At 40.6% G+C, this 60,948-nt stretch overlaps 2 protein-coding genes across 5 annotated transcripts; one reads left to right on the plus strand and one right to left on the minus strand.

Moving 5' to 3' along the window:
- The first annotated feature begins 1,666 nt into the window (after nt 1–1,666).
- Nucleotides 1,667–9,783, plus strand: oard1 (O-acyl-ADP-ribose deacylase 1). 4 transcript variants are annotated; one of them, XM_028796578.2, is made up of 9 exons: nt 1,667–1,825; nt 4,445–4,540; nt 4,698–4,793; nt 4,951–5,046; nt 6,669–6,717; nt 7,710–7,863; nt 7,985–8,043; nt 8,247–8,359; nt 8,555–9,783. In XM_028796578.2, the coding sequence occupies exons 1-9, from the start codon at nt 1,758–1,760 to the stop codon at nt 8,655–8,657; spliced, it is 834 nt and encodes a 277-aa protein (XP_028652411.1). In that variant the 5' UTR covers nt 1,667–1,757; the 3' UTR covers nt 8,658–9,783. The 4 variants fall into 4 exon arrangements, with proteins under 4 accessions (XP_028652411.1, XP_051781544.1, XP_051781545.1 ...); XM_051925584.1 differs by lacking the exon at nt 4,698–4,793; XM_051925583.1 differs by lacking the exon at nt 4,445–4,540 and having other exon boundaries at nt 1,668–1,825.
- A 10,819-nt stretch (nt 9,784–20,602) lies between these two features.
- On the minus strand, nt 20,603–59,411 carry apobec2a (apolipoprotein B mRNA editing enzyme, catalytic polypeptide-like 2a). Its single transcript, XM_051925586.1, has 3 exons — nt 59,171–59,411; nt 22,705–23,244; nt 20,603–21,368 (listed from the first exon to the last, which is right to left on the minus strand). Exons 1-2 carry the CDS (start codon nt 59,317–59,319, stop codon nt 22,716–22,718), a joined length of 678 nt encoding a protein of 225 aa, XP_051781546.1. The 5' UTR covers nt 59,320–59,411; the 3' UTR covers nt 20,603–21,368; nt 22,705–22,715.
- Between the last annotated feature and the right edge of the window lie 1,537 nt (nt 59,412–60,948).

Consider the following 60,948-nt stretch of genomic DNA (forward strand, 5'->3'; position numbering starts at 1 on the left):
CTGTATGATTCCAATAATTGTGATAAAATTTTTGTAGTCAAAATTGCTGAATTTGCGCATTTACTCTTCAAATACAGGGGAGAAACATGAGGTGCAGCAGCGATGAGCCTCACCTCACCTCAGACTGACTGCGCTCTCCCTCACACACTGGGTTGATGCATGTAATTGGCGCGTGCCTACAGCTGTCTCTCTGTATGTCGCCAATCTAATGTTTGCAGACACCTGTATTATACACTATGACTTTCCACAGTCAATCTAATATCTTTAATGAATGTGTGTGACATATTTAGTCTTGCTGATTGGACACAAAACCGCAGTGAAAGGCACAAGGTGAGGCAGACAGTATCGTGCCGCTCTGAAGGGGGCGCATGTGAGCCCAACAGGTGCTTGTTGCTGCTGTTCTTCTATGCAGAGGCACTATGCAAAGTCAAGTGCACTTCAGTGGTCCGTTTACTTTTATTTTTTGTTCCGATTGATTGCCGAAATGGAAGATTAAGAATTTTAAAACTAAAGGAAAATGAGGACTTTTACAAGGAAATGACGGAGATTTTCGTGGAGAAGGATAGGCGCATGAACTTCATTTACAAATAAAGGTAAGACCATAAACGGTTTTCAATTTTATAAAAAATGGGATCAGACTAAGAAAAAACAACCCAATAACTAAAAACTAAATTTTGACCTAAAATAAAATATTCTTTTGTTTTTCTTGTTATCCTTTTTGATGAACAGTCTGTATTAAAATTGATTAAAGCATCAGAATTCAAAGCTTTTAAAAACAACTAAATATTTCAATTAAGGTCAAAATTGAAATCCGTTTTCTTGTACACCACTCTATACTTTAAGTTTTTTAAGGATATACTAATTCCAAAAATCCCTCCAGCAATAGAAGTGGACATCAAAATGCAGGGTTGACTGGAAATGGTATGGTCACTTCCTCATAGATCAATTTTGACAAATAAAGCGAAAGAAGTATCATATATGAGAATTAAGAAATGCTATCCATGCAAGTTTTATACCTAAATTTATCCCAGATATGCATTAGGTGTACAGTATGGAGCTTTTGTGGTAAAAAATAATGACTTATTGAACATATTTATTGTAACTCTTTATATTACAAAAACTTTTTAGTGCTTTAATCAAAAATTTTAGACAGAAAATGAATAATAAAAAAAAGAGAATGCTGAAATCCTATTTTGTTTTTACAAAAAGTAACAAAAGTCTAACTAATAAACGTCATTTTACTTGCCAATTTTTTTATTCACAAAATTAAATTTCGCAACAAAGTTCCAAATTATAGTTTATGTATTGAAGGCTTTAACTCCTTTGTATACACCGTAAAAATATTAAAAAGTGAAAGGCAACCAAAACACTAAATCTCTTATCCAAATATAAATGCATATAATTTCTCCTAATAGTTTGTCACTAGTTAGTTAATATTCCCCTACAGCTATTTGAATATGTTAACGTATTGCTATAATGTATAAAATGTATCAGTTAAACTTGTATGGTTACAATAAATAAACTATTTAATTCTTATTAAAAAATATATTCACAGTTTAAATCAACCGCTGCTTTCTGCAGAAGCAGGATACTATGAGAAAGTTCTACCCAATCATATACCATCTTCTGGAGACGTCAATCACTCTCATCCCGCCCTCAAAACAATCAGGAAACCCTGTTGTAGACAGATCTCTCGCGAGAGTCACTGCTCCGGCGTTGTCTACGGGAAGTAAGACAGTGTTTCTTTCGGGAGTAACATGATGGAAATGGAAAAATCCTTAGCGCGAAAAGCTACAAAGACACAACGCGAGCGGCCAGCTTTCCAGTTGAGTAATAAAGTAATAGTGTAATGTGTATTCAGGTCGGGTTCAGGTGTTGTGGTATTTCAATGCTGTGTTTACAGCGCCCCTAGCGGATTCCCACCATTTTTGTTTAGATTGGATTGGGTCGGCTTAGTTTGGCTTTCTTTTTCGGTTTCTCTCCCAAAGTGCGGAGTGCTGCTTTTCACCTGGGGACACTGGCCGTGAGTCACGACTGAGACTCGACTTTTCCGCCTGTACAGAGGTCTGGCAGTGGCCCCAAAATAATTCGAGTTGACGTTACTAGTGTCGCGGGCTGCAAGTCGACGGGTCTGTTTCACTTTCACTGCGTAACAACCATAAGGCGTTGAGCGTAGGTTATAACAATATGAGCAGATTTTTTTCACTTAAAATAAAGTGTATCCGACGAGTGCAAGAAGTCAAAATGACGTTCATTCGCAGGTATGTTAAGTCTGCAGTACGTAACAGAAAAACGGTCGTTTAAACCTTAAAAATAAAATCGTTGTGCGTCGAATAGAGGGGAACCATTTGAGGAGGACTTTAAGGGGTCTCTCACGGGAGTACTACTGCGCATGTGTCCCACGTGCAAGACATCTTAGACTTGCTGGTAGTGAGGCTTTTTCTTTATTGTGCCTACAGATGATGCGAAGCTTCGACCTCAGCCGAGTTGAAAATTTGTTGACATATGCACAGTAAATATTCAGTCACACTGTGCAATTAAAATCTTACTGTGCGTGTTCTTCCGGCGACCAATATACATAAACGCAATACAATTCAATTAACGAGCAAGTAATCAATAGATAAAGAAAAACAAATGTCTACAATAAATATAAGTACAACAGTGCCATATAAGCATACATATCGCAAATACTATCAGTATTACGGAAGCACACACACACACATAAATGTCATAATTCAGATGGTGAATCGAGCCGGTAATTTTCAGTCTGGACCCACGTAAAGCCAGATATTGCGGGTGTATGAGGTAATGGACGGAAATTATTAACAAGTCTGATTGCCTGTGGATAAAACACAGTTTCTGTATTCTTGTAGGTCTTAATTTCACAGCTCAATGGTGGATGTGTGAATAGACCGAGTTGCAGGTGGTTGCTGTAGTTTATAATGTTTAGGCCCTCTCCTGATGACACCTGACATGGTTTTGCCATTCCCGGACACCCTCTTTAGGCCTTCATGGTCCTGTGTAGGAAAGTTAATGATCCAGACTGTGGTGGTGTTGTTAAAAATGCTATCAGTTGTACCCCTGTTAAAGTTGCCAAGGATTCTGGCTGGCATGCCAAGTTTCTTTAGCTTTCTCAAAGTACAAAATGCTGTTGAGATTTCTTTACCGACTGTATAGTGATGTGGGACCAAGTAATATCCTCACTAATATAAACACCTAGAAGTTTAAAGGTTTTTCATTCTCTCCATGTCTGCCTTACTGAAAGATGGGTGTGTGCTGCTGTATCATTTTACATGAGCCCATAATTAGTTTGTTTTACTTAAAGAAGAAACTATTGTACCACATTACCAGATTTACCACCTCCCTCATGTAGGCTGCCTCATTTCTCCCAGTAATCAGCACAATTACTGTGGTATCATCAGCAAATTTGTGTTATGGGTGTTATTCTGAGAGGCCACACCCTAAGGGGTCCCTGACATATGGTGGTTTGCAGAAATCATAATAACCATGAGCTCAACACAGCCAGTGGATGAAGCACACAGACAAGCCCTTGGGTCATTGCATAGTTCTACTTGGACAGGTGCACTAAAAGTGTAAGACCACTCTGTTTATTTTGATCTTATGATAATCATGTAGTCCTTAAAAATGTGCATACTAATATGGGGGACAATTTTCTACTATAAAGTGATGTTTACATGTGTTGACCCAGTGATGTCATATATTGCCATTACAGCAGCCTTTAAGAATACTGTAGAACCGCACCAGTGCTCACCTACACTGAGTGTTAGTGGATTCTTTGCTGTTTACATTGCTGTTTTAGATGGGTTGCTATCATTAGAAGAACTGCTCACTGTTCCCAAAGTATTTTTAATTCATATGCGAATTTGGCAGGCTTGCCATTTTTCTGGCTCTCCCGCAGCTTACTCAGAAGTTGTTTTTTTGCATAATGGGATGCTAGCTCATTCAGTTGATGACTTATACACACGCCAATGCAACCTGTCAGTGCTTTTGCAATAGCACTGTAAACAACAAGAATCCATTGACAATCGGCTGGCAATGCACTGGTGCAACAGTAAAATAAACATTATAAGCCACCACTGATTCATAATTATGTAACAACTTGTTCACATCAGGAGATTTTTACTGTGAGGTAATGTGAAAGGTTAATATTTTTTCATCTGTGTTTGAGGAATAATCGCACTAATGAGCAAAAAGAATAATTGCAGAAGGTGATTGTGGAGCTGGGCACATGTAATAGGGTTTAGAGAATGTGACTACAGTAAGCTTGAGTATTAATGACACATTAAAAGTTCCAGTGTAGAATAATAGTACAGCATTCTGTTTCTTTATTGTTGGATAACAAGTTCCACATTTTTAGACTTCATATTTAATTTGATATCTTCTCAATATAAATTACGTGCATGAATTTCACATTTTTTTATAGCATGAGGGACAGCACAAAACCTCAACCTTGGAAACTAGAAGGCAACCCCACAGAGACCAAGAAGCCACGTGCAGACATCTCACGCATGGCATACAGGTGCAGTATTCAAACTCAAGACGTTGCATCAATGAGTATTTACTGTTTAGAAATATGTTATAGTTAACACATTTGAAACAAAAACATTGCTGGATATAAACAAAATATAATATATGCTCAATATAAATTACATGCATGAATTTCACATTTTTTATAGCATGAGGGACAGCACAAAACCTCAACCTTGGAAACTAGAAGGCAACCCCACAGAGACCAAGAAGCCACATGCAGACATCTCATGCATGGCATACAGGTGCAGTATTCAAACTCAAGACATTGCATCAATGAGTATTTACTGTTTATAAATATGTTATAGTTTACACATTTGATACAAAAACATTGCTGGATATAAACAAAATATGATATCTGCTCAATATAAATTACATGCATGAATCTCACATTTTTTATAGCACGAGGGACAGCACAAAACCTCAACCTTGGAAACTAGAAGGCAACCCCACAGAGACCAAGAAGCCACATGCAGACATCTCACGCATGGCATACAGGTGCAGTATTCAAACTCAAGACGTTACATCAATGAGTATTTACTGTTTATAAATATGTTATAGTTGACACATTAGAAACAAAAACATTGCTGGATATAAACACTGTACTGTATAAGCAAAGAATTATTTATATATTTTAATTGTATATCTGCAGATACATTTTGTCAAGTCAAAATTAATGACAATTATCCATCCTTTTTCAAACCTGCTTATCCTAAGCAGCCCATACAGATTTGGTCAGATTCCAGAGTGTTACAGTATCGAAGTGCTGTGCCCCACCCAGTGTTTAGATATATTACAGTATTTTGGTGTATCTGGTCCATTAGGCTGATGTCAAGCCAATGTACTAGCATCTATAATAACTGGTCAATGAATGAATTTACTGAGTTGTCAAGTCAATTTTATTTATAGAGCACATTTAAAAACAACAGAAGTTGACCACAGTGTTGTACAGCTTCCATAAATACATAGATACAAACAGTATATACAGAAGTCACGAAATACCAGAATTAAAGTTGCTTGTTGTCAAGTACATGTCCTAATTAGACTGTATTCCAAACAAAAGGTACTTTTGCTCCATGATGTGTAAGTATATTGAAAGTGGTAAATGCATTCTTACTATGATGAATATTGGGCAATGAAGACTTATGGCTCTTTTATCTTAATGGTATCCTCTAAGTTCAAGTTTTATTTGCCATCTGTATACATCTACCTTTTTCCCCAAAATGCTTTGTCTGTTACCGTTTTATGAAAAACCTAATTCTACACCAGCAAAGTGAGACACAAGGCAGGAATCAACTCTGGAGAGAATGTCTTGTCAGTCCAATGGTACAATTACGCACATGCCCACAATCATTTACATCAGGCTAACATACAGTTACAAATGAATCTAACATGTAAGTTTTTGTGGTACAATGGAAAACCAGAATGCTGAGAGTAAACTTAGGGAGAATTGTGCAAACACCGCATACAGTGACCTGATCAGAATTATCTTGATTCTTATTTAAATGTAGTATTTCAATAACAATACAACCAAAAAGAAAGTAAGTTATATACAGTACAGTTCACAAGAGTGAGAAAAGATATATGAATACAGTACTGCACAAAAATGTGAAATATTATGTGCTAATACAACTCTATTATTAAAAGATTACAGGCTAACTATAGGCACCATGCTCCAATTATCCATTACCAAACCCACTCAGTCAAGTTTAGGGGTCACAAGGATCGGCTATCCCAGCAGCATCAGGTACCATTCATTGCAGAGCAATAAAATAAGCATTTCCTGTCTATATGTTCTTTCTTATTTAATCCCATATATGTTTATGTGGGAGACAAATATGGATTTTGTTTTATTGTAATCTTGTTTTCTAAAATTTCTGTACTTCCATTATTACAGTGGATTCAAAATAATCTTTTAAATTTTATTTTTGAAAGGAGAAATGCTACTAAGAAACATTTCTTAATGTGTTCAGTGACCTTTCCTCAATATTTCCTCATGTCATTTTTTGCTGTCAGATTCACATTATTTTGTTAATGTTGTAGCTTTCTGTGCTAATTTTTCAACACAAACCTTTGTGAATGTTTTCTTACAATTAGTTATATTTTCCGTCTGCCTACAGAAAGCATCCAGAGCCTTTGAAAGCCCCCATTCCATATGCAAAAGGCAGAGTAAGTAAAACCGTCTCAACCCAAAGTATGTGCAGGCACTAAAAATATATCTGATGCATGAAAGGTCTTTATTTATGTAGAAATGCTTCATGCAGAAATAATCTGAGTAAAGAATGCATGATCCAATAATAGACTTAATTCACTTGATATTTAATATCACACTAGATTTTGGAAATTTTGAAATTTGAATGTGAGTGTATGAAAATGTGTCAATAACAACAGAAGTACATACAGTAAAATGTGAAAGAAAGTTGCTTTTGTTGAAAATTTTATTATTACCCTTAAAATGAGAGTATAAAATTGACTTATCAAGATTAATGCTAATCTCATAACTAACTCTGGCTAAATATCTAGTTTTACATCACATTGGTTAACAAAGTATTACCTCCTCTAACATGCTACTTTCAGGTGCTTACAGTGACAATTTAATTTGTCAAAAATGTGTTCATAATTCAGTTAATTTTGTTTATTTATGTACTTTTGTCCAGAAGGTGGAACCTCCTAAATAAAATAAAATAAGAGTGATACTTCAATGAGATAAAATAAAATTGCTCATAATATATTTTGTCTCTGAGCTAAACTTTATGTGAAATTGTCTTTTGATTAGGAAGTTATCTCTGTTTTATTTCAATTAGGTCCTCGTTTTCCAACCCTTTTGGCTGTTATACCAAAGCAGAAATCTTTCTCTGGATCTTTCCCTGCCCAGTGTCTTTGGAACATATTTTGGTTTTTATCATATGCTTATTCAATTTTCCATTGGAGACTTAGGATTTAGGATGCAGTCCAATAGTTTTTTTAACAGTTACCTAAAATGAGACATTGCATCAGCTATGCAGTTTGCTTTGTTTTTACTGCTTGCCTGAATTGACTTCATTGACCTAACTACTCAAAGTTAAGTGAATCATCTGTTGTGGTCTTCACACTGAGTAGATTATTTCTCTTAAAAAACAGATGTATACAACAGTACAAAACTTTTTAATATGTAATTATAGGACTTTCATCTTAAACATGTGAAAGGGGATCTTTTCAGTTGCCCACCAACAGACGCTTTGGCACACTGCATCAGTGAAGATTGTCGAATGGGTGCTGGAATTGCAGTGATATTCAAAAAGAAATTTGGTGGTGTACAAGAACTACTAATGCAGAGTAAGTTACTTTATGTAAAAAATAATAAAATAAAACTTGTGTGAATAATTAAATTAACATAAGAAGCAATTTTATGTTTCAACTTCTTTGAATTTGTGTTTCTTCATTGTTTCCCTTCTAGAAAAGACAACTGGAGATTGTGCAGTACTAAAGAGGGATGGTAGATTTGTGTACTACCTAGTGAGTTGCCATCATTTTAGCAACACTGCCAAATTTTAATCCATAGACTCAAGTTAAACTGTTAAGTAGTTTTTGAGGTGAATGTGTAAATGGTATCAGTCATATTTTTCACAATGTAAACTTTTCATTATTGTTTGTCCTTACGGTTTTTCAATCAACCCCTTTTCATGCTACACAGTTGACGTTTTTTTTCTCCTGCACAGATCACAAAAATGAAAGTATTTCACAAACCTACATATTCAAGCCTGAAAAGTAGTTTGGAAGCCATGAAGATGCACATTGTCAGAAATGAAGTGAAGAGCCTATCAATGCCTAGGTATAGTGAATTTATCTTGCAGGCACATTTGTGAGCTTTGTGTTAACCTGTCTGTGTTCTTCAGAAAATGACAGTCACAGTGACTTTCAATGCTTTCTTAGACTTTTTGTTTTATTTGAAACATGTGATGTGTGCTGTGTTCACATGCGAAAAATGTAACATCAAAGAAAATCTGACAGTCCTTGTCATTTACAGAATTGGTTGTGGCCTGGATCGATTGAATTGGGAGCAAGTGTCTCGGATGATTGAGGATTTATTCAAAGACACAGATATTCAAATTACTATTTATTCCCTGTAAAACCATTCTCTTGTTGGTGTGTTGAAATGTTGGGGCCAAAAGACTGACTGTATGAACAATTGTTTTGCTGTTTAGTAAGCTGAAGTCAGTAAATTATTTTAAAAGGTGTGGGGTGCTTTCATCTGAGGACTGGTAGACCATGTAGTTCTCAGTTGAATGTTAGGAGTAATGAAGGGGTTTAGTGTCTCTGAAATGCTACTAAGTTTAATCAGGTTGTTTAGTGTTGCTGGTGTCACTTGGGTGCTCCAGCATTGACACTTTGTCAGCCTTGAAGCCCCTGGGACCATTCTATGTTTCGTTTGAAATGTGAAAAACCTTTTTATCACATTGCTTCTTTCTTAAATTGTTCCTTTTAAAGTGTTTCTGGGTTTAGAGGTTTTGTGCAATTTGAATTAAAGGGCATATTTAAAAAGAATGTCAGCAGCCTGATCCTGCTGCCATAGCCAGATAATTGTTTCCATTTAATTATACTTTCCCTGTTGTAAAGTAAGTGTTCTATTCCATTTTAAATGAAGTGCACAGGGTAAGAGCAAAACAGTCTGTTAGTGATTTCACTTGTTAGTTATTCAGCATGCATGTACTGCTTGTGGGTTAGTGTAGCCTTCATATCTGGTATTTTTCCTTTTTAGGTTTACAATGTCCAGGTAAGGAAGAAATACCCCCTTTCTTTGTTTTAACATTAACCTAGTTGACTGTATTTGCATTCTGCAGGAATCTACCCTTTATAACATGTAAACAATCCTCATTTCTCAATCCCTTTGTGGATATCAGAGTGGCTTAGGAAAAGTGAAGCTGCTGTTGCTGCTTGTCATTTTGATAACGGTTCTTGATTTGCTTAAAATAGAACTACAGTAGCTTGGCATTTCACATTAGAGGAAAGTCAGCCAGTTCAGAAGGGCACTGGGTGTTGTAATGAAAGATGTTATTAAAATGAGAGTTGCCATCCTTGAACGTGGGGATTCCCTTTGTCTGCTGGTTTGGTTTTTGCTAAGAACAAATGTTTAATGAGATGGCCAGTTTATGCTTTTGATTGAGTTATTTATTTAAAATTTCTTTCTGTGTAACAAAATACAATACGCTGTGCTATTGTTACAAAAATAATAAAGAGTTATATTTTTATGTTATTAACATACTTGTTTTGCCTCTTAATTTGTCCTTTCAGTTTGATTTTTTTGTCTATTTTTAAATATTTGTAGGGCTTACTGTTGAAGAATGTACACTAGTACAAAAGCTGTGTCCTATAGCAGAGAAATCAATTGTTGTTTGCAGTTTTGCATTCATTTCTAACTGACTGCTTTCAGTTTTTCAACATAAAGTTAAAGATCTAAAAAAGGTCTGAAAAAAATGTATTGCTTTTTTTAAAGGTATGTACTAATTTGCTAAATGTGCAAACACTATATAGCATTTGCAGAGGTTAAATTGTAATTCGGATTATAGTAGAAATGCTAGTTCTGAGCATAGTATCATCATCATCCCATAATAACTTAACTTTACAGCCAGGTTAAAACATGCAGCATCTGTTGATGTGAAAAGTGGGAAATTTAAAGTATGATTGTACCAGAATATACTTTCCTACTAATTAAATTAACTGACGATTGTTGTGTTCAAATACTGTTTCAGTCCAATTCAGCAATTAGGTGTTTATGTAATTACATCATGCATGAGGAAACAGATAAATCAAATTTAAATTAAAGAAAACATGTTAAGGTACAGAACTGAACTTATTATTTCATAAACTGATTGAATCAAATTTATATATTTCTTGGGATTCTCCATATGAACTACCATTACAAACTGGAATCATAATGTTAGAAGATCTCCAGATGCTTTGTTTAAAAAGTGAATTTACATTATGTACTGGCTGCTTATGTTTCAAAGCAATTTTATCTAATAGTGTAGTTAACTTGGACATTAACCAAGCTGAAAGATGATCCATAAGTATCATTTAAGCCTTTTTGTGAAAATTGAACTTGAAGGGATTTTGGTAAGGACACTACTGATAAAATTGGTTACTGCCTCAGGATTCATCTATTAAAGCAACTGTTACTGTGATTTGGTGGAGAATTGTGCCAGAGTGGTAGTGCTTGTGACTCACAGTAAGCAGATGTGGAGTTTGCATTTTTTCTGTATCTTCGCATAGGATTCCAATTTCCTCCCACAGTCCATAAAAGTGCAGGTTAGGTGAATTGTCAATACAGAATTGGCCTTATTGTGTGGATATGGGTTTGTGTGTGTTCACCCTGTAATGGACTGGTGACCTGTCCAAGTATTGTTCCCACCTTGCACCTAATGATTGCTAGCATAAGCTCCAGGTGCCCTGTAGCACTTACTCGGAAAAGTGGTTTAGGACAGCAGATGAATGGAGGTTTGATTACTTTAAACACCAGACATACTGTATTTAAGAAGCAACAACGTTTTTAAGAAACAAACCAGTTTCTTTTAATACTGTGCAAAGATGAAAACTGAGCAGGGCAAATACTTTGTTCACAACAGTTATTTGTCTATTTCCAGATATAGCACATTACTGCTCATTATTGGAAAAAGGGCAGTACTATGAATGACTGTCCCAAAAAGATGTTACTTCTACACTCCCATCTTAGTATTACATTATTTCATGTTGGAGACTTAAAAGCTTGCAACATTGTTTTGAGTCCTCTATATTTATTTAATAAGAAAACGTTTCCTATCTAAAAGAGAAATTGATTCTGAAGAACACGCTTGTCTACAAGTCAGTTTTTCCTGCAGAGGAGCAGCTGATTAATTGAGTCAGTCATTTTTTCTTCCACTGCAGATAACTAGCTATTTTAAAAAGCCTTTTTAATTAAACAAACATATACAGTATATATACACTATAAGAGAGTGTGTGTATGTATGTTTATGTATATATACAGTGTGTGTGTGTGTGTATATATATAATGAGGTTTCTAAACTCTCTTGGGGCTCCCCCCAATGGGACGACACACTGAAGAGTGCCCCAAAGTGCGATAGCCGCATCTATGGAAGACAGCATATCGGTTGCCAGGGCATTGGAGCAGTTCGCCACCAAAACAAATCCAAAAAGATTGTGGTCATGCATTGAGCACCTGCTGTCGATGGGTGATGCAGGGAACAGTATTACTTAGACACAGCAGTCAGGCAGGGTCGTGGTCATGTTAGTGGCCGTGTATAGGAGAGTGGTAGATCCCATTACAATAAATAACTGTGCTGTTCCTTGTTTCAAGCTGAATAAAGTTGGTTTTGCTAAAGTACTGAGACTCAGCCTCAACTTTTGGGGTGCAAGACAGGGACTCCCATGTCACTTGGTACCATAAGTGGGATCCTGGTACTGATGGATCCTCAACAAGGACAGCAAAACCCAGATCAAAATGAGGCTCCAGTGGCCACGAGATGTGCTGCTGAAGATGGCTCTCTCAGACTACCCTGAGAGTTTTCTATTCTGTTTTTGAACATATGGCAACATTGATGCACTGGGACAGGGGAGCCTGTGCAGCTATTTTAGCCATGTTTGTAGCCTGAGAAGTCCTCCAAGCTGTATGGAATCTCCCACATGAAAGGCTCATTGATTATGACTACTTGAAGCAACAGATCCTCCTCCGTACAGCTGTGAGCAGTCCGGTGGTCAAGGGGCGCCAGTTTTGGCTATGGCATATTGATCCGGTTCACCCTGTACGAGGACAGATCCAGGGCTTAGTGGACTTGATTCAAAGCTGGATCTGCGGAGTCCCTTTCAAGCGCATTGTGGAGAAGCTCACTACTGATGCAGTCCTGTTGGGGATAGACGAGAGCCTTTGTGATGAAATGCTATGGAACGACGTCCACTCGCTGCTGGTAAAAGCATCTCTCTGTTATTGCAGGGGTCTCCTCTTCATCTATTAATTTTCTGGGTTGTCCTATTTCAATATGGGGTCATGGAAAGGCAGAGCCTTTCAATATCAGGTGCAAGATATGAACCAGTCCTGGTCAGTGTACCAGTTCTTTGCAGACCACAGTCTTTCACAAATCACATACCTCTTTTGGCGTCGAGGATAACTGAAGTACCCAAATAAAAACCCATGAAGACATATGGAATGTATACCAAACTTATAAACATTCAGTGGGCAACCATTTTTAGCTTTTGTCACCTTAAGCTTTGAGGCACAAGAATGACACTTATAAAGGGTACATGTGTGATTTTACATGTCCATGGAGTACAGTCTTTGTGCTACAGATCTTAGGACAATTGAGAGAAGGGGGTTCTGTTTGGAAGCAACATTTGCAAACTTGGTGTCACCTACTGATGTTATCTTTTGTCCATTTCCTCTTAGATGCATTATTTCACAAAGTGAGCTGCTCCTAATTAAATTGTCCTGCATAATGGGCACAATTCCATGGCTGTGGTCTCTTAATTACTGATGCCGATTCGGCCTTTTTTAAAGTTGCCCTGCGGTTGTCTTTCCTTTAGTCACCCAGGGTTCTTGTTATCCCTATGCTGGCTTTGGCTTATCCTTTGATCTACAGAAGCATGCATCACTCCCACAGTCAGAGTCATTCACGCTTGGAGACTTTAATGACACATGTCTTTGGTCTCTGGAAAGAAAAACCCAGTATGTACACTCCACACTGAAAGTCACTAGACCTGGAATTGAAGCCTGGGTCGCTGAAGTCTGAGGTTGCTGTAATAACCACTGTGTCACCACATTGCCCTTTTTCATACTTTTATTACTTTTTAGTCTTAGTTAACAAAATACTATTAACAGTTTACAAGTGTTGCCAAGCTGTTATGGTCTATCACTGTCAGTCACACCAGTTGTTTCAGCTGTGACAGATGATGTGCTTTTTCTCCACACCCCCATGTTACAAAATGATCAGGACATAATAATGGATGGAAACAAAACATTGAGGCACCTGTTTCTAATTCAAATAACAGTCATGCCAGCATTGTTATTTCTCAACTACTGTTTCTATTGCCATCAAACTATAATACTTTGTAAAACTCTAGCTTCTTTAGTACCTGTTAAACATTTAGACATCTTTGTCCAAAAGCTGCATACATGTTGTTGACTGTACCTTTTTCCTCAAAAGACCTGTTTTATACAATGTATCCGGAAAGTATTCACAGCGCATCACTTTTTCCACATTTTGTTATGTTACCGCCTTATTCCAAAATGGATTAAATTCATTTTTTTCCTCAGAATTCTACACACAACACCCCATAATGACAACATGAAAAAAGTTTACTTGAGGTTTTTGCAAATTTATTAAAAATAAAAAAAACTGAGAAATCATATGTACATAAGTATTCACAGCCTTTGCTCAATACTTTGTCGATGCACCTTTGGCAGCAATTACAGCCTCAAATCTTATTGAATATGATGCCACAAGCTTGGCACACCTATCCTTAGCCAGTTTCGCCCATTCCTCTTTGCAGCACCTCTCAAGCTCCATCAGGTTGGATGGGAAGTGTCGGTGCACAGCCATTTTAAGATCTCTCCAGAGATGTTCAATCGGATTCAAATCTGGGCTCTGGCTGGGCCACTCATGGACATTCACAGAGTTGTCCTGAAGCCACTCCTTTGATATCTTGGCTGTGTGCTTAGGGTCGTTGTCCTGCTGAAAGATGAACCGTCGCCCCAGTCTGAGGTCAAGAGCGCTCTGGAGCAGGTTTTCATCCAGGATGTCTCTGTACATTGCTGCAGTCATCTTTCCCTTTATCCTGACTAGTCTCCCAGTCCCATCCATCCATCCATTCTCTTCCGCTTATCCGAAGTCGGGTCGCGGGGGCAGCAGCTTGAGCAGAGATACCCAGACTTCCCTCTCCCCGGCCACCACTTCTAGCTCTTCCGGGAGAATTCCGAGATGTTCCCAGGCCAGCCGGGAGACATAGTCCCTCCAGCATGTCCTGGGTCTTCCCCGGGGCCTCCTCCCGGTTGGACGTGCCCGGAACACCTCACCAGGGAGGCATCCAGGAGGCATCCTGATCAGATGCCCGAGCCACCTCATCTGACTCCTCTCGATCCGGAGGAGCAGCGGCTCTACTCTGAGCCTCTCCCGGATAACTGAACTTCTCACCCTATCTTTAAGGGAAAGCCCAGACACCCTGCGGAGGAAACTCATTTCAGCCGCTTGTATTCGCGATCTCGTTCTTTCGGTCACTACCCATAGCTCATAACCATAGGTGAGGGTAGGAACATAGATCGACTGGTAAATTGAGAGCTTTGCCTTATGGCTCAGCTCCTTTTTCACCACGACAGACCGATGCAGAGCCCGCATCACTGCGGACGCCGCACCAATCCGCCTGTCGATCTCACGCTCCATTCTTCCCTCACTCGTGAACAAGACCCCGTGATACTTTGAACTCCTCCACTTGAGGCAGGATCTCGCTCCCAACCCTGAGAGGGCACTCCACCCATTTCCGGCTGAGGACAATGGTCTCGGATTTAGAGGTGCTGATTCCCATCCCAGCCGCTTCACACTCACACTCACTCTCCCAGTCCCTGCCTCTGAAAAACATCCCCACTGCATGATGCTGCCACCACCATGCTTCACTGCAGGGATGGTATTGGCCTGGTGATGAGCGGTGCTTGGTTTCCTCCAAACGTGACGCCTGGCATTCACACCAAAGAGTTCAATATATGTCTCATCAGACCAGAGAATTTTCTTTCTCATGGTCTGAGAGTCCTTCAGGTGCCTTTTGGCAAACTCCAGGCGGGCTGCCATGTGCCTTTTACTAAGGAGTGGCTTCCGTCTGGCCACTCTATATACAGGCCTGATTGGTGGATTGCTGCAGAGATGGTTGTCCTTCTGGAAGGTTCTCCTCTCTCCACAGAGGACCTCTGGAGCTCTGACAGAGTGACCATCGGGTTCTTGGTCACCTCCCTGACTAAGGCCCTTCTTCCCCGATCGCTCAGTTTAGATGGCCGGCCAGCTCTAGGAAGAGTCCTGGGGCCTCATGTATAACGCCGTGCATAGAACTCACACTATAACATGGCGTAAGCACAAAAGCGGGAATGTGCGTACTCACAGAAAAATCCAGATGCAGGAATCTGTACGTATGCAAACTTCCACGTTCTTCCGCTACATAAATCCCGATCAGCGTGAAAAGTAACGCACGTACACGCAGCTTCTGTCCCGCCCCAACTCCTCCCAGAATTACGCCTCTTTGAATATGCAAATCAATAGAAATAGCTTTCTGTGAAAAGACAATGGGAAAAGCATGGGGGAAAATATAAGAATTTCAGCGAATACCAAGTGGAGGCAAAGGAAAAACGTACTATTTGTTGGTTTAAACAGTGATATAATCAACAAAAGGAAGTTGATCGAGTGACAGAGTGTCAGAGAAACTCGAAAGCTCAAGTTCACAAAGTCGCACAGTGCCCAAAATAAAAAAAGAAGTCACATATTAAAGTCGCTAAGAAAAGGCGAGTCGTAGCCCTGAGTGTCATATGAAAGCTTATTAGGGTACAGACAAAAAAAATAGGCACACAGTGGGAAAAAAGCACGAAATATCAACTTTAATCTCGAAATTTCCACTTTAATCACGTAGTTTATTTTGCCATTAAAGTAGAACATCATAAACTTCATCTTAAAATCGTTTAATTTACTAGTTTCTCAAATCTCATTGTAACTAAAGTAGCACATTAAATGCTTTATTCTTTATTTGATCTTCTGTGTGCTCTATGTGTGTGAATCACTACCTGCTTCTTAAACGGGCTTTCTTTTTCTCCGACAGGACACAGAATCCATTACATTCGTGATATTACAGCTCTCTGAATAATTAAAATACTGAGATGTATACGTGATATCTTTTTCATGATGATAGGAATGAAAGCATGTTATTAAACATGGGAACACGGTGGCGCAGTGATTGTTCATGTCTCACGCAAGAGGCTTGCTGCTCCATGCGCGACCTTCGATGAAATAATTTATTGCAGCAGTACTGTCTCTTTCAAACGTACTAACCTCCAATTCCTTTCCTTACTTTTCTTTCTCCAAATACCCAATCGCCACACAATCAGCTCTGTAATAGACGTGAAGCCATCTGTAAGCTTAGAACGCCGATTCTTCAAAACTTTTAAGGAACATTGAAATATCTTCGTAGTACATGTTTAATTATTCTATCCGTCTATCCTTCCAGTGTCGCGTCAGCGCCAGCAAGAATACAACACAATGCAGGAACAATCCCTGAACTAGCTAGCGCTGCGGCACCGTGTCCTCACATGTTTAATTATTAACAATACAGATTATTTAAATGAAGTTAAAGTTTTGTCTGTATAATATAATCAAAATATTTTGCTGCATTTCATCTTAAAAATGATATCGTCATCATATGTAAATACGCGCTTCATAAAGTGGCGCAGGTTGTGCAATATTATAACTGTAGTGCAAGTTTACAGTGAGGTAATTGTGCTTATAAGTAAACAGTTCTACAAGGAGCACTTGATGGACTGATTGAGTGCGTTTATAGTTCTTGGGATGAAACTTTTTCTAAACCGTGAAGTCCGTACAGGGAAGTCTCTGAAATGTTTTGCCGTGGCTGAGGCAGCATCTGCTTCATGCTGTATACCGATAATTCTCTTTCCAATCAGCTGCTGCTGTGATTCCCCACTCAGATACAGTGATATAAATACTCCGAGTGGTGCAGTGAGAGTAATATGGAAAAAGATGATCTGCTGTGGCAACCCTTAACGGGAGCAGCTGAAAGAAGAAGATGCATTGAGAGTAACAACGCTAAAGCAGTTTTGGTATTTGTAATACTATGGCTATTCCCTGGACCATTATATTGCTGCCGGTTAATTACAATCAGATGAATTACACTAATAAACAATATGCAGTTAGTTTCAGTGTATTTATAAAGCCGCATCAGGAATGTGGATCGAAGAAAGAAAGGGTGACCACACAGGAACAGTAGCACTGCTTTGACGCTTGGTGCCGCCAGTCTGCAATATCGAGTGGAGAAATTGCGTATGCCAAGGTATAAGGTACCGTGGAAAAGTGCGTGGCTTTACGCCAAGTTTAGGTTTTTATACATCGCAATTTGAGCATGGAAACGTTCGTATGCAACATTTCTGTGCGTACGCACCGTTTATACATGAGGCCCCTGGTGGTTTCGAACTTCTTCCACTTACAGATGATGGAGGCCACTCTGCTCGTTGGGACCTTCAAAGCAGCAGAAATTTTTCTGTAACCTTCCCCAGATTTGTGCTTCAAGACAATCCTGTCTCGGAGGTCTACAGACAATTCCTTTGACTTCATGCTTGGTTTGTGCTCTGACATGAACTGTCAACTGTGGGACCTTATATAGACAGGTGTGTGCCTTTCCAAATCATGTCCAATCAACTGAATTTACCACAGATGGACTCCAATGAAGCTGCAGAAACATCTCAGGATGATCAGGGGAAACAGGATGCACCTGAGCTCAGTTTTGAGCTTCACGGCAAAGGCTGTGAATACTTATGTACATGTGCTTTCTCAATTTTTTTATTTTTAATAAATTTGCAAAAACCTCAAGTAAACTTTTTTCACGTTGTCATTATGGGATGTTGTGTGTAGAATTCTGAGGAAAAAAATGAATTTAATCCATTTTGGAATAAGGCTGTAACATAACAAAGTGTGGAAAAAGTGATGCGCTGTGAATACTTTCCGGATGCACTGTATCATTCATCCATCTACCCAATTACAGGGTCACGGGGGTCTGCTGGTGCCAATCCCAGCCAACACAGGGCGCAAGGCAGGAATAAATTCCCGGGCATGGTGCCAGCCTACTGCAGGGCACACACACCCACACATCAAGCACAATAATTCCTTTATTTATATAGTGTGTATTGTATGTAAATGCATCACAAAGTGCCTCACAGTTGCTTACAGAATGAAAGTGAATTGTATAAATTCCATTTTATAGATTTGTGTATGCCATCTTTTTAATGATTTTAATATAAACTGAAATAATTTTGCCCCATCATACCTATATAAATAATATATTTTAAATTAAATCAACATACAATCAAAAAAAAAAACGAAAAAACTTTACCTTTTTTTTAATTCTATCTCCTTTCAGAACCGACATATTCCATTAAAGGGCCATGCAGAGCTGCATTGGATATGAGGCAGAACCCAGCTCTTAATGAGATGCCACTCCATCATAGAGTACACATACACACTGTGATGGATTGCCGGCTTCCTATTCCGGCCCTCACCCCCAGGCCACCAGGAGGAGCTCTCCCAACAGCATGGACGTGCCCCGAGTTCCAGCAGGGCCTCATGGACTGTGTAGTTTTTATACACACCCCTGCTGGATACCTTGGGGATCACTAGGAGTCGCTGTTGGGAAGCCTGTGGACTCATATGTGCCCTATAACCCGGAAGTACGTCCTGGTCACGTGAGCAGGAGAGATGACGTGCTTCCAGGTTGAAGATAAGGACTGTTTACCCTGACCCGGAAGGAATAAGGAATTGTGGACTGTTGGGCAGGAACACCCCCAGTCAGGTTGTATAAAAGGACTCTGGGAAAACCCAGACACTGAGCTGAGCTGGGAGGTAGGGTGGCTAAGTGTCTGGGAGAAGGAGGTTTGGTTTTGTGAGTAGTTTATTGTTATATGAGTAGTGTGGAGTGGAGAGTGCTTTGTGCTTTTGTATAAGAACAAAATAAAGAAGTCTTGTACTTTCATCTGGTGTTTGGAGTGGTACCTGAGGGTTCAAGAGGTGGACACACGCCTATACTACTACAACACACATATACACTCTTCATCACACTGTAAACCAGTTCAGCCAATTAACCTAACAGCAGATCTTTGGGATGTGGAAGGAGATTGGAGTACCTGAAGAAAACATAGTCAGTCAGTATACAAGCTCACAGACTCCCAACTAGGCCAGCATGTGCCTGACTAGCACCAGGAATTTTGTTTAGCATAAGGTAACATTCTCAAACTCATTTAAGCCAATTTGGGGTCATACCCAACAACATGGGTACAAGGTAGAAACCTAGACTGGATTTGGTACTCGTTCATGGCAGGGCCTGCTCACATTCAACAGTATACAGATTTGGTATTACCAATTAGCATATATTTTATCATCATACTGAAAAGTCCAGAAAGTATAATTTCATCTACACGGTACTGTGAATGGCCTGGAGATAAACATCTAGAATGACTACTCAAGCTCAAAATCATTTACTTCTGTACAGTGTTGTCATGTCATGTCAAAGTCAGTGATTGGCAGTGGTAGGACACCATTCCAACATGAGGTCCTCAAACCCGGATTAGGCAATTTTAGTGCAACCGATTACCGTAACATGTGTCTGTAGAATGTAGGAGGATAACTGAATTATGGGAATGGGGGAGAACTGTTGTTGTCATTTGGACCAGTTTCAAGGAAATAAAGTGTTTGTGCTTATGTAGAAAGTAACATTCATCTTAAGGGCTTAAACCAATCTACACATATCAGAGATTGTTATATCAGACATTTGAGATGGCAACCAAAATAAAGGACAAACAATCCTAAAGTGCCAGACAGAAATTTAAACTATTTTTTTGAAATTGTATTACTCAAAAAGCCCCTTTTCCAACAAGACTTTTCTTTATTTTCTACAAAAGCAGCCAGTGAGAGTGCAGCTGGTCCTTATATAAGATTACCAACATGACCACACTGCAATGATATCACATTCTGACAACTGGGCCACATAGCCAGAAAGCCTACAAACAGTGGTGATGTTATAACTAGACTAACCAACATTTTAAAAAACAAGCACATACTGTAAATAACTCTTTAAGATTTCCTGATGAGAATGTGGAAACTCAACACAGACAGAAAAGAGGTTTGCAAATCTGAACCTGTGCATTCTGAATTTGTGAGGCAGCAGTGTCACTCGCTACACCATCACTATTTCAATTACTGAGCTATTAATTCTCAATGAACTACAAATGATTTTTGAAGCTATCATCACCCTCTTTATAGCTGGAAGCTCAGAAACCGGATTGTGTAGTCCTTTTTATTGTCATAGAAACACAAAGCGCAAAATGTCATCCTTTTCATTTCTGTAGACACAGATAGGAAGAGGTTATCCTTTTCTTGTTATAAACAATTTGAAAATGTTGCCTTTTTTCTTGGAACATTAACAAAATACAATGAAAATGTACTTTTTTAGGCGTGGACACACAAAGGAAAAAAATGTCATTTATTAGCTTTAACATAAAAACATTGCTTTATATTGCTAAAGACTTGATTCTAGCAAAATAGGTCACTTTTATTTTTTTGTTTGGTTGAAGCCACAAGCCTCATTTACAATTTAATGTTCTGCCAGCTTCACAGTCCTGAAGCATGCGTGCCTTAAAATATGTTATACAGAAGGGTTTACAGGAACACAATGGCCTGTGCAAGGCATGTCTGACTGAAAGAAAACATAGAATCGTCCCTTCACTGGTAAACTGTCCTGATTTGCAGGTGGCACACACCCTGACAACTCAAAAATAGAGGTGTACGCTATAAGACGCTTTGGATGAGACCATCTGTAAAATAGTAAATACGTGTAGTATAGAGGAGGCGCTGACTTGTTGCACAAGAAAAACTGTGCCATGATGAACATAAATGGGTGGCAGAGCTGGCTGGTAGCTTGTATCCCATCTGTGAGACAGTCACATTAACAGGGGCCGAGTCAGAATAATGGCACAGTGCTGTTTTTGTGTTTCCTTTCCAATTCAGTGGGTTGTGGGGTCAGAAGTCACTGGAGGTCTGGGATCACTGTTGTAAGAAAGACAAAGAGAAAAACTGAATTCATAATAAAAAAAGCTGTGTTTTCATGAAATAGAGCAGGGGTGGTGAACTCCAGGCCTCGAGCGCCGCAGTGGCTGCAGGTTTTCATTCTTACCATCGTCTTAATTAGTGACCAGTTTTTGCTGCTGATTAATTCTTTTAATTAACTTGACTCCGGCCCCATAGTTGTTTCTTTTTCTTTAATTAGCAGCCAAACAATAATGAGACACAAAACAAGCCACCACATGACCAGCTCCCCTGTGCCCATTACACAATATCTGAAATTAAAGAGAGGTGATGGTCTTGGTAAGGCTGATCTCTCAGGTCACCAAAACATTTTGACGGTGCGCTTAGAAAGAACAGAAAAACAACAGTTTTCAAAATGTGTGCTGTGGCTGAATGAGAGCAGCAACAAGCCATGGAATTAAATAACGGGTTTAATTAACAGCAAGAATTGGCTTCTCATTGAGAAAGTGATTGGAGTGAAATTGGTTGGAGTTTGAAGCCTCAGTTTAGCTGGTCATCTGTTAGCTTGTTTCACATCTCATTTCTGCTTGGCTGTCATTTAATGAAGAAAGGAATCAATTCAGAGGGCTGAACTCTTCTAATAAGGCTATTAAAGTGATGGGGAAAAAGTTAATTAGCAGTGAAAACTGGTCACTAATTAGGAAAAGGGTTAGAATGAAAACCTGTAGCCACTGCGGCACTCCAGGCCTGGAGTTCGCCACCCCTACTATAGAGCAATATATTTATTATTATGGTTTCTCTTTATTTGGCAGATGCCTTTATCCAAGGCTGCTTAGAAAATACATACACATACAACACATTATACAGTTGAGACAAGTACAGTTTCACTAAACTAACTCTGAAATGACTTTTTCAGGTGATTTTGTAATTGCAAAATGCAAAACTCACTATAAGGACTTTTTGTGGAGATTTTAAAGGGTGTTTCTGGGGTAGAAAATAAGGAATACTGTCTTGCTAAAGCCTCGTTCACACTTCCATGCTGACCTGTATTATTTTTTGCAGCTGCAAACTGTCTCACATCAGTAAAATCAATTCTGTTTATGCCTCTCATTCACGTTAGCACAGAGGAGCACAATGTGCTTGTTAAAAGCGTGACATGCTGCGTATTTGAAACACAAAGTCACACTAAAATGCATCACATTCACATTACTGTGTTTTCTCCACAGGAAGAAGTCTCACTCCTAGGAAACGTTGGTTTCCCATGTGATGGAACTGGATGAACATGTAGAACATGAGACATGCAGGTTAGGTGAACTGGTGATGCTAAATTGGCCCTGGTGTGTGTGTGTGTGTTTACTTACAGCTTGTTTAATGTAAGATCTCGTCGAGTATCTTTTCATAATACTCATAGTTCTCCTGCACATCTTCCCAGGGAGTAAAGGTCTGCCCCTCAGGCTCCACAAACGTGTTCCATGTGTAGACGAAGTCAGAAGGCTTCATAATCTTTAGTTTGCAGCCTGATGCCTTTAGCAACTGAAGCCCATCTTGAATCTCTGGTTCTTCCCACATGAAGAGTCGGGCTACCATAATGGTAAGACGCATGTTTTTCCGGCTTTTTAAGGCTTCAGCGACCTTGGCAGCGCAGGCAGAACAGGGGCTGGAGGACATATACCAGGTGACGTGGTAGCGGATCTCTGGATTGCATTCTGGTAGTATATCTCTGAAGAAGGCCTCTTCAGCATGCATTGAGATGTGTTCATCTTCCAGGTAGCCCTGAAAAGTCTCCACCTCTTCGCTATGAATCTCAACCGAGTAGCACAGGAAGGTCTTGTTGCGCCCAGATGAGTACTCCACATTTTTAAATTGAAACTTGAAGAAAAAGGGTGACAATCGATCTCTAGAGAGAGAAAGAGAGATAAAGCAGAATCATATGTATAAGTCAATTAAGTATTAATGAAGCTGAGGTTGTAACGGTCGTCTGGAACATGTGTGTGTCCCTGTAAGTGTGTACCTTTTCCCATTCCTGTTATTAGTGGAATGCCTTCATTTGTAAGGCCGGCCCATTGTACAGGGGGAGGGGAGCACCTGGCTTGGAGGGCCAACAGACTGTAAGGGGAGGAGCTATCAGTGTGTAAATGGGTGGCGGCAAAAAGGAAAAGGAGAAAGAAAAAAAAAGGACAGAGCCAGGAGAGAGGTGAACACCATCACAGAAAAAGGCAAGAGGGAAAGGATTGACACCTCATGGACAACATCAGGTGAACCCGGGTTCATTTCCAGATGAATTATTTTTACTTTCGGGTGAAAGGTATTCGCAAGAGGACCTGACGGGTCAGCACAACGAACAGTTAATCTGTACTTTTCCCTGAATAGGAGGTATGGTCAGCGCCTCATTCCCCACCACAGACAGAGCTCAACGATTCCGTACTATATATATACTATATATATATACCAATATATATATATATATATATATATATATAAATATATATATACTATATATACCAACCTCTGCTCCTTAGGGACAAGCTGACAGAGATGGGAGTAGATTCATACCTGGTGGCATGGATCGTGGACTATCTTACAAACAGACCTCAGTATGTGCGTCTCGGGAATTGCAGATCTGACATTGTGGTCAGCAGCACAGGAGCACCGCAGGGGACTGTACTTTCTCCGGTCCTATTCAGCCTATATACATCGGACTTCCAATATAACTCGGAGTCCTGCCACGTGCAAAAGTTTGCTGACGACACTGCTATCGTGGGCTGCATCAGGAGTGGGCAGGAGGAGGAGTATAGAAACCTCATCAAGGACTTTGTTAAATGGTGCGACTTAAACCACCTACAACTGAACACCAGCAAAACCAAGGAACTGGTGGTGGATTTTAGGAGACCCAGGCCCCTCATGGACCCCGTGATCATCAGAGGTGACTGTGTGCAGAGGGTGCAGACCTATAAATACCTGGGAGTGCAGCTGGACGATAAATTGGACTGGACTGCCAATACTGATTCTCTGTGCAAGAAAGGACAGAGCCACCTGTACTTCCTTAGAAGACTGGCATCCTTCAACATCTGCAGTAAGATGCTGCAGATGTTCTATCAGATGGTTGTGGCGAGTGCCCTCTTCTACGCAGTGGTGTGCTGGGGAGGCAGCATTAAGAAGAAGGATGCCTCACGCCTGGACAAACTGGTGAGGAAGGCAGGCTCTATTGTTGGCTTAGAGCTGGACGGTTTGACATCCGTAGCAGAGCAACGGGCACTCAGCAGGCTCCTATCAATTATGGAGAATCCACTACATCCATTAAACAGTGTCATCTCCAGACAGAGGAGCAGTTTCAGCGACAGACTGCTGTCACTGTCCTGCTCCACTGACAGACTGAGAAGATCATTCCTCCCCCAAACTATGCGACTCTTCAATTCCACCAGAGGGGGTAAACGTTGAACATTATTCAAGTTATTGTCTGTTTTTTTACCTGCATTTTTTATTACTCTTTAATATTTTTTGCTGCTGGAGTATGTGAATTTCCCCCTGGGATTAATAAAGTATCTATCTATCTATCTATCTATCTATCTATGAACTGTACCTTGGTGACTATAAATCCATTTTTTGTACATTTTTTGTATAAATCTATGAACTGTACCTTGGTGACTATAAATCCATTTTTTTGTGCTATAAATCCATTTTTTGTATAAATCTATGAACTGTACCTTGGTGACTATAAATCCATTTTTTGTATAAATCTATGAACTGTACCTTGGTGACTATAAATCCATTTTTTGTACATTTTTTGTATAAATCTATGAACTGTATCTTGGTGACTATAAATCCATTTTTTGTACTATAAATCCATTTTTTGTATAAATCTATGAACTGTACCTTGGTGACTATAAATCCATTTTTTGTACTATAAATCCATTTTTTGTATAAATCTATGAACTGTACCTTGGTGACTATAAATCCATTTTTTTGTTTTCTTTCTTTTTCCTTTTTGCCGCCACCCATTTACACACTGATAGCTCCTCCCCTTACAGTCTGTTGGCGCTCCAAGCCAGGTGCTCCCCTCCCCCTGTACAATGGGCCGGCCTTACAAATGAAGGCATTCCACTAATAGCAGGAATGGGAAAAGGTTCAAACTTACAGGGACACATACATATTCCAGATGACCATTACAAGGTTCAACTCAGTTGCCTCCTCATTACTTTCTTCATTAATGAAATCACTGTGTCGTAATAAAGTTGTGGGTCAGAGTTCAATAACAGACAACAGTTGACTTTATCGGTGACTTAACCTTGGCCTAAACAAAAAAAAGTTTTGTCATATATTGAATAAGCCTCCTGATCCCAAATGTATTTGATTGTGGGCAGGTGGGAAGGATTGCATTTTGTGGCATCACCCTTTTGCTGTCAAGTGGCACAATAATACAGTGGTCACTGTACACATTTTACAAGTTGTCCCTGTGTTTAGATGATAACATCCCAAAAATATGTAATTCAGGTCAGCGGGTTGGAAAATGGATGGATGGATGGTTAAGTGGTGACTTTAAATTCACCTTATATGGGAAAGAATACACACAGTGATAGACTGGGAGATGACACAAGCACACCCAGTGTCCTTTTCCTCCTTGCAAGTGTTAGGCATTGTTAACAGAATAGGCTGATTCAGAAGATTGATGGAAACCACACAGACTAGTGCTACTGAAAACAATCCGTGGAGTGATAACAGATTTTTGTTGCACTCAGGCTTTGTAATCAGAGGAATTCCTGATTATAAGTGAACTCACTGTTTAAACCTAAATTCTGCACACAAGTCAGCAAATTAATTGAATTGTATTGTGAAAGTGGAGTACACAAGACGGTAGTCATATCCTACTGTTGAGTTGATATTGAACTGAAAGCATTGGTGTGAATCAGACTATGAATGAGAAGCTCTTCTGTAAGGCTTTTTTACTTACACCCCACAGGAGTTGACTGTAATGGAATACTAACATGTTTTTGGGAGATGTCATATATGGTCATATGTATTTTTGCCAGGCCCTATGTCAGTACTCAAAACCACTTTAATTTGTTTTGCTTTGATTGTTCATTGCCTGCTTCAGACTGACACCATGCTCCCACTTGCACCAGTTTTTTCTGGAGCACGCTCAAATCTGCAGAGTACACAGGTACTAAAATAGATGGATGTTTCAGCAATGGACATGAGCTGAGTGTATGTATCAAATATGTTAGATGGATTTTGGCATTCAGTAGGTGTAAATGAGGAACAGAGGAATTTTAAGTTTATTAAACTACTAGGGGGCTCTGTACCCTGCTCGCTTCACTCACCAACCCCCATGCGGGCACTACGTGCTAGTCATTTCCTGGATCTGCCGCTTGCGACGAATCGTGCTTTGCTTTTGGATAGACACAAATATTAGCTCTGTCTTTGATATCTCCATCTTTTGAAACTATTATCGCTGGCAATTTGTCACATGTTATTTTATTACATATGCGAGCGTGATCTGTCGGATTCATATAGAAATCCAAGAAAACGTTTTTTGTCTGTGTTTTCAGATAAATTTTGTGTAAGTACGATACTTTTGGACATATGGATTTGTATCCATTATTGGCTGTAGAATTTCTAATATGTCTGATTGTTTAACTCTTTCGACTTTATGTTGCATCACTTGTCCATGATCATAAATATAAACCTGACCGAATTGTGGTTTCTTTGATATTAAACTTGTAGTAGCTTTAACTGTTGCGGGACCACAGATTCTCATAATGTATGGTCCTACATTGTGTAAATCTACATTTTGAGCATGCAAACAGATTATTGTAGTTTCAGATATTTTGCCTGTAGTGTTTGTGGATTTCACTTTCATCAAATAGCAAATCTTTTATTTCTTGTGGATACGCCTCTTCATTGGGAAGAAACACTACTTTTCCCTGATGGCAACATGAATTAGACGATCTACAAGTCTCTGACTTAAACTTTAAATACGAACAATATCTACATACTTCTGTCATATCACCTATGTCCATATATTCAATCTCTTTTCACTGCTCCATTATTTCACAGAGAAATAATTTCCATTTGTTTGTGCTAATGCGATCTTTACTATCTGTTTTATGAGACTTTTGAATTTTAGTACTTTCATAATCTCTAAGCTGTTCTGCATGTGTATCGCACCAATGTTTTTGAACCTCTTTACGACGTTCTACTTTGTCTTCTACTTTTTGTCTTTTATTTCCGGCCCTGCTTGGACCTGTTAGGTTTCCAGCTCCACTTGGTCCGGGCTATTTTCTGAATTTGCACTTAAATTATTATTGTTCTTTTTTGAATTGTTTTCTCTCCAATGTTTTTGGGCCTCTTTTTGACGCGCTGCCCTTTCTTCTTCGCTTAGTCGCTGACGTTTCATCTAGAACATATAACATTATTGTTCAGAAAAGGACTACATCGAAGGAAACGAATAGATTGTATGTCTTGTATTAAAATGAGGAAAACATAAAAATTTATAAGAGCTGAGAGCACATGAACTGTGTCTGACAATAGCATTCACCTGAATAAGAGGTGAGTGGACCAAGGGCGTAGTTAAATCTCTTGGCACAAAGTCTCGTCTCGCGGGACTTGAAATTATCTCTCTGAAAAAGTCTTGACTCGTCTCAGGATTTTTTTTATGTAATAGAGAGATATCTTTGTGTGTAAGCATTGGATATAAATAAGATTTAGGGTAGAGATATGTTTTTTTTTAAAAAGGAGTAGTCCACCCAAGAATTATGTAATTTGTATCTGTTACTCACCTTTCACTATATGTAGTGATTGCTAAGAAAAAAAAAAAAGAGGTGGCACTTTCGCTAACATTCTCTTCTCTTTTTCTCCCCTGCTGCTCAGAGAATTTACCCAGTGAGGGTGCTTAGGCCCATCTTCATATACAGGTAAAATTCCGTTACAACGAATATCTTTACAGCGAAATTTTCATTACAGCAAAGTATTTTTATGGTCACTACAGTTTCCCCATATGACACGAGTCTATAGAAATCTTGTTACTATGAAGTACATTCAGCAGATACTTTCATTACAACGAAGTGCACAAAAGACGTTGAAATGCCTGAATGAATCATCCACAGAGCAGTTACTTCTGTGGTCGCAGCTCAGTTGTGCACAACGATCCCCAAACAGGAACACTGTAAAAAATAATTCTTTCTTCGAACTTACCTCGTACTGTTTTTTTTGCTGTTTTTGTTTTCGGTGGTTTTCAGTGATACCTTTTGTTTATTGCTCGTCAACATTTGAAAAACATCCATTGGAATTTAACTCATTGTCATCCTACTATAGAAATGGCAGACACGAAAAAACGATAACAGTTCATATTAGAAAAAACAAACTTAAAATTTTTGCAGCTGTCGTATTACGGCAAAAAGAAAAAAGACGTTGCCAGTGAATTCGGAATTTCGTCATCGACACTGTCAACTTTCTTCAAAGACCGAGCAAAAAAAGAAGAAAAAATCTCGGGGTTGCAAATGTATGCGAACTTCTGCCTTTGAAGATGTTGAAAAAGCAGTTTTTATGTGGTTCAGTGATGCTTGTTCAAGAAACATTCCTGTTATCATTAGTAGTATCATTCAAGAACATGTGAGGTTTCTAAACTCTCCCCCAACTGGACAACACGCCGAAGAGCGTCCAGAAGTGAGATCACCGTGTCTGTGGAAGACTGTTTATCTGTTGCCGGGGCAACAGCAGGCTCAGAGCTCTGATGCGGTTCGCCACTGAAGCAAACAGAAAAGATCTCGATGGGTGATGCAAGGAACATTGTAAATGCAGGGAACAGGATTACTTGGCCATTAACCTGGCCACAACCCTGCCTGACTGCTGTGTCGGAGTATAGGAGAGTGGCAGATCATGCTACAATAAATAACCCTGCTGTCCTGTTTCAAGCTGAATAAATCTGGTTTTGTTAAAGTACTGAGACTCAGCCTCGTGTTTTGGCATGTAAGACAGGGACTTATAGTGTGCCCACAGTCTTTTAAGATTCGCTTCTGTGGCACTTCACTGCAACGCGGCAATTGCGCTTCAGGATGCACCTCAGCGTGATGTTCCCGTTGGCTCGGGGTTGGGTCCCAAAAGAGTTCAGAAACCTCACAATATGAAGAAGAAGAAAAGGATGATTCGACTTCTGATTGTAACTGTGCTGCCCACAACATGCTTCCGCATTTAGATAATGTTCACGTTGAATTCCTCCCACCCAATTGCACAGCAGTGCTTCAGTCATTGGATTTGGGCATCATTTACACCCTGAAAGTGTATTATCGCAAGGAAATGCTGAGAAAAATTCTCGTCATCATAATTTGTAGACAGGAGGAGATTAAAATTAATGCAAAGGAAGCTAAAGAAATGACTGCAAACGCCTGGACCCAAGTTAAAGAAAGCACTAGAGTGACAAATGCATAATCTCATTATTATGAAATTTTCATTACAATGAAATATTTTTTGGTTCCCTGGCAGTTCGATGTAACGGAATTTTACCTGTATATATGAAGACATGATGTCAAAATTCTTCATACAATCGGCTTCAATAGTGAACTGATCTTACCAAAAGCAAACACTATCAAAACTTCAATTAACAAAATGTCAAAATACTCAGTGTTGCGTAATCCAAATGTTAATTATCCAGTCATAATTGCACAATATTCCAGACACTTTTATTTTTTTGCTACAATTTTGTTAAATACACTAATTTCAGAAGATCATGCAAGACAGTTCAAACAAAATCTTGCTTTTGAAATGAAATCCCACCATCCCTTAATTACTGGACAGGAGTCCTGTTTTCAGTTCAAAAGCTCATTCTTGTTTGAACATACTTGTTGTCGTGCATGAAGCAATTTTCCAGAAATTGTTTATTTAACAGTATTTTAGGAAAAAAATGCTTGTTCTATGAAAATATTACTTAATTTATGCAATACAAATAATTAAAGTTTTTTTTTTTCATGGGGGTATTGATACCGTTTGCTGTTGATAAAATTGGGTGGCCATTGAAGCCCATTGTAGCGGGAAGTTTGTGATTTCCATTGTGCACAAAGACATGACATAAAAAAAATTCTCAGCCATCACTACACACAATACAAGATGAGACAGATAGACAGGTGTATTATTATTATTATTTTTACTACTAGGGGGTTCCCCCCCTGCTCGCTTCGCTCTCCAACCCCCCCGGCCTGCAATTCACATCTCTGCCGCTTGTGTTGTGAAGAGGAGAACTGAATGCACCCCAAGGAGATGTGGTCTCTCCTCCGAAACCCCCTTTTGAACGGTGATACAATGGGAAACAAATAGTTTTTTTTTTACCTCCTCTTTGCTCAATCAGCTGCTGTGCTGTGTGATCTGCGTCGCGCACAGCACTTTGAACATTTAAAACCCTATACAGCAGCTGTCTTTGTGATCTACTCTTTGTCTTTTATTTCCGGCCCTGGGCGTGGTTAAATGTCTTGGCACAAAGTCTTGTCTCTTGCGATGTGAGTTCTTGATATTTGTTAGTTTATAATTTCAAAACGGAATACAAATCTGAAAATCTAACATCACATTGAAGTTCGATAAATTCTGAAAAGAATGATACCAAGCATATATGTAGGTTTTAAAATAAGCTCGATTTAATGCGTGACATAAAAACATCATATAAAAGCATCACATAAAATCATTGCACTTTTAGTCTTAGGATTTTATATATAGAGAGTAGATAAAAAAATGATCATTTTTGGGTGGAGTATTCCTTTATATCTATATGTCATAAACTATTAGCTGGGGTTTAGCAGAAATGTTATAGTGACTCGTGTTCTTTCAAATCAGTTTTAATTTATTTAAGGTCATTCCCTGCTGCTAATTTAATTTTATGAATTGGGTGGTTTACATTCTTACAGAGAGCTTTTACTTTTCTTTGAGATTCAGAAAGATAATAATTGTTGCCACAGTTATTATATCTTTTAGTGCTTTCCATTTTCATTCACAAGAAGTGGGTTATTTAACAATATTTTAGTTAAAATACATGAATTCAGGATATTGTGAGCATACAACTGGATGACATGATGTAGATTATGTAACACAAGTATCATGAGACTTTTCTGTTTGACTTTTGTTTTCTCTATTCTGGATGAAATACATGAAATTAAAATTTTATCTTGGCCATCATTACAAACTACGTGGAATAAGTAACATATCCATCCATCCATTTTCCAACCCGCTGAATCCGAACACAGGGTCACGGGGGTCCGCTGGAGCCAATCCCAGCCAACACAGGGCACAAGGCAGGAACCAATCCCAGGCAGGGTGCCAACCCACCGCAGGACACACACAAACACACCCACACACCAAGCACACACTAGGGCCAATTTAGAATCAGCAATCCACCTAACCTGCATGTCTTTGGACTGTGGGAGGAAACCGGAGCGCCCGGAGGAAACCCACGCAGACATGGGGAGAACATGCAAACTCCACGCAGGGAGGACCCGGGAAGCGAACCCAGGTCCCCAGATCACCCAACTGCGAGGAAGCAGCGCTACCCACTGCGCCACCGTGCCGCCCAAGTAACATATCAAAAAATATATCATTTTTGGGTGGACTATTCATTTAAACGTCGCATCACAGCACTCCAACTTCAATATGACCACAAATATGCCATTTCTGAGAGACCTGATTTTTATTTTGTACTGTTCTATAGGATGAGAAATCAAAATTGCATACAACTCTGCTACAGTTACTCAGGTAGCAATGCTTTCTTTGAATTGTTGCACCGGGATCCACTATGTTTGGACTTGGAAAGAAAGTCACATGAAGTTAGCGCTGAAGAAACTCTTATTTTTCTTTTGCCCTGTACCATGTAAATACAGTTTAAGATTGCTTGCTTTTATTGTACGTATACATGTTAACAATGAGGAGTGTAATGGAGAGTGCACATGGGCAGGCATCTCAGCTGGGATGGAGCAATGTTATTTAATTGGAAAGAATGCCAGTCCAGGTATGCCACAAGAAACAGGGCAAAGATTGTCCTGTTTCACCCAGAAGAGAGGCAGAAGATGCCAATGTGACAGTGGGTACTCTGGCGTTCCGGTTGGGACACCCGTCCATGTGTGCAGTCCATCACAGGTACACTCAACAGCTAATTCAGTTCCATTTGCCCCTGTGAGTGTTTGCCATATTACAGCTGTTGTAACAGATATTTAGAAAGAAATCTGAAAACAAATAAGTTCAAATTTGTAACAGTAGTAATCTACCATGGTCTGTTTTTTGAGAAAAGGAAAATCTATGGTGATGGGTGAACACAAGTAAGGTTAACAACATGAATTGACAAGAAGTTCATAAAGGATGCAGAATATAATTTTCCTTCCATTATTGGTTTGCACTTGTTTTGTACAATTTAGGTATACACAGCCCTGCATCATTGGAAACAAAGCAGGAATCAACTTTGGAAGGGGAACCAGTTAATCTCAGGGCCCACTGAGTGCACTGCATATCAAGGTGAAATGCTCTATAAATCAAAAAGTATCAACAGTCTCCTACAGTAAGGTCCCTAATAGTAGGCCAGTGTCAAATTAATCATCCTGCTGAAACTCAGGCTTAATTTGATGTCATTGTGCCAGCTCAAGCAGCTTGGTAACTGCACAAAATGTTTGGTAAACAGTAAGCCATCAGACCTTGCAGCTGTGGAGCATGTCAGCCATCTGGAGAAGCCAGCGTTCTAGGGAAGTGACAAGTCAAGCTGGAGAACAGCCACAGGCGCTGTACTTTGAGCTCAGGGCTTTTACAGACGAGGTGCTGACATACGCTGCTTTCAAGTTGGAATTTCCTTAGAAATGATAAGATGTAATGTGGTCTTGTGCAGCAACAGGTACTAATATGGGGCTCCTCCTCTGCTGAAACGTGCTTTAAGAGTCTAGCTAATCTGCACTAGGGCCGATGATCTTTTCTTAACTTAAAGTGGTCTTGTTTGGTTGTGGATCTCGATCTCAAGATTTTTAATTGAGGACAATTTAAAAAATGTCTTTCAGTAGCTTGTGCCTTGTTATATGAAAAATAAAGAGCTGCACACCCATTACTAAGAGCCCATCAAGTTTCCCCAAAATGTTTATGCCATCAAAACTAAATGAAGACCTCAACTAAATTTATGAGGCCCAGTTCTGACCATTTTGGTGGTGCCTCTTGGAATTGAGATGACTTCAAATTAGGTACCTAGAATATAAGATTTTATGCTATATTAAAAACACAACAATATATTATAACTTAAAACAGTTGGTGCAGAGTCCTACATTTCAGAGCAGGAGAGGCCAGAAATTACAAAGTGGGTGGACCTGAGTAACAGCCTGGTGGGAGAATCATAATTGTGATGACAGGTAAAGAAATTAATTACCAGTGCAGAAGTACCATTAAAACAGATTATGTCTGTGGTGTGGCATAACGTATTACTTATTATGGAAGCCAACAAGGAATGTTTGCAATTGACTTACAAAATACAAAGTAAACAGGAAGCTTCTGTCTAAAATGGTCTGTTACAGTATAAGAATCCTTATGTAACTGCAGCCTCATAGAAACAAAATACTCAGCAACAGATCCACATCTTGGAAAGGCCAATGTAGGACAGGGCAATATAACAAATATTGTGGATATTTTCAATACATTTTTACTTTCAAAATTTTTGGAGAATGTATCAGTTTATTGATTTTTTTTGAGCCTACAGTGTTCACTCAACAGTACTATGTGGTACACACAACTTATAACTTAGCACTGTTTTGATTTTTGATTTTATTTGATATACTTCATTAATCCTCAAAGGGAAGTTGTCATTTCACATTACCTTTGGGGGTCAGAGTGCAGAGTCAGCCACTGAAGCAATTATATATATATATTGTGGCGGATGGCCGAAGTCCTTGCACGGCCAGGATGCCCTAACCATGCAAGGACCGGGGTAGAGAGTATTTTCAGGACAATTTCTACCCCGGGCTGACAGAGGGCAGCCCCCTTGGTTTCCAGCGGGGCCACAGGTCATGAGCATGGGAGCTCAACCCTGTTGTGACCTGTGGCCACTTCCAGGGGGCACGTGGACATTTCCAGGTTCTTATTTAGCCACACTTCCACCACACCCAGAAATGTGACCGGAAAAAGCTTGTGAGGCACCTGGAGTCCTTCTGGGTGCCCTTTAAAAAGGGGCCAGTTACCACCACTCAATGGCCAGAGTCAGGAAGAAGAGGACAAAGCCTAAACAGGAGTGGAGGAGGATGGACTGGCAGCAAGGTAGGGACTGTTGTATCATATTGTGCGTTGGTGTTGGTTTGTGTAAATAAGCCGTGTCCTGGGTGTTAAACCCTGTGTCCTGCATGTCTGTGTCCAGGTTGGCTTTCACTATATATATATATATATCCATCCATCCATTATCCAACCAGCTATAACCTAACTACAGGGTTGCGGGGGTCTGTTAGAGCCAATCCCAGCCAACACAGGGCACAAGGTAGGAAACAAACCCCAGGCAGGGCACCAGCCCACCGCAGCATATATACAGTGCATCCAGAAAGTATTCACAGCGCATCACTTTTTCCACATTTTGTTATGTTACAGCCTTATTCCAAAATGGATTAAATTCATTTTTTTCCACAGAATTCTACACACAACACCCCATAATAACAACGTGAAAAAAGTTTACTTGAGGTTTTTGCAAATTTATTAAATATAGAAAAACTGAGAAATCCCATGTACATAAGTATTCACAGCCTTTGCTCAATACTTTGTCGATGCACCTTTGGCAGCAATTACAGCCTCAAGTCTTTTTGAATATGATGCCACAAGCTTGGCACACCTATCCTTGGCCAGTTTCGCCCATTCCTCTTTGCAGCACCTCTCAAGCTCCATCAGGTTGGATGGGAAGCGTCGGTGCACAGCCATTTTAAGATCTCTCCAGAGATGTTCAATCAGATTCAAGTCTGGGCTCTGGCTGGGCCACTCAAGGACATTCACATGTCCTGAAGCCACTCCTTTGATGTCTTGGTTGTGTGCTTAGGGTCGTTGTCCTGCTGAAAGATGAACTGTCGCCCCAGTCTGAGGTCAAGAGCGCTCTGGAGCAGGTTTTCATCCAGGATGTCTCTGTACATTGCTGCAGTCATCTTTCCCTTTATCCTGACTAGTCTCCCAGTTCCTGCCGCTGAAAAACATCCCCACAGCATGATGCTGCCACCACCATGCTTCACTGTAGGGATGGTATTGGCCTGGTGATGAGCAGTGCCTGGTTTCCTCCAAACGTGACGCCTGGCATTCACACCAAAGAGTTTTCTTTCTCATGGTCTGAGAGTCCTTCAGGTGCCTTTTGGCAAACTCCAGGTGGGCTGCCATGTGCCTTTTACTAAGGAGTGGCTTCCGTCTGGCCACTCTACCATACAGGCCTGATTGGTGGATTGCTGCAGAGATGGATGTCCTTCTGGAAGTTTCTCCTCTCTCCACAGAGGACCTCTGGAGCTCTGACAGAGCGACCATCGGGTTCTTGGTCACCTCCCTGACTAAGGCCCTTCTCCCCCGATCGCTCAGTTTAGATGGCCGGCCAGCTCTAGGAAGAGTCCTGGTGGTTCGAACTTCTTCCACTTACGGATGATGGTGGCCACTGTGCTCATTGGGACCTTCAAAGCAGTAGAAATTTTTCTGTAACGTTCCCCAGATTTGTGCCTCGAGACAATCCTGTCTCGGAGGTCTACAGACAATTCCTTTGACTTCATGCTTGGTTTGTGCTCTGACATGAACTGTCAGCTGTGGGACCTTATATAGACAGGTGTGTGCCTTTCCAAATCATGTCCAGTTAAATGAATTTACCACAGGTGGACTCCAATTAAGCTGCAGAAACATCTCAAGGATGATCAGGGGAAACAGGATACACCTGAGCTCAATTCTGAGTTTCATGGCAAAGGCTGTGAATACTTATGTACATGTGCTTCTCAATTTTTTAATTTTTAATAAATTTGCAAAAATCTCAAGTAAACTTTTTTCACGTTGTCATTATGGGGTGTTGTGTGTAGAATTCTGAGGAAAAAAATGAATTTAATCCATTTTGGAATAAGGCTGTAACATAACAAAATGTGGAAAAAGTGATGCGCTGTTAATACTTTCTGAATGCGCTGTATATATATATATATATATATATATATATATATATATATATATATATATATATATATATATATACAGTGGAACCTCGAGATACGATCACCTCTGTATACGAGAAATTCAAAATACGAGGAAAGTATGAGCGAAAAATTCAGATCTAAATGCGAGCATTGGCTCGCGTAACGAGCCACGAGCCAGGCTGTGGGTATAGCTCTCAGCTTAGCGAGAGGACGTGGTAGCAGTTGCGAGCCGCGATCTGCGGTGTCTGCGTTTCTCACTTAAGTGCACAGGTGGGAAACTGCCCACATCCATGATTGTTCCTGTGCCTGATGGGCTGCAGCTGCCATGTCCTCCCCGAATATATAGAGAAGCGCGAGCCGGTTAAGGGGGGAGAAGAAGTAAAAGAAAACAGAGGAGAGAGAACGGAGGTTGCAGCAGGCAGGCAGGCGGTGCGGGAGAGCGGGCGAGTGCAGGCTCGCGTGTGCAGGCTCGCGTGTACCTGAACAGTGAGCTGAACAGGCGAGCCAAACAGCTGAAGCAGGACGGTGTAGAGAAGGTCAGCTGCATTAAGAGTGTCTCGCCTGTTGCAGAGCCCGCAGGTGAGACGCTAACAGAGAAGAAACACCGGGGATTGTCATCTGTTTTTTTTAAAGACTGCATCCTTTTGACGTTTTAACCCCGTGTTAAAGGATTGTTATTCTTGTGTATTTTAAACCTCCACTTCACAACTGTTTTAAGGATTATTTATTTAAAGATTTATTGAATGCTCTACTGCACTTTAGACACCTGTTTTGATTCTTTTAATAATCAGTTATATTATTTACCAGTGTTATTTATTAACGGTAGACTACAGTATATATAATTTATCAGTGTTATTTGTTAGGAAAATTGATTTTTATGTTAATATATTTGGGGTGCGGAACGGATTAACTGGATTCCCATTATTTTCAATGGGGAAGTTTGTTCTAGATACAAGAAATTCGCTATACAAGCTCAGTGCTGGAACGAATTAAACTCGTATCTAGAGGTTCCACTGTATATATATATATATATATATATATATGATTATTTGCACTTGATCACTTAGACACCATTGCTAATGTGCGAGGCCAGACTATTAAAATCACCTACCCACCTAACAATGATCCCTGCCAAAACTAACAGTAGTACAAATCTCTTCCACCATCTCAAACACCAACATGGAATTCAGTACAAAAAGTCCATGAAACTCATTATTGAAAATCCTTCCTCTTGCACTGGCAAACACCATCCTGTCATCTTGAAACAAACTTCTTTTTCTCATTGTGTATTTTTCGAAAAGGACCATGCAAAGCGAAGAGAAATTACTACCACTGTAGCTTATCATATTGCAGAGGACATGGTCCCCATCAGTACTGCTTAAAATGAAGAATCCTGAATAGGAGTTGCCCCATGTCATGTATGTGTGTTGGGAGGAGCACCTTCCAGACTCTTGAGAGGTATAATATACTGTTCCAGGATAAGAGGGGGTGCTGTCCCTAACCCTTGAGGGCACATGAATAGGTATCTGTTTGTTCCTGCAACTGGTTCCCCCTCTGAAAGGTTATTTAGTGTCAGTGGCAAGATTGTCTTTTGCCAAAGGGCACCCTTAAATCAGGATTCTGAGGAAAGCCTTGTGTTCTTGTTGCGAAACTTATAAGAGCATTTTGTTTACATTTTCAGGCACTTTAGGGTATTGATTCAAGTTGTTGTTCATTCTGGTTTTAGTTACTTAGTCCTGGTAATTTTAATTAAAACAGTTAATCTGAAATGATTCAACAGGGAAACAAAGAAACATAATTGTTCATTTTCTTATGTTGAATACAGGAATTAATTGAAGGACTTATTCAACAAGTCAATTATTGAATTTTTGAAATATTTGTTTTAATTTTCAGGCAGTTACAGTGGGGGATATAAGTATGGAATGCGTCAGCAGTTTTTTTTTCAGTAAATATATTTCCAATGAGGCTATTCACATGAAATTCTCACCAGACATTGGTATTAACTGAAGTAATTCACAAATATAAAGAATTCACAGCATTACAGGCCATAAATAAAGGTATGTGTAATAAAGTGGAATGACACAGCACCCTGTATTGTCAGCTCGTATTTTTATCCTTAAATAGGACTAAGGTATTCAGTTTATTTTTATTTTTAGATTTGCTGTGATTTTATGTTAAGATCAACAGAGATATAATACTGAAGCAAAACTACTTTTTATGTTTGTCATTTGGAAAATATTAGAACAATCTGGCCATTCAGCTGTACAGAGCTCAACAATCCTATCCACTCAGTTCTTCTAAGGTAACATCAAGTCGAGTTATGAAAGACCTCAATGTCTTACTGTCTACCATACTACTTGGTCACTTATTCCAAGTGTCTATAGTTCTCTGTGTAAAGAAAAACATCCTAATGTTTGTGTGAAATTTACCTTCAACAAGTTTACAACTCTGCCCACGTGTTCATGTTGAATTTATTTTAAAGTCACAGTCTCAATCTACTGGATTAATTTCCTTTATAATTTTAATCACTTCGCTCAGGTCTCCTCTTAATTTTCTTTTGCTTCAACTGAAAAGGCTCAGCTCTTTTAATTTTTCATTATAATTTATCCACTGGAATCAACCTAGTTGCTCATCTCTGAACCTTTTCTAGTGCTGCTGTGTCTTTTTTGTAGCCTGGAGACCAAAACAATACCCAGTACTCCAGATGAGGCCTCACCAGTGTGTTATAAAGCTTAAGAAGAATCTCCTTGGCCTTGTACTCCACACATCAAGGCGCTATATAACCTGACATTCTGTTAGCCTTCTTAACACTGTCTGGAAGTTGATAGTGTTGAGTCCACTGCGAGTCCTTCTCATAAGGTGTACTTTTGATTTTCAGACCTCCCACTTAGCTTCCCTAATATCCTTTTTCATGGCTGCCCTCATATTCTCATATGCCCTATGATTTGGAGTCTACGATATTAGTCTTAAACGCCTTATACAGCTGTTTTTTGCTTTGCATCTTCTAAGAAAAAATATTGATGTGACAAATAAAAGCTTTGCTTATTTTGACACTGTCCTGATTATAAATGAAACTTATACCACAGTATTTCAGAGAAAATTCAATTTAGATATTTTGACGGATGGAGACCGGCACCATTACCTAATACCTCTGAAATAGAAGGACGGTTGGACTTCAGAAGGCGCTATCTCCCCTGAACTGTCATTTGGCAGCCCCCCTGGGTTGTAATAGTACCTCGGATTCCCGCAGGACTATGTGGGAGTTACTGTTTACTGGCACAACCTTGTTGGGATGCAGCAAGGGGGAGCTGTGAGAACTGTGGCAGTTGCAAGAGCTCTACTTTGGGCTTCAGTCACGCCTGGGAGCAATTCCAGACCTCCCTAATGAACCACCTGGAGTGCTCCCAGGTGTGGCTTAAAAAGAAACCAGCCACCTCCCAGAAAAGGCCAGAGTCGGAGGACAGCGCTTATGAGGGTCGCCTGTGAAGGAGAGGGACAGAGTTTCACTGTACTTGTGACAGTTAGAATCAGTCCTTGGAGATTGCTCTGGGTCTGGCTGCCTTCTCCTCTTTCTTTTTGTTGGACTGAGCTGGTGTTGTAGCCTATTTGTGTCGGGTTGGGGCGGTATGTGGGTCCCTGGTCTCCACAATATATATTGAATATTGCCACATGATCTAAAAATACCAGGATATAGCATTTAAGCCATATTGCCCAGCCCTGCGCTAATGTCTCACAAGCAGTTGTTAGCAGATAAGAAACGGTGAGACTACAATAAAGAGGAGAAGAGCTCACAAGCTTGGTACATTTGGAGGGCACACCATGCATAACTGCAATAGTGAAGGTTATGATGTCCAATAAAAAAATAAAATGACACAAAGGGTACACTACATACATGTGTGCTAGGATATAATAAAGAATAAATGTTGATTATTTTGCTGTTGTTTTCGTTTGTATTTTTTACTTTTGAGAATTTGTTTCATGTAATCCTTTCCCTTTGTTGCCCATGTCTTATTTTGATTTAACTGAACAAAAGTGCAGTTGTTTAACTTGTGCTGTCTGACACCAACAAAAGAACTGAAAAAAAGAAAAGAAAATGTGTAAGTCTACTACTAAAAGAAAGCATGTCTAACATAACGAGCAAATCCACACAAGTGAAAAGGGAAACAACTTCAAACTGTAACTGCAAAATAGTTGAAACTGTGTCCCTCAATCAAGAAGAGCTCGAACTTTGACATTAACATAGTCCAAGTCTGCTTTAGAAGACTTGTTATTCATCCTGGAACGTTCTGCAACAACTGGCAAGTGTAAAAATAATGTTCAGGCTTATTTTTACATGAAGTCTTAACTAATGACTCAGAGACGAGGGGGACTGTATGTGAAGTCAGAGATGACCTCTGTAGTGTACTCAGATGAGGCCACTGGCTCACGTTCATAAAGTGGTTTCCTCGTCAGCGTGCATGTCACGGTGGTGTCTGAACGTTTGACAGAAAGCTTTTTCAAGCTCTATGTAAAATGGTTGTACTTAGCGTACTAGTGTGAGGTACAACTTTGTGACATTTCAGCTTTTGGAATTGGAATTTTATTAGGTTTGGTTAAGTAACCTGGTCAGATGGAGTGGAGCTCATGCTTGAGTTGGTGATGTTTTGTCGGAGAGTGAATCCTTCATGTTTAACTAGTGCCTTGTCCCCTGTCTTCTTCAAGATGGAGATTCTGAAACATTGGCTCATTGAGATTTGCTTTACAGTAGTGTATCAATAGCCACCATACCAGTATCTCTCTTACATCTGGGCAGCAAACTGTAAATGAACAATGTTAGCAAAGAGACAGAATTCAGACAGGTAACTTCAGTGACACTTTTCACAACATTGATCCTTTGACTATTAAGGACTCCATCAGCAGTGATGGGAACATCTAGTAAGATAGCTAGAGGTAGCAACCCTGGTGTGGTCTGGATTTTTAAAAATTGGCTCAAGATCTGCACTTACATCAATATTAGGCCTCAGCAGCCTCAGCCACACTCATTGTTTCTTCAAATGAACCTAACATTTCTACTTAGTTCCTCTGAAAACTTCTCAGCAAAAGTATATCTGATGGTTCTTTGTCTGCCTGTTGTGAATCTTAGTTTTTTTAGACCTCCTGAATCCATTTCTGTTGCTTTTTCTTGCAATATTATTTTGTTTTTCTTTAAATTAATGTTGCCATTATTTTTTGAGATGTCATTTTGTGCTTGTGTAATTCTTCATTGCACAGAATAGGATTTGCGGCATTGCATTGCATGAGACCTCATTATCAGTCAGTCAGTCAGTCATTGCCCATCCTGCTGTATCCTAACACAGGGTCATGGGGGTCTGCTGGAGCCAATCCCAGCCAGCACAGGGAGCAAGGCAGGAACAAATCTCGGGCAGGGTGCCAGCCCACCGCAGGGCACACACACGCACAGCACACACTAGGGACAATTTAGAATTGCCAATGCACCTAACCTGCATGTCTTTGGACTGTGGGAGGAAACCGGAGTGCCCTGAGGAAACCCACACAGACACGGGGAGAACATGCAAACTCCACACAGGGAGGACCCGGGAAGCGAACCCAGGTCTCCTTACTGAGAGGCAGCAGTGCTAACACTGCGCCACCATGCCACCCTCCTTATTATCATGATTATTTAAAACGATTACTTTGCCATTAAAACCTTAGTTTTGAGTTGGTTGTTTACAGAAAGGGAGTCAGATACCTTTTCTTTTGATTTCCGTTGCGTTTTTCTCTCTGCGTGGTTTAGAACTGGGGTGTCCAGCTCTGGTCCTGGAGGGCCTCAGTGGCTGCAGGTTTTCATACTAACCCTTTTCAAACAAAGTGGCCAGTTTTTGCTGCTGATTAACTTCATTTAAATGATTTGCTATTAGGACTCGGACCCTTTAAATCAGGAGTGATTCATGTCAGTCATGGTGGTCCGCAGTGGCTGCAGGCTTTTGTTTCAATACAGTTCCTTAATGAGAATTCTTTCATTGCTGATGAAGCACTTATTGATCAAGTGACATTTTCCTTGTCTCTCGTGTTAAGATTTTGAATCCTTAATGATTGATTTTAGTCTTATTAAACAGCTGCAGTTACTGTTTTTAATGGCTCCTTATTAGTAACTAGCTGTGTTAGCCTGTGCTGTAAAAAGCAAATATTGAAATTGTCAGAAAAAAAAACTGAACTGTAGAGCTGTCAGGTAATTGAAAGGAACAACTCTGGGCGTCTCTCTCCTAGGTTTCGTTTTGCCAACGTGCTCACCTCGCTTGTGCATTAGCGGCGGGAGGAAAAGTAAAAGGGAGAGCGTTTTGCCGATGTTAAGAGACTTTGTCTTTCTTCTGAGGTTTTGTTTTGCTGATATGCTGGCCTCACTTGTGTTATTAGTGGCTAAGCGAGTTTTCTGTTTCCTCAGATCCCTTACCCCGACTCCACCTCTTACTTCTGGGCCAGACAGACAGACACACACACACACACGTAGACGTTTATATATAAGATAAGATGCAAATTACACAGGCATCAGCAGTTCTCCATTTAGCCTTTTTCCATTTAAACCTGTGTGTGTATTCATCACGCACAATTTCATTTAGTAAAATACTCAGAAGGAAACTGAAGAGAAAGTGAAGGACTGAGAAACTGTTTTACACTTCAAATCACTTCAATGACGCCATTAGAGATTTTAAGAATGACCTGACATGGCAGTGTTGAAACAATAACAAGTCATGAAAGTAAATGAGATGTGTTATTGGCAATAACATGAATAATGGCAATAACGTGAAAGCCTTCCCAGAACAGAGGATGGCTGTTGGATACACAAAAGGGGTGAGGGTAACTCCATATTAATGTTCATGGTTTTGGAATGAGATGTCCAACAATAATAATAGTAATTCATTACATCAATTTAGCGCTTTTCTCAGTACTCAAAGCGCTATTCACACAGGGAGGAACCGGGAACCGAACCCACAATCTTCCACAGTCTCCTTACTGCAAAGCAGCAGCACTACCACTGCGCCACCTGTGAGGACAACAAGCTCATATACTGTAAGTGTGATAGTCAAGTCTCCACAAACTTCTGGCCAAATGGTGTATGCATGTACTGTAAGTATGTTATCTGCATAGTACATCATGCTTTGAGTTGCCATTGATTGCTACTTTTTGTTTTACATTGTTACAATTGTAAATGTGTACTGCACACTAAGATTCTGAATAGGCGTTTAAGCACCTAGTAAAACATTTAACTGAATTCTCTAAAAATCCTATACTTGGACAAAAAATGTTCTTGGTTAATCTGTAGTGGATTTCTGTCTACATTGCACCCAAAACAGCCTGGCTGGTCAATGGACCCTCGTGACCCTGAACTGAATAAGTGGGTTATATAATGGACAAATGAAAGCCCTCAGCTCAGCCATATCACTCAGTGCATTTGTTTATGCAGCACTCCTTTACTCCATAAGAGAATAAGTTTGTATATATGGGGGTACTGGGGTGTTACAAGGTTGTACAGTTCTTCGTGTGGTGGGTGCAGCAACACGCTGTATCGGTACCTTCTCCCAGCCTTAGCCTCAACATACAGTTACATCCATCCATCCATTTTCCAACCCGCAGAATCCGAACACAGGGTCACAGGGGTCTGCTGGAGCCAATCCCAGCCAACACAGGGCACAAGACAGGAAACAATTCCTGGGCAGTGTGCGAACCCACTGCAGGACACACACAAACACACCCACACACCAAGCACACACTAGGGCCAATTTAGAATTGCCAATTGGACTGTGGGAGGAAACCGGAGCAAACCCACACAGACACAGGGAGAACACAGCTTCAAACTCCATGCAGGGAGGACCTGGGAAGCGAACCCAGGTCTCCTAACTGCGAGGCAGCAGCGCTACCACTGCGCCACCGTGCCGCCTACATAGTTGCATTCATCGCATTTATTTATTTGTTTTTGTTGCTCCATTTTTCTCATTACTTGTTCAGTAACAGTAATAAACTCTTCATGTTTTCATACCTGGCAATCCTGTCTAGAACTGGTCCTCTCATTGGGCCTGTTGCTGATTGAGTTCAGAAAATGAATGGATGTTTCTGCAAGCCTGCCTATCAGCTAAAACTGCCTGCATCTTTCTAGTATTTCCTATTATTTAACTTTCAGTTAACTTTCATGGACATTTGAGGATGTATTTTTCACTCAAAAACAGCAAGTTACACCGTGTAGATGTAACACGTCAGTTATACTGGCCAATTGGGCAGAAAATGTCTGTTCTTTTTTTAGGCTATCTGCATTTACACTGTTAGTTGCCAGTTCATGTACTTTTTATTTCTTGCCATTGTCATAAGGTATCCTTTCTGTACAATTTAAAGCTTTTAAAAAAGCCTGAGTCTTTATCTAAAATGACGTTCTTGCCAAAGATTTTGTGCAGATGGTCGTAAACTAGGAAGTGACTATAAATGGTTATAAGGGTTCATCCTGTCTGAGGTCTAACATTAGCAACCCTTGATAAAAGGCACTTGACTTGACCAATAGAGAGGCCCATTAGTCACCAAAAGGCCATTCTTCTGTAAGCTGCAGCGAAATACTTCACTCAGCTCACCTTCTGTAAGTTTCCAAAGCCTCTTTTATCAGGGTGTGGACTCCAAAATGAAATGATAAACTCTGACCCTCTGTGCAGTAATCTTGCTTGTTAGATAATGTCAGCTCAACATTTCACCATTTACCCCTTTTGTGCTCCTTATCGTTCTTCTCAATGACTTCTTTACAGGACCATCCATTTACATTTACATATATTCACTTAGCTGACACTTTTAGCCAAAGCAACTTACAAAAGAGGTCAACATAATCGAGTAAATATCAGTCTGAGGACTGTGTGGGAATTAAGTGTTACAGGACAAGGGTACACTATTGAAAGAGCTCTAAACAAGCAGAGCAACACAAAACTAATTGCTCTTACCTTAGTTACAAGAGTCTGTCATTAAAGCCATAATGAACTAAATACTCACAGAATAAGAGATTTCCAAACACATCCTTGGAGCTTCAAATGAAAACAGTCACCTAAAGGTGGCATCACCAAGTACCATTCATTAGAAATCCTGATTGGGCAACAAGATGCACAGGGCCTTAAGACAGCCTCCATATTATGTGTATATATATACAGTATATATAAATATATATATATATACTGTATATATGTTGCATATTTTACTGTTTCATAGTTTACTGTCAAATAATGCAAAGAGTACGCGACACATGTTTCACCCTCATTTGGGCTCATCACAAGAGTTACCTTGTAGATAACAACCCACACAATTCAGGTCAGGACTCAGACTACAAATGCAATGAATGTAATTACTCCGGACCTACAGGCTGTCAAATAAACGAACCACACGCCGTGGCACAGCGTAAAGGGGCTTCGTCTCTGACGCTGACGTCCGAGGTTCAATTTCCCCAAGAGGGGAGCAGTAGAGTGTGTATGCCTGATGAGCCCAAATGAGGGCGAAACACGTGTCGCATACTCTTTGCATTATTTAACAGTAAATTATGCAACATTCCATGATCTGCTTCTTGCAACTGAGAGGACCCGTGGCGGATGTTTGCCGAATGGCAGACCAACCACATGCGTTACCTGGTAAGTAACCAGCCACACAATTCAGGTCGGGACTCAGACTATGAATGCAATATATATATATTGCGAGTAGGAGACAGTTAAAGGGTCTGAGTAATTGTAATAAAACATCCGACCAGGGGGCAGTGGATGGGTGTCTTTCTTAGTTCCCTACAGACCTTTCCTGGGAAATCCTGCAAGGCTCCGGCGCCTCAGAAGACATCACTTCCAGAGCCGGCCCCTTTGCTGACGTCATTTCCAAAGCCGGCCCCTTTGCTGATGTCACTGCTGAAGCCAGCCCCTTTGCTGACATTACTTCTGGTTCCGGCCCTTTTGATGCCGTCAGTTCCTCTACGGGCCTTTAAAGCCTCCATCTTGGTTTATTGTGATCATTTCTATTTTGGACTCTGTTCTATGCATATTGTGCTTCATAAACTTAACTTTTGCAGCCAGGAAAACAATATACAGGTGGCTGCACCAAATCTTTATGATGTCTGTGTTGCATTATTATCACAATATATATATATATATATATATATATATATATATATATATATAAATATCTTATATATAAATGCCTACCCATGGAAGTGTGTGTGTCTGTCTGTCTGGCCCAGAATTGCAAGGCTATAGCATGAAGCACAAAGAAAGCAACTCTGTCGCCAAAGTGAAACCGCCGAGAAAAAAGAAACTTGCTTAGCCGCTAATACACAAGCGAGGCAAGCACATCAGCAAAACAAAACCTCCGAGGAGAGAGAAACTCACTTAGCAGCTAATAGACAATGGAGGCAAGCACGTCAGCAAAACGAAACCGCCAAGGAAAGTGAACCCCACTTAGCCGCTAATGCATAACCGATGCAATTGATTGATTGAAGTGCCAGAATCCATAGTTTCTAGGAGTCCAGGCCTTTTACAGCATGGGCTTACACAGCTAGTATATATATATATATATATATATATATATATATATATATATATATATATATATATATATATATATATATTGCATAGTTTACTGTCAAATAATGCAAAGGGTACGCAATACCACCACCCACACAATTCAGGTTGTCGAGACTCAGAATACAAATGTAATGAATATATATATTAAATCCCCCAAAATAACATTAAGTATAGTTATATATATATATATATATATATATATATATATATATATATTATATATGGTTGAAATAGTTTACTGTCAAATAAATGCAAAGAGTACGCGACATGTGTTTCGCCCTCATTATGGGCTCATCAGGCGTACAAACTCCACTGCACTCCCTCTCGGGAATCGAACCTCGGACGTCAGCACCAGAGGCGATGCCCCTAACGTTGCGTCACGGCGTGTGGTTCGTTTATTTGACAGCATGTACATTGGGGTAATTACATTCACGGCATTCGAAGTCTGTGTCACAATCTGATTGTATGGGTGGTTACCTACCTAACGCTTGTGGTTGGCCAGCAATCTGCTAACATCCGCCACGGTGCCCTCAGTTTGTGAGGAACAGATCATAGAATGGTTGAAATAGTTTACTGTCAAATAAATGCAAAGAGTACGCGACACGTGTTTCGCCCTCATTATATATATAAAGTAGAGCACAGTCCATACATCACCACAGTCCCTTCTCTTCGCCAGTTCTTCTGCCTCCACTCCTCCTCATGAGCTTTGTCCACTTCCTCCCAACTCAGCCATTAAGTGGTGGTGACTGGCTCCTTCTATAGGTACTGGGAGTGTTCCAGGTGGCTCATCAAGATTACCTGGAATCACTACCAGGTGTGGTAGAAGTCCGTTATAGGGCTCTGCAGCTCCCCATGGTGGCCCCCACGGAATCCAGCAGGGCTGTACCAAACTCCATCTCCCAGCATGCCCTGCTGGAATCCGTGGTACCACAGCCACCCAGAAGGGGTCCCTTAGCATCCCAGGAGAGGTACTGCCTCATCAATGCTCTCTCCCCTGGTCCTTCCATTTTGTTGGTGTCCCAGCCAGGTAATGGCTGTGGCCGCCCGTCACTATATACAGTATATATATGTATATATATATATCTACACACTCACAGGTGCTAACTCACTGACTACCCTGTGGGCAAGCATCAAGGATTTGCACTAAACGCATGCTGCTACAGGGAGCCAGTGTAGCAACCTGACATGTGCAAGTCTTGCCTGGTTGAAGACACTTAACTTATTCTCCATTGTAGAGCTATCATGGAGCTCTTAAAAAGTTCCTCGGAGACCATATTTGCATAAAATAACTGCACCCACTCATGGGATTGATGTTCAGTTGTCGCTAATTCTAATTTGCACATTTTTGGGATCTGGGTGTTGAGATTTGGAGAAAAGGGTAAAGAAGAACCTCCCATAGACAGTGACTGAGTGACACTGGTGTGAAATCTGTTAGGGCCCTGCTGCCTAAGGTAGTGCTCACCTGCTGAGCCCCCTTATGCACTCATTGACTGTGTAGCCACACACAGCCCCCAACTCCATCATTACATTTACTAATGACACCACCGTCATAGGCCTGATCACCATCAGTGATGAAACAGGTTACACAGAAGAGGTCTGTCTGCCAACCCAGTGGTGCCAATACAACAACATCACCCTTAACATCACCAAAACCAAGAAGCCAGACATTAATTTCAGGAAGCAGAAGATAGACCATACTTATATATACATTGGAGGAGATAATGTTGAAAGAGTGAGCCACTTTACATTTCTTGCAGTGGCCATAACTTATGAACTGAAGTGGGCACAACACATGTGGTCTCTTGTTTTAAAGGCTCACCAGTGCTTCTACTTCCTCAGACATCTGAGTGTATCTCAGATTTCCCTGTCTGCTCTCACTACAGGTGTACAATGGAGTCCATCCACTGGAGTGGGGTCTGGCTGCAGACACTGTAAGCTGTGGAAATCCACACTAGACAGGAAACACGTGCCCTCCACGGGAGCTTGTTTTTGTCACTCTGAGCCAGATAAAACCCTAGTTTTAACCATAGTGCTACCATGCACATTATTTGAGTCAGCTAACCCTCCACAGCCCCAATCTTAAGCATGGTCCTGGAAGGCACATAATGGATCATCATGCTTAAGTGTAGATTTCCTGTCTAACATGGACCTCCAGATCTTCCAGTGGTCATCGGAGGTCACGTGTTTCCTGTCAAGCCTGGAGCTCCACAACCTCCACTAGATACTCTTGATCATCAGTGGAGGCATAACATCCTGGTATGGCACCTGCTCTGCTCAAGAACACAAAGAAAGCACTGCAGAGAGTGGTGAAGGCTGCTCAGAATAATTCCAACACCCAGCTGTCTTCTGTTCACGACACACACAACACTCACTGAATAAATAATACAAAAAGGATAATTAAAGACCTCAGCTGTTTTTCCTATTTCTCATTTTTCGCAAATGGTACAGCACCATTGGTCCTCGCACCAGTAGATTCAGGGACAGTTTCTAACCACAAGTCATAAGGATGCTGAACAGTCAATCATGGGAATATGGTCCATGCTACAGCATGTGTACTTTTTATTAATTTATTTTTTGCAATGTGTTTTTGTCATCCATTCTGGGTCATTGTGCCAGTAAGAAGTTCATTGTATTATGCACATATGTCTGTAAACTTGATACGTCCTCACACAGAGTGGCTGAACACAGACCCAGGGTCCCTGACTCAGTAAATGGTAGCTTACTAGTGTCCCACAGCCTATCAGGTTTCTAACTGCAAGGGTGAATTCTTATATAATGGTAGGCACTCTCTACGGAGAAAATCCAGGTCATGGCATCATTGGTCTGACTCTAGCACTTAGCCATTTGCTATCCCTGAAACAGCAGTTTTGGTGGGACTTGAACTTGGGACCTTTGAATTACAGGGAAACCTTCTTTGCTACAATGCCAGAGGAGTTATCATTTAGCTCACCGGGATAAGTTGTTGACTTGGAGGCCGCAGTTTCACAGCCTGCACATCAATCACATTTAAGCACATTTAGTAGCACCGTAAAATTCTAGAAGCCTATTGATTTTGGCCAGTATAACTCCTGTAACTTTGCTCTACAGAGATGACGATTTTGCTTTTTTTTGGCCTGTAGTGTTTTACTTCTAAAATCGTGGATTTATGTAGAAAAAGATATTTATTGAACCAATCAGTTTTCTTCTTAAATTTGAGCCTATGTCTGGATTAAAGGCATAAATGGATTTCTAAATCGTTCACAAAAAATGATTGTAAGCTTGTTTCAGATGTCAGTGGGCAGGATGGTAGCACCATCGCTACATCTGGGATATGGGTTCAAGTCCCTACCTGGCCACCACCCATGTTCAGTTCACAATCTCTTTCCCTTTCAATAGGTTTCTGTTTTGCTTATTATTTATTCAGAATTGTTTCTTATTTTGTGAGTAGGTGTGTGACAGCGTCAATTTTAGGGTGTCCTGCTTTAAATCAGTACGCTACGCAGGGTAGGTTCTTGTGCTGTGCCCAATGCTCTGGGGCAGAGCTTACCCCCCAGGCAAAAGTGGACTCAGAAGATAGGAATATTTTTGTGGAATCTTGGGAACCCACCCATTTCCACATCATACCCAAATTACCTGTTTTCTGAATTATTATTTTGTATTTTGGTGAAACATTTATCTAAGGCAGTGGCGTCAAACTCCGGTCCTGGAGGGCTGCAGTGGCTGCAGGTTTTCATTCTAACCCTTTTCTTAATTGGTGACCAGTTAATGTTGCTAATTAATTCCTTTTCCTTTCATTTTAATTGAATTGTTTTTTAAGATTTGTTCCCCTGAATTTCTTCATTGTTCCTCTGAATTGATTAATTTCTTTCCTTAAATGGCACCCAAACATAAATGAAATGTGACGTGAGGGAGCCAACAGTAGACCAACTAAGTCAGGGCCTCAAACTCCAACCATTTGCTTCATTAGGTGCTGATTCTTGTTGTTAATTAAACCCGTTCTTTAATTCCATAGCTTTTTGCTGCTCTAATTGTGGAATAGCAGACAATTCCAAAATTGTTGATTTTCTCTTATTCTTTGATTTTCTGTTAAAATGTTTTGAGGACCTGAGCAAATCAGTATTCCTGAGACCTTCATCTTTCCTTATTTTCAGATATTGTGTGATGGTCACAGTTTGCTGGTCATGTTTTGCTCATATCTTATTGTTGTTTGACTGCTAATTAAGGATAAAGAAACAATTCTGGGGTCTGAGTCTTCAAGAACACGTCGATTAAAATTAATTCAAAAGAAGTTAAATACAAGCAAAAACAGGTCACTAATTAAGAAAAGGGTTAAAATGAAAACTTGCGGCCACTGCGGCCCTCCAGGGTTGGACTTTGAGAACACTGATCCAAGGTGACTTATAAAAGAGGACCACAGATAGGTGAGGTGACTTGCTCAGTGACGCAGAAGTGGGACCAGATTGTCAGTCCTTTGGTTGAAAGTCCAATGGCTGGACCACAATGCTACACTGCCTGTAGTGCAAAGCAGAGGTCCTAGAACACATTTTTTTTAATTGACTTCAGATTTAATTTTAGCGAAAAAAAAAATATCTATGTTGTGATCTTCAGCATTAGAATCTTTGGTTTCTTTTTAAATGCAGGTCTAGGAACATTAACTTTTCATCTATAAAAATATTCAATATTTACTTTCTAGCTCATTCAGAGATCTTTTTCTTATTACTGAAATCCATCCATCCTTTTACTACAACTGTTTTTACAGCAGAAGCACAAGAGAGTAACTACATCTGGACAGGACGTCACTCTAGTGTATGGCACATAGTGATAATCCACTCTGGCACACACCAACAGAACCTGACCTGGACAGGATGCCAGATGCATGATGCCGTCACATTCACACCACCATAGGCTCACATCAACCCGTGAGCAGGACATCCAGCACAGTTTATCACACAACTGCTGAACCAAACCTGGACAGAATACCAATCCAGTGCATGATGATCCCCCCTCAATGCACTGTGACACATTCACATTGACCTTGAACAAGGTGCCAGCGCACTACATGGCATAATGTTTCACATACCCACACAGATAAACCTGTACTGGGCACCGATAACATTGCAGGGCACACTCTGACATGTATCCACAGGACCAGCCATGATAACAAGGCCAATGCACTGCGTAAAATACCTAGAAAACGAGCCCTAGATTGGGACAAATGTAATGAACCATCCTTGCTCAAGACAGCAGTCCATCACAGGGCAGACAGCCACACTCACTCATTAAAGCATTAGACAAACTGGACGAAAACAGGCCATTCAGCCCATCAAAACTCACCTGTCCTATCCACTTAATTCTTTAAATAACTTCAAGTCGCATTTTGAAGGTCCCTAAAGTCCTACTGTCTACCTCACTACTTGGTATCGTATTCCATGTGTCTGTGGTCCTCTCTATGGACAAATTTAAAATATTCAGTTAGCCAGTGGGAACACTGAAAATCTGAGGTAAATGTGCAAGGGTCGAAAATGCAAATGACATACAGACAATGAACAAGCTGGTAATCCGTGGAGCTGTGCAGCAGCAGCACAACACACCGTGCCATTGACCCAGAACAGGTAAATAGAGAAATTATATGTAAATGCACATAAAAAGAAATAACTGAGGGCAACATGCCCTGTCTATTTTATACAATGTCTTTTAATATCATTCACTTTAAACTATATATAGGGTGGTCCAGATCTAATGATGCAATTATTTCATTGCATTGCATTAAAAATTGCATAGTTATTGAACCACCTTGTATATGTATACAAGTCCATTGTGGCAGACGGCTGGGGGTGGCACCCAGCCGGGACACCCAGGAAGACAGGAGGAGGGCTCATGCCTCCTCCAGACCACGAGGGGGCGACCGCCCTGGTTCCTTTGGGGGCCACGGGTGCAGGGCTTGGAAGCCCAACCCTGTAGGGGCCCGTGGTCTCCGCCAGGGGGCACCCCCATGCCTGAAGGACCCGGAACCCCAACACTTCCGCCACACCAGGAAGTGCTGGGGGGAAGAAGACTGGGAACACCCGGGGGGCTTCCGGGAACACAGCCGGCACTTCCACCACACAGGGGAGTGTCTAGGGAGTGTCGGGGATCACCTGGAGCCCATCCGGGTACTTACAAAAGGGGCCGCCACCCTGCAAAGAAGGACTGGAGTCTGGCGAGGAGTGGACACAGTTTGGAGGCAGGAGAGAGGAGGCGGCCTGACCAGCAGACAGCCTGGACTTTGGGGAGATTGGTGCTGGAGGCACTGGGTTTGTGCACTTGACCTGTAAATAATTATGTACAATAAACGTGTGGTGGACTTGAGAATGGTGTCCGTCTGTCTGTGTCCGGGCAGCTTATCACACCATATACGTGTGTGTGTTTGTATGTATGTTCCAGCATCATTTCCAAACGGCTGGAGCAATTTTCATGAAACTTGGTACACGTGTTTCTCATTGGTCAACTAAAAATACTGTAGGGTGAAATCAACCCTAACCCGGCCCTCTTCTGGGTAGGGTGGAGAGTGATCTTGCAGTCTTGTATGCATGTTATCATCCAGTTGACACTCGGAACGACCACCAGAGGGAGAACTGGAGGTGACTGCCAGCATTCTTTATGTCTGAGCTCCACCGCGCCCCTGTAGCTTTGGAAATGAAATAGAGTTGGCTGGTTCCGAGTGGGTAGCGCTGCTGCCTCGCAGTTGGGAGATCTGGGGACCTGGGTTCACTTCCCGGGTCCTCCCTGCGTGGAGTTTGCATGTCCTCCCCGTGTCTGCGTGGGTTTCCTCCGGGCGCTCCGGTTTCCTCCCACAGTCCAAAGACATGCAGGTTAGGTGGATTGGTGATTCTAAATTGGCCCGAGTGTGTGCTTGGTGTGTTTGTGTGTGTCCTGCGGTGGGTTGGCACCCTGCCCGGGATTGGTTCCTGCCTTGTGCCCTGTGTTGGCTGGGATTGGCTCCAGCAGACCCCTGTGACCCTGTGTTCGGATTCAGCGGGTTGGAAAATGGATAGATGGATGGATGGTTCCGAGCGTTAACTAGATGATAACATACATACAAGACTGCTGACAAGAACATTAGTGAGTCTTCATTGTTTAAAAGTAAAAATAAATTAGCAAAGTTGTTTTTTTTAAATTATATTTTTCTCAAACAATTAAAAATAAAACACTTTCATTTTCCTCCCGGGCAATGCTGGGTACTTCAGCTAGTGAGAAATATGTGTGAGAGACAATCCTGTAAAGTTAGTTAATGTTTAAATTTGCATAAGCATTAGTTTAGCTAGAACAAAATTAAAAATGTTAGTTTTAAACAGCTGCATAGATATTGGAAGATTTTCTTTTTATGTCCTATAAGCTAACATGTTAATGGAATGTTCTTAATGCTCTGGCAAATTTCCGATGTTAACAAAAGAATAAGCTCAGATAGAATGATGGACTACTTGCAAAAAATAAGAAAAGATACCGAGTCATACAATTTTCGGACCGGATGTCATATTATATGTGCTAAAATACATTGGCTTGATGTAAAAATCCGTACAGTAAGTTCAAGAAATGTAACTTAAGATCTAATTTTGAAACTGAAACGTCATAAGCAAAAAGTTATTTTTGTGGGTATTATGAAATTTGTTCTTCATTTAAATTTCAGTAAAAGTTTTAAAAATGAAGATATTTGCACTATGGAATTGTTTGTGGATGCGTCAGACACAAAAGACAACATCAGTATGCATCAGTGCTTGAACCTTACGGGTAGAATTTTGAAAACAGAAATAATGCAGCTACAGTACCTTTTAACTAAGGAGACACTGAAAGGTGGTCTTAATAAATTCAAAAGAAGTTAAATAGCAGCAAAAACAGGTCACTAATTAAGAAAACAGTTAGAATGAAAACCTTTTAATTAATTTATTATTGTTTGTCATGCCAGCAGTGGGCTGACGCTCTGTCCAGGGTTGGTTTCTGTGTTATGCCTAAGGCTCCCCAGATAGGCCTCGGTCCTGGGTTACACAATGGATATACAGTATGGATGTCAATATTCATCAGTTTGTTAAAGGAATACTCCACCCAGACATTATATTTTAATAATTTTGTTTGTAGTTTCTTCTGATGATTCTTTTTTAAGAAGAATCTGGATGAGATATTGGGACAGTTTACTATTAGCTGAACAAATGGGCTTAATGGACTGAATGGTCTCCTCTCATTTGTCAAATTTCTTATGCATTCTTATTTATAGGCAATACAAAACTTTTAATCTTAATGTTTTCATGTAGAATGAGAGAAAAAAAAGTTGATACTGTAATAGACCTTAATGATGACCCGTGAAAAAGTATATGGAAAATATAAAAAAATTCTCACGTTACTTGTGTTGCATAATCCACATTTCTTTTATCCAGTTGTCTACTCATAACATTCAAAACACATGCTTTTTCTTATTAAAATATTATTAACAGTTACTCTGGGAAAGGAAGTGTTCATCTTAAATTGGAAGACGCATTCCCACAATTCTGTGGTTTTGAATTAAGAACAGGACTCTTGACCACTGAATGAGGGGACATATGGGTCTTCAGTTCAAAAGCACTGTATTATAGGAATGAGTTTTCCCAGTTTATGATGAATTTAGCCTTTCTCGGAAATAACTTAATAATATTTTAGCAAATAATGCAAGTGTTTGTGCATAACACTGAATAACAGACATGTAGATTATGCAACATAAGTAATGTAAGAATTTTTTCATTATTCCATGGATGTTTTTCACATTGTTTGCCATTGTACAGCCCGGTTCACCAACAGAACCTGTTACTGTATATCCTAAACTTTTTCCTCTTATTCAACATGAAAGCACAAAATTACATTTTTTTTCTTGCCCATCACTAGGAACCACATGAGATAAGTAGCCTATAACATAGTACCATTTTTAGCTGGATTATTCCTTTAATGTACATTGACACTTATACAGTCTCACTAATTTGTTCAGGGGCTGAGGAAGTGGAGAGGAAGTTAGAAGAATGAAGAAGGGCTTTGGAAGACAGAGGGCTGAAGATAAATAGGAAGAAGAAGACAAAATATATGAGGTTTAGTGATGATCAGGATTCAGAAGTTAACCTGCAGGGAGAGCTATTGATAAGAATGGATAAGTTTAAATATCTGAGATCAGTGGTATCTTGGAAAACAAGATACCGAGATAACCCATAGAGCACAGTGTGGATGGAACAATTGGAAGAAGGTATCAGGAGTATTGTGTGATCAAAGAATTAAAGAGAAAGTTAAAGGTGAGGTTTATAAGACAGTGGGGAGACCAGCAGTGATGTATGGAGCTGAGACGTGGGCAGTAAAAGGAGAGAAGGAGAAGAAGTTGGATGTGACAGAAATAGGATTGTTGAGATGGATGTGTGGAGTTACAAAAAAGGGGACAGAATAAGAACTGAGACAATCAGAGGTACAACAAAAGCGTGAGAGACATCAGAGAAAGGACACAAAAGTAGGCTGAAGTGGTATGGACGTGTGATGAAGAGAGGCAATGAAAATGTGGGGAAAAGAGTGATGGGAACAGAAGTACAGAGAAAGAGAAAGTGAGGGAGGCCAAAGCGGAGATGGATGGATAAAGTAAAAGAAGATCTGAAAGAAAAGGGTCTGACTGGTGAGGAGGTGCAGGACCGAGCTGTTTGGAGAAGGTTGATCAGGCACATCAACCCCATGTAGAAGTGGAAGAAGAGGAAGTTGAACTTCTGCTCTTCTTTTCTTAAAGACATCTTTTTTTTTCTTGAAATAGAACCATTCAGTGTTCATAACAGTGTCAAAAAGAGCAAACCACTTCATTATAAAAAAACAGCCCTCACTGATGCTTACAATAAATCTTCCTATCTATTTTCCGAACTTGTTTGATTCATAACAGGTTCACGTAGAGCCAGAATCTAAACAGGCAGGAAACAAATGTGAATCTGATGGCAGTCAGGGTTATTTATTACTTAATCTGTTTTCATGTGGTGGGCGTGGCAATGTGTTGTAACCTCCCAGCCTCCCTCTCTCTCTCTCTCTCTCTGTCTGTCTCTCTCTCATTCTGTCTCACTCTCACTCTCTCTCTCTCTCTCATTCTCTCTCCCTCTCTCTCTCTCTCTGTCTGTCTCTCTCTCTCTGTCTGTCTCTCTCTGTCTCTCTCTCTGTGTGTCTGTCTGTCTCTCTCTGTCTCTCTCTGTCTCTCTCTCTCTGTCTCTCTTTCTCATTCTCTGTCTCTCTCTCTCATTCTCTCTGTTTAACTCTACTTTCAGGAAGGTGCAGCATCAGAAGCAAAAGTAGAAATGCGCTCTAGGCAAATGCCTAATTCACCTTAATGGTGGCGTCGGCCCTGATTACAGGGCATGGTCATTCATCCATCTGTCTTCTGAACCTGCTTAATCTGTGACCATTGAAGCCTATCCTAGCGGCATCAGGCATAAGACCGGACCCAGTTCTGACTGGGAGGCCAGTCCATTGCAGGACAAACTCACACACATACACACACACACCCACGCACACACACACACATAAATATCACACCAACACACAATGAAAACCAACATGGGCACAGGTGATGTGTGCAAACTGTAGTACTGAAGCGTATTAAAAGAGTAGCATGTGAGCCTGTGGGTACCCACCTGTCAGCGCTGAATGTTCTTGATATGCACTGGGATGGCACTCCGCTGTGATATTTTTGCTTTGTTTTAGGATGCCATTAGTATGCTTTGGAGCTGGCATGGCGGTGCTTCTGCCTCACAAATCCTGCCTACTGGGTCCAGATCCCATGTTCTTGTGTCCGTGTGGCTTTTTCTCTGTGTACTCCTCTTTTTTTTTGCCCACATTCTCGGAGACATGCAACTTGTGTGAGTGTTATTACTTCTCATTGTTCGAAGAGAGATCCACCTTTTTGGTGATGTGTTTGGAAAACCCCACCGATCAGCTCTTTAATAGAAAACTTAGGGAATTTTTTTGTCCTGTAGTATGATGAGTGCATCTACGGCGCTTGAAACTTATTTATACTCAAAGTCTTTGGATGTTTTTCTTTTTTTTTAACGACTATTGATTATGCACTCCCACCGTGTTTTGCTTTTGCACCATTCCTTATTAAAGAAATGTGAAGACCACACATGAAGATTAAACTTTAACGGGAGCCATCGGTCCTGCCCTATGTTGTTTTCCGTTGCTTATTGAGGACTTTCTTTGTGTCTTCAAACAACATAAAAAAGCCCCCATTAATTGAGGACGAATATATTTGACTTTTATCCTTTGCAAAAATATGAAAGCTGTACTCAGAAACAGGAGCAGCATGGTGATGCAGTTGGATTCACACCTCACAGATGCAGCAATCGAGTCCCGTGCCAATTCAATGCAATTAAAACTTGACAAATTACTAATCACATAACATATACACATAAAGATCCATCCATCCATCCATCCATCCATTATCCAACCCGTCATGGGGTCATGGGGGTCTGCTGGAGCCAATCCCAGCCAACACAGGGCACAAGACAGGAAACAAACCCCGGGCAGGGCGCCAGCCCACCGCAGGGCGCACACACACACACACACACACACACACACACACCCACTAGGGACAATTTAGGATCATCAATGCACCTAACCTGCATGTCTTTGGACTTTGGGATGAAACCGGAGCACCCGGAGGAAACCCACGCAGACACGGGGAGAACATGCAAACTCCACGCAGGGAGGACGCACATAAAGATACAAATTTATTTAAAGGCACAATAAAACAAAGCAGTTGCACCCTGATTAACATAAACAGAACCTGACAACATCTGTCCATTCACATTATTGTTGAGCTCTTGCCGGTTGACATCGGAGGAGAAGGTGAATATGGCCCTGCATGTGTGTGTGGCCTGCAGTGGACGGGTGCTGTGTCGAAGGCTACTGGGATAGGCAATTAGGCCCATGAGCCCTGAACTGGATCTAAGAATGTCATGCTATGTTCTGCACACTAAGAGCACTGAACGACTGAGAACTTCCTCTCATTTTATGTCTGCTGTTTAAATCAAACTGTCCTGCAGTGAGACATCGCTCTAAATGGCCCACATCCAACATGCACTGTACACGGCCAGGTTAGCTGAGGGCCCGTGCTGATGACCCCCAGCTGACTTAGCGCTTAACTCACCCAGAGATGATTTCAAAAGGAGGCAACTCCATCGGCTCCACTTGGTTCTCCGAGTTCTCCTGGTTCGCTCCATTCGCTCCATTCTCTCCATTCTCTTTATTCTCCTGATTGTTGGTAGGTTTCTCCTGTCCGTTTGCCTTCTCTGCCATGTTTGAGTTTTTCAGGGACTGAGGGCAGATAACTGCTAGTGGAAGTGGAATGGTCGGCAGGCAGAGTGAGAGAGAGAATCGGGCAGCTGCTGATGGCTATCTGTGAACTTCTAAAATAGGCACAGTGTGGGGGGTGGGGGTGGGGGTGTGTGTGTGTGGGGGGGGTCAGAGATAGTTGATACTGAGACTTGGGAATGTGCTGGGACACCAGCCTGAGTGGAGGCCATTTGTGTCTTTGGCAGGGAGATAAGAAACAGTGTGAGACGTTGGTGGTGGGGGGATGCCCTCCACGAGATCAATCTACATTTGGGCCTCATTCATGTATCCTCTGGGAGTGTTAAGATGGCCTGTTATGTATGATGAGGTGCCACCAGTAAAGGGTTACCCTAAACTAACAACCCCAAGGTCCAAATTCTTCACTGTATTTCCTTTAGTAAGTTCATTTTTTAAGATTTCAGAAAAGACACACATTTTAGGGCAGCACAATGGCTCAGTGGTTAGCATCGCTTCTTCATTGATCAAGCATCCTGGTCATTATCTATTTGCATGTTCACTACACATCCATATAGGGCCTTTATCTGCAGGGTCAAAAATCTGGATTTAGGATAACTGATTATTCAAAACTAGCCCAGTAGATGTGAGTGGACCTTCTGATGGACTGATTTGGTTGTGTGCGCTCCTGCTTTGTGTCCACGATAGGCCCCGGCCCCCCTTGAGCTTGAAGTGGATAAAGCAGGTTACAAAACGTACATATTAATTTCAGCTGCCAGTTGAACTTGAACATACAGACCACAGGTCCCAATTTGTGTTGTGTCAGCGAGTGCAGCGTTCTCTAAGAATAAACAGCTGAGACAACGTTTTCAAAAGGGTCATAGAGTTAGCCGAGACTTGGACAAGCGTGTCACACAGGGCGCTCTGAACAACAGTAAGATGAGAAGACTGAGGGGGACAAAATGACCTCAGGGCCTATAGGCATAAATCAGTTCTTGAAAAGCACCATGGAATCATGATGAAGGCCACTGCAGAATGTCAGGTTATATAGCATCTTGATGTGTGCCGTACAAGTCACAGGAGGTTCTGCTCAAACTTTACAATGCACTGGTGGGGCCTCATCTGCAGAAAATTCAGGCTATATACAATACAATACAATACAATACAATTTATTTTTGTATAGCCCAAAATCACACAAGAAGTACCGCAATGGGCTTTAACAGGCCCTGCCTCCTGACAGCCCCCCAGCCTTGACTCTCTAAGAAGACAAGGAAAAACTCCCAAAAAAACCTAGTAGGGAAAAAAATGGAAGAAACCTTGGAAAAGTCAACTCAAAGCTTTGATGTGTGGAGTACAAGTCCAAGGAGGTTCTGCTGAAACGTTATAACACACTGGTGAGGCCTCATCTGCAGTGATAGATAGATAGATAGATAGATAGATAGATAGATAGATAGATAGATAGATAGATAGATAGATAGATAGATAGATAGATAGATAGATAGATAGATAGATAGATAGATAGGAAAGGCACTATATAATAGATAGATAGATAGATAGATAGATAGATAGATAGATAGATAGATAGATAGGTAGATAGATAGATAGATAGATAGATAGATAGATAGATAGATAGATAGA

This window comes from Erpetoichthys calabaricus, chromosome 3 (genome assembly GCF_900747795.2).
Source record: "Erpetoichthys calabaricus chromosome 3, fErpCal1.3, whole genome shotgun sequence".
Taxonomy (NCBI): Eukaryota; Metazoa; Chordata; class Cladistia; order Polypteriformes; family Polypteridae; genus Erpetoichthys; species Erpetoichthys calabaricus.

Bases quoted from the DNA above. Each gene is read 5' to 3' on its own strand.
- apobec2a (XM_051925586.1), bottom strand. From the start codon at position 59,319: ATGGCAGAGAAGGCAAACGGACAGGAGAAACCTACCAACAATCAGGAG. The intron at 23,245-59,170 runs GTGAGTTAAGCG...TTCTCTCTCTAG, and splicing joins CCTTTTGAAATCATCTCTGG to AGATCGATTGTCACCCTTTT.
- oard1 (XM_028796578.2), top strand. From the start codon at position 1,758: ATGATGGAAATGGAAAAATCCTTAGCGCGAAAAGCTACAAAGACACAA. The intron at 4,794-4,950 runs GTGCAGTATTCA...CATTTTTTATAG, and splicing joins ATCTCATGCATGGCATACAG to CACGAGGGACAGCACAAAAC. The intron at 5,047-6,668 runs GTGCAGTATTCA...GTCTGCCTACAG, and splicing joins ATCTCACGCATGGCATACAG to AAAGCATCCAGAGCCTTTGA.